This window comes from Perca fluviatilis, chromosome 24 (genome assembly GCF_010015445.1).
Source record: "Perca fluviatilis chromosome 24, GENO_Pfluv_1.0, whole genome shotgun sequence".
Lineage (NCBI taxonomy): Eukaryota > Metazoa > Chordata > Actinopteri > Perciformes > Percidae > Perca > Perca fluviatilis.
The window spans coordinates 4,624,669-4,696,757 of NC_053135.1; the positions used below are offsets into that span (position 1 = coordinate 4,624,669).

Here is a 72,089-nt window from a genome sequence, read left to right on the forward strand (position 1 = left end):
CCTGTACCTGCTACATAGTACACATATGTGGTGTGTGTGTGTGAGATAAGTGTTGTGGACGCATGCGAGCACGTGTTGGAGTGGGAATGCACATGTATGAGCGGGCCCACCTTTCATCTGTGCCGAGATTTGGAAAGGCTTCACTTTGCACAGGCTCCTTAATTCTCCCTTAATTCATTTGTGCTCCAGATTCACTTGGCTGCTGGGATAACCTGGGAATGATAATGAAGTGGAGGGGGAAAGAAAGAGATAGAAGCGGGCAGGCAGGCGGGCAGAGAGAGAGAGAGAGAGAGAGAGAGAGAGAGAGAGAGAACATCACAGCACATGGCTCCTTCTCCTATCTCCCCTTTGAATTTGTTAGGAATGGATTTAGGGCTTTTCACCGAGTCTTTTAAGAGAAGATGGATCTTATTAGTGCTGATTGCTAGTCATAGGACGTTTTCTGCCGCGGGATCCCACCTTGCTTAACCCTTTCACAGATGCATAGGGACTGTAGCTTTACTAGAGTAGGGGCTTCATAGCATTTTATCAAATATGAATCTGGTATTGACTCCACTTATCAAATGTGAGTCCTTTCAAACGCCTTATCCAGTTCGTATTTAGGCTCAACCCTGTTTCAAGACAACGTCAGTATTAGAAGAGCCTAAAAAATAAATAAAAAAAAAAAAAATTCCTGTGTTTTACAATATCAGTATTGGCATGGCAACTATAGTATGGTAATTGGGCAACTATAACACGGTTACGTTCAGAGAAATACTGTGGTTTAGGTTACTGTAATAAAAAGGCACACGTCTCCTCGACCTCCACACTCAGCACCCGTTTTCAGCCTCGCTACATAAAGGTCACACTGCTAACTGCATTGGCACTGGATGTCAACATGGGATGTACAATAAACCGCATACTGGGTTGTTAGCTCAGCTTTCAATGTTTTCAACATGTACTCAAGTACTGTACTTAAGTACACATTTGAGGTACTTGTACTTTACTTGAGTCTTTTCATGACACTTTCTACTTCTACTCCGCTACATTTCAGAAAGAAATATTGTAATTTTTAGTCCGCTACATTCATCTGACCGCTTTAGTTACTAGTTACTTCACAAATGAAGATTTTTGCACACAAAACACATGTAGTTTATAAAAGATTTATTATTATAAATTACCCAACAATATAACAAGTCCAGCTGACATGATTAGACCATTAAACAATTAGCTGATTGACAGAACCGTTTGGAGCGTATTTCCAGTTTCTAAAACGTGAGGATCTTTCTGCATTGAGTTCTTTTAGTTTTATAATTTAAGTACATTTTCCTGATGATACTTCCATACTTTTACTTAACATTTTTAATGCAGGACTTTTACTTGTAACAGAGTATTTTTGTGTGGTATTCGTACCTTCAAGTAGTACCCCAAGCATAGGATCTGAATACTTCTTCCACCACTGAACATTTCTAAGTAACTCAAATTAAAAATAAGACAACTGAAATCTGTAATTAGCCTTTGTCGGCTTGCTAATTGTCCTCAAGTATAACCTGAAAAGGAGATGAGCAGCATAAGATATGACATTCTGCAGCCTACTCACTTCTGCAAACCTTAAATTGCATACGCTAATTTCACTAGCTTGCTCCAAACACTGGGGGTCCCAATTCAGAACTATTAAGTTGATATGTCTAAATATTATTTTATGATACGCATGAAAGTTTAACTGGAAGATTCCAACTACCAAAATCAAGACCGTTTCGCCAGAGAAGACTCAGCACTCGGTTGGATTGTTGGACTGTGAAAATACACTGCGCAGTGGTGTTTGAGAGGGATGCCTTTTCTCTAAAAAGCCATCTTTGTTACAATTTGGCTTTCAGACAAGTAACATAAAGCTGCTCTAATACATATTTTATAGGTTAATTTGCGATATTGGGCTATATAAATATAATTCAGAATCAGCAGAAAACAGTACGCGCACCGCAACACGCACACACACACACACACACACACACACACACACACACACACACACACACACACACACACACACACACACACACAACACACACACACACACACACACACACACACACACACACACACACACACACACACACACACACACACACACACACACACACACACACACACACACACACACACACACACACACACACACACGCCATACGCACCGCACGCATGCAACGCTACACGCACACATGCGCTACGGGGCGCGGTATGAGAGGCACAATGTGACCGACTGTAAGGTAAAGGGTGTTGCTCATGGTGTATGTAGGGGAAAGCCATAATGAAAGAAACACTTTTCTGATAAACATTTTAAAAAAGGTAACGTTACAGACACAAACGTATTGGTCACTGCGATCAACGACTCGTGTGTGTTCTATCAATACCAGGTGTCTCACTTCTGCTTTCTGCATGGACGCTCACAGGGACATGAGCGGACGCGGAATTGTGACAAGGAAAAATGTTGATCTTTTATACTCTGTGCAGGTTTCTCCTCGCGGCAAACCAGCAGCTCCTCCAAGTTCTCCCATATTTTATCCGCCCATCTGTGTAGTTAGAAAAATGTCAGAGGTGCATAAATCAGGCATAAAGTATCACTTTAGTATGGCGTCACGTTCGTACCTGGTCTCCCCTGTGACTTCTATGAATCAAGCTGATGGGTCCACTAATTTCACTTGTGATCTTTCAATATTTAGTTTGTCATTTTAGGGAAAAAAAAAAAAAAAAAAACATGTGGTTACGTAGCTTAGCAGGAGGATCCAGTCTATTTCAGTGTTGTCAGTCTCCTTAACTCTAACTGACTTTGTTTAAAGAGCACAATTAGGTCATTTACCTAGTCAATGATTTAGTCTCTTTTCAGAACGAATGGTCTGTGAATCGGCAAATCACTTTCAATTTCCTGGCATAACTTAATTGAGCTGTATGCATGTCTTGGTTAAATAAGTGTTCGGAATGGCTTCAATTACTTCTCTGTAACTAATTGATCTTGCCTGAAACAATGGCACCAATAGAGAAGTCCCAGCAGGACACAGACCTCCCCTGCAGGAAAGCAAACGCAAATGCTGCCACTAATTGAAACCATTTCGATTAATATGGAGCCTAATCAAGGCTAAGTATGCAGCATCACAGTGGGTCATGCAGTCGGAGCGCGGATTCCCATTCTCTCAGTCTCCTTTTTGTTGTGACACAGCACCTCTGTTTTTGACAATCTCGCCCTCCTCAATACACAAAGCAACAATTCATCCTGCGGAGAAGAGCGAGCAGACGCGAGGAGAAGGGGAGGGGGGGTGTGCTTGCAGTGGGGCCGATCGATAAACAGAGTCGGAGCTGTGATTTATTTACCGCTGTGTGTTATGTAGAGACGAGTGGAGGGAGAAGAAAAGCCTTCTGATATGGCCACGGGCAGCCGACATAATGGGGCCCTCTCAATCTTCAGTGAGTGGCTTGTTGGATTGTCAGGCAGGTTTCCGCCCGTGTTCAAAAGCGCTATCCGATCAAACCCCCGAGACGCGAGCGACCAGACAGATGATTACTCACTGTAAACGATCCAGGAAAGAAAAGGTGAAGAGAAATAACTGCAGCCGATATTGATGACTCAATAGACTCAGTGACAGACGATTCCATTTGTGTCGAGATTAAGTGTTGACTGTCTTGGATCAATCATAATATAGGCCTCTTATTGAGCATAAAAACCATGTTTAATGTCATTAAATCCAGATCTGGCTTCTCCTCCTCCTCCTCCTCCTCCTCCTCCTCCTCCTCCTATTCCTTCTTTCCTAGAAGCTTACACATATCTGGCAGCGTGCCTTCTACAGTACGAGTCGGTGAGAAGGAGGCAGAAAGACAGTGGGGGATGGGGATATGAGTTGTTGGTGGTGGTGGTGGTGAGGAGGTGTGTGTGTGTGTGTGGGGGGGGGCATGGGTGAACAAGGGGAGATGGAAGAAGAAAAAAGAAACCTCGGAGGCAATCATTTCTGGCTGAGCGGTGGCAGTCAGTTTGGGTGTGTGTGTGTGTTTCCGCTTTTTTTGTACTTTCAGACAGTTTGGACGTGGCCAATGCTCAGCAAGGGCCAATAACAGTTTACAGACTGCTGATGTCATCACATTTTGACAAACTTCTCAATCTGGAGTGACCTTCGCGGTGCTCAAACACACTCACCTCTCCCTCTCTGCATCTACTCTACTCCCCCTCATCTCAGAGCAGAAGTCGCCAGTAGCAGGGGGTGTTGGGTTTATTACAGGGATTTGACTACGAGAAATATACAATTTACATAATAGCCTGCTTTTATACAGTAATGAGGAATATAGGCTGTTTGATATCCTCTAAAATAAAAGCAAACCTAAGAAAGAAGGGGTTCTGGGAAATGCATAGCGACAATATGAACATCTCTCTTATAGGGCAGCAACTAACCATTATTTTCATAGTCAATTAATCAGTCAATAACTGTGATTTAATTGTTTGGTTTATAAAATGTCAAAAAAATGGTTGAAAAAGACAAAAACAAATCCATGATTTGCATGAATGCAGCTTGACTTTCCACAACTTCACACTGAGTGGAATTTTATTATTATTTACCTACTTATAACATCTAAGAATTACACTTGTTTGTAATATTTAAAAGAACCAATTTAGGCATAATTAAAGTTGGCTAAAATGTAAGAGTAAGACATTCATCACGTGACTTGGGCCTACTGCTTCTTACAGTAGTAAGGGTTGCCTTTAAGATAATAAATAAATATAATAAAATAATTCCATGCGGCCTATGCTTAGAAGAGGAATAGCCTATCAGACACAATTACAGTGACACAAACCCAGACTACTGACACCAAGCAGCTCGTCAGTATGTAGTGTGTTCACACTGGAACACAGACCGAATGAAGAATGCTCAAAGCAGACAGCATCCATACTACAGGAACTACAGCGGATTGTTGAGTGTGCGGTTGATGGACACTATTCTCGTGCAAGAGCCGAGACGCGTCAGACACAAATCTGACCCGGACCCGGGCGACACTACTAACAAATTAGCCTTCATTTTACAAGTTGTCAAAACAGAACTTTGTGTGTCTTACCTTATGTAACACGAGTAGCCTTCTCCCCTCTGGTCATCGTCCTTGCAAAGAAAATGGGTCAAATCCATCCCGGTTTTCTGTAATTGCTCTCCTGATTCCACTCCTTATAGTTCAGGTTAAAAGTCTACTTGCTGTCGCGGTGACGGATCATGACAGACGCGGCTCGTTTGTTGCATCTATCATAATAAACGTAACACGGGCGGTTTGCCGCGTAGAAGAGGAAGAACTCGCTGCTCGACGTTATCGCATCGCTCATTGGCTGATTGACCTCACCTGTGCTCGTTGACCCTTCACCTCCTGAGCAGGGGCACGTCGCTCGCACACGTCATTTGCTACAACACGCGCGCGAAACACACACACACACACACACACACACACACACACACACACACACACACACACACACACACACACACACATACACCAGGGTTATTATAGTAAAGTTTAAACTCAAACGAAATTAAGCAGTGAAAACAATTTTTATTAAACTAAAACTAAATAAAAACACCTTCAAGACTAAACTGAAACTATACTGAAATGATATCCAAAAGTCAAAACTAAAATAAAATAAAAACTAATTCAAAACGGTTATAACCTTGACACACACCACGCACGCACACACACACACACACACACACACACACACACACACACACACACACACACACACACACACACACACACACACACACACACACACACACACACACACACACAGCATTTCTATAATGATGCATGTCTGATCTCCACTCGGGTATTACACGTATAATGTTAAACAGACCCAGGACCTGCGGTTTAGGAACAGAACCCGACCCGGACCCAGTTAACCACGTGGATGCGAGCCTGTACGGGTCCCGTGTCGGGTCTCGGTTCTAGGGTTCAGGTAGACCCTTAAACCTCTCTAGTATAACATAGTAGTATTCAGTAGTAGTATTTATGTTGCACAATAAAATCAAGGCAATAGGAACACAACAAGAAAAGATAAAAGAAAGAGTGTGCAGGTGAGATTAAGTAAACCCCTGGGGGCGTATAGAAAGGATGTCACCGAAGGAAGAGAAGGAAAAGAAGTATCATGAGCAGTTACAAAAGTCCTGAAAACTACAATTTAAACACAAGTAAGCATGGAATAAAAAAAAAGCATGCAAGGCATTCAATAAATTAAAAGAATATAGATAAAGTGAGGATGTACGTGTATATATATGTATGAGTGGTTATGAAAGACAGGAAGGCCAAACAAAATCAGATATTCTGTTCAGATGAGTACAGACAGTTAAGTGTGGTTCATCAGACAGGTCCTAAGCCTCTTTTTATCATTTTTGACAGAAGTTGACTGAAATGCATTGTGGATATAGCTGTTCCATAGCTGTGCCCCCTTAACTTCCTTAATTTAAGTGGGGTAACATCTTATCAAATGTTCAGATCAAATGCAAATAGTAACTAAAACGACCACGTCCACAACATGTCTCAGAAGGTGTGTGCTCATCTATTTCTGTGCTGCAGCCATCCAGGATCTACTCTTAACCAACTTCAGAGGCCCATATGCAAGATTATGATAATGTGTGTAAGACAGAAGTATGAATTACTTCCTATACGGCCTCTCATACTTAAGTGCAATAGCATGTATGCCAAAATAAATAGGATACATCCGTGATATTGTTTAAGTTTGCAAATAGGTAGTAAAAGTGTAGGATTTTTTACTTTTATCTGTAGTTCTGATTTCCTGAAATGCAAATCCCCACCCTGTGTGAACCAGGATTTGATGTGATAAACCTGTGGAGGAACCCAGGCTTGACACTCACCCCATCAGTCAGGCCCTGTCCTCGCCAACCCCATCTCCCATCAGACTTCCACCAGATCTCCCCTTTCCCTCCCACCCTCGGCCTCATCCTCCCCCACCGCCGGAGGCCTTCGCCCTGGGGCCCACCTGACTGACAGCTGTTGATTTGGATCTCTCCATCACACGCCAGATAAAAGAGGGATTCGGGACTCATTCCTGTTTCTGCCTCCGCTCCATACCTCCCTCCAATCCCCGGCGCAAACGCAATTCCCAGGCACCGGACTTCTACAGGGCCTCCTAATGAAGTCATTCCCAATCCCAGCACACATGATTGGGTGAGATTGCCACACCACCACCACCACCACCACCACCATCGCTGCAACCGCTGCTGCTGCCGCCGCCACGATCCCCGCTCTCCACTCACATCTCAGGTCTCCCATCCCCCAACGCCACTGAGTGTACTCATGTGGAAACAGCAAGTGGTTGTGTGCATTTTTCTGTGTGCATCCATCCCTTGCCTGTGTGCGGGTGTGTGTGTTTGTACATCTGCGACACATGTGGTGTGGTGTGTGTGTGTGTGTAGGTGTGTGTTCTCAACTAAGCTAACACAGCCTGACTGGCTACTAATTGGATGTCTCCATCGGCAGTTATACACAACGTGGCATTATAGCCGAGAGAAAATCACATAGGAAACTACAGCTCCAACACGATACACTATGGAGAAAAATAGAAGCAGTTCAGCAGTGACGGATTATCCTCGCATCGCAGGAAAAAAATCAGATGATGATCAGATGATGGTGTTGGTACAGTATGTGCTGTTATAGAATCAATCACAGAGGCAGGAATCAAGTTATTTCAACCCGTCCATCACTGTCTCCAAAGATGAAAGGCTTTGATGAGCAATGATCTGAAAGGAAAAAAGGTAGACAGCTAATGAATCTCTCATCATAATAATAATAATAAAAAAAAACACACCTCCACCCACTTTCAAAAAACTTGTCTTTGTAGAGGTCTCTTGCAGAGCCTAATGCACATCACAGTCCCTGATAGTTCACTCAGCGACACCTCCTCAGCAGGAATCCTCCAGAGACAACCTCGCTGGCTGTCAGTCGGTCGGTCTGCCACTCACCGCTAACACGACAGCCCATCCCCGAGTGCCTGTGAACACTACACAAGCGCCACCAATTTGACAACACAAAAAAAAAAAAGCAAGAGAGTGTTTCTGAAGGTACCCTCCTGTGACGCTCGTTTTAAGTTTTTTTCTGCCGAGGGAGGTGGGCTTCAGGAGTGAGGATGACTCACGTCTGACTCCCCGTTAGCGAGGGGGCTGCGCGATCACATGGATCCCTTTTTTTTTTTTTTGGCACCTTTGAATCTTGATGATGGCTGCACGTTAGGAGCCTCTTAAGAGAAGAGCTGGAGTGATAACAGCCAGCTGTTATACCTAAAGAACATCCCTGATCTCGAAATATCGAGTGACACCTTGTAGCTACGAGCGAACGAATGAATGAATGAATGAATGAATGAATGAATGAGTGTGGTCTTCAATCACACTGTTAATTATTATTTTCTACCAAATCAAAGCTCATTCCTGTTGCGATTCAGAATCTCTGATAAGTGTCAATTAATAAGCCTCTAACATGTCATTTGCATGACAATAAATGCAATGCATTAGCAATATGCCAACATCATGCATTATTAAAGATGGACACCATTAACATAATGATGTATTAGCATAATCAAGACCACCATTTGCATGCGATATGTTCCGTACAGGATCTCCACGCATCAGCAAAAGGTGAAGCCAATTCAGTTTCATCTTCAACATCTTCAAAGTCCAAAATCTCAGCTTAGTTTTAGTCACATTGCCGGCGTTTATTAATCTAATTACACGGATCCGGCGCTGAATTGTAGTGGTGGAAAGTACATCATGTACTCTTTACTTTACTTAAGCAGTTCAACACGAGTTAAGATGAATGCAGGATGTCTACTTGTAATAGTTTTTATACCAGGTTTGCGGTTTAGGATTATCGATAATGGACTAGTGTACTTGCACTGTTTCCCGTACTATTGGCCCGCATGGACAGATGTCAACAGCATGTGAAAGAAAATATAAAATGTGATTAATTGAAATTGTGCGTTAGAATACACAATGGGATTTTAATCATTAAATCAGAAAGGTACGGGTTTTCAAGTTATATTCAAAGTGAGGCAATGTGCCCCTGATAAAACAAAGACAAAGGCGCTTAGCATGTGTTCTCCTAGTTAAGATTCCCTCTCAGCAGTAATACAATGTTTCTGAGTGTCTGCTGGAAAACAAGTGGAAGGTCAAGAACACGAACAATAGATGTTGATTCCAATTATGTGTAAAGCATTGAACAAGATGCGCTAATGATGGCGTTGTCGGGAGAAAAAAGGTGTTTATGTGCTACTCTCCCAAAGCCTGTGGAACAGTTTATTAGGCAAAGGCTTTATTTCCATAAAGGCTGATAAGACTTCAAATGATTCACTGAAAAACAGTCCTGGCATCAGCACAGCAAAGCGCCGTGTGTATTTATCTCTCCCGACGCTGGGAGACAATCAAGACAAAGATGATAGCACATTTTGAAATGCAGCGCAGAGGCATAATGAGATTGCAGCTACTTCAGGAACAAAACCAGACAAAATGCTTTTCTTTTCTTTTTTTTCATAAATGGCTTCTTGTTTTTATTCACTCACACCAAAAAAAAAAAAAAGGCCATCGTTTTCAATTAATGAAGCAGAGAATTGAGTCCGAGGTCCTGCGGGATATGGATTAACCATGATGGCTTAAGGGCCCAATCTCACACTGAGTCTACGCTGCGGTCTGCATGGAGGAATTTCTCATTCAAGGCCTCCACCAGCCCGCCCCCCCCACACACACACACCACCTCCTACCTCCAAATCATCCATCCATTCCTCTTCCTAAGGTGAGTTGCTTCGGCGCAGACCGCTATTAGTGGTAGGGGGAGATAAAACTGTAAGTGTTGCTCCCAATTAGTGCATCAGTGACCGCTCTGTGCCTCCTCCACGGCGAGGCCTGCAAGGGGGGAGGGAGGGAGGGAGGTAGGGGGGGAGGGAGGGGGGGCTGCCGCGCAGAGTGAAAGATTGGAGGAAGGATGACAGGAAAGGAGAGAATGGCACGAAGACGATGTCTTTGGAAAGGAATAAAAGAAAGGGAGTGGGTTCTAGAGGTAGCTAGATAAAGAGAGGACAAGGGAGAGAAGTGATTGATGTGGAGGAGGGGGAGAGAAGAGTAGAGATTAGTGGTGTTAAGTATTCATTATTGAGTGGTGTTTGGATAGGTCTTTAACATTTAACAGCGTTTGTACGTGTTGTTGCGGTAGGGTTATGATGCGAAATGAGGAGGAATTAAAACTGGCCAGAGGTTTGTCATTGATGGATTGCAGTCTGGCGGTACTCACCACTTCCCAGTGTCCATCACAGACGATTACTGTATAATTAAACCTTATTTCGGGACTCTCCGACGCATAATTACTTGTGTGGGAATGTAACCATCATCTAAAAGCTCCAGCAAAATGCTTTAGCATTTAGTCTGGCAGGCTGCAGTCATTTTACAGACCAGTGACAGATAGAGCCATCTGATGATCGGCAAAAAAAGAACAGTCACTTTTAATAAGAGGTGGAAAAAAAATATTAGACGACAGTGTGCTGATTATAGGAAAATTAGGCTTTTAAGTGGTAAAATCCTTTGTGCTATTTGCATAATTTATTCTGGCTTTACCCCCACATTCAACCACCTCTGGTATTTTTTTTTTCTTTGCGAGCTGTGGGCAATTTCCTCTCATATTTGAATGGATTGCACATTTAAGACTACTTAAGGAAAATGATCACTTAGCATATTTTAATTGTCGTGCAAAGAGTGAGCAGAGGTGTGAGGCAAAGCTTATGGAATGAGGACCCTTTAAAGTGAAGAGGACACTGTGGTGTTGTGGTAGATAACCTCGGGGTGTGCGCGCGCACCCAAACACACACACACACACACACACCGCGCATCGACGCATACACATGGGTAGTTCTTTACACTGGTAGAAAGCATGTGAACCTTTAAATTACAACTAACACTAAAAAAGACTTTCCATGAAAATCTGCACCCAGATTTGGATAAAAACACTTGCCTTCGATGATATTTCCTGTATCACTCCCCCTACTGAGTCGAGCCGAGACCAACTGCAGCTTATTGAACACAGGTTATTTACAGAGCAGCTTGCTGCTACAGTATTTATGAAGCTTAGAGCAACAACAAAAAAGGTGGGCAAAATGATCTAATCTCTTCTTCCTGGTTGTCTCAAACTCTGTAAGAAAAAACACACTGGCTTTAAATGTGATGGACAAAAAAAAAGAAAAAAGCTTGTGGCGTAGATTATTTCTGATCACGGCTATAGCATATTTCAAAGTGGGAAAATGAAGAAAACAGCAGCCCTCGATGCACTCTAACCTCTTGTGAAGCGTTTTTGAGTTTTCACAGATAATTATAGAGGCTATACAGCAGCTTCCCACACCTCACCGCCAGCTATATAATGATACCTTGGAAATGTAGTGGGCTAATGCACATCATTTTCATTAAGAGTACTCTCATAATCCAAATTCTTTGTGATGGAGAAAGATAATTAATGCTTTAATGTTTTGGTCTTGCCACTCTTACCACAGCAAGAGAAATGAATTGTTACATTTTAATGAGAGAAAGCGACAGCGCCGGCTTCCTGCGCAACACGGATGATTTTATAATTGCACACAAGGGTGACTAACTCAAGGCTCATTAAGAAGGTTTTTCAGCTGGGCTATTTTTTGGCAGGACAATACATACTGTATATTTTTTTCTCCATTCTACTGATAAATAAATTCTGCAATTAATCTTTTTTTGTATTCATCTCTTCCGAGCCTTAATGTGACCAATGATAATAAAAAAAAGGACATGTACAACATATAATCTCCCAAGAAAATGTCTTTAATGAATCGTTTGTTGCTGCTTGTACCTAAGATTACATGAAAATACATTGACTGCAAGTATGGCAACATATTCACACATATAAACAAGTGGTGCATTTGTATTGTATGTATAGGTATGTACAACAGAAACACGTTACACTCTGGTTTTAAAGTTGTGCAAGTGTGTTATATATACTAACAATTTATAAAATTCAACACACTAAATAAAAAAAAAAAACAAGAGTGTGCCCACGTATATACACATTCACACGCGCACAACCACAGTAGTTCACAAAAGATTAAAGCAAATGTATTGGATTATACATTTCCAGGTCACCTTTAGGCCGACCCCAACTGTTCCTTCCTCACAAATCGCTTGTGAATGTTTTTATTTTTTATGTCAGTGTTATCATGTGTGTGTGTGTGTGTGTTTCGCCTATAGCTCTGATCTGACACACAGTGACAGAGACACACACACACACGCACACACACACTAGGCTATGCTGCAGCCTGCGGTTGCACCATCAGCTAAATGTTTTAAGTACAGTCATCTGAGGTAGACTGCGCAAAACTTGTTGTTCTCTCCACTTCGTTTTTTTTTTTAAATGTTTTTTATTTTTTTTAATTTTTTATGCATTTTTCACAAATGTCTGACATTTGGAAAGACGTAAATCAAATACCACGTGTGTTTTGTAGCCATGAGGTAGAAATGCTTTAAAGAAGAACTCTAGCGTCCCATTTAAGGAAAGGTTTCCAAAAAAGAAAAAAGAAAAAAAAGAAGAAGCTAGATTTAAACAGAAATGTAGAAAAAAAGGTCAAGACACAAAAGACGGACCACAAAACACCTAACAAACAAGCGTAGCATTGACCGGTGTGTTTCAAGTCGTTTGTTCGTTGTCCTGTAGAGAATGGGAGAACGCCTGTGCTGTTGTTGTGTGCTCTGAAGTGCATTAGTAGGTTTTTCTGTCTAAAGGGACTCTCTCTCCAGAGGATTTGCTGACAGAAGGAATTCTGGTACAGATTGTTTTGAGCGTGGTTTTCTGACGGACCACTCTGCTTTCCCCTTGTGCTGCCGCCACACTGCCTGGCTGTCTTTCCTTTCCGTCAATTTTGCTGACGCTCAGCAGAACTTCCCCCCCACTCACCACATCAGGTGCTGCATTGATGGTGTCTAGACCAGAGATAGCAGCACAGAGTGGGCCTGAGCATACAGTATGCAGCTCCTACTTCAGATATTGTTAAAAATAAAATAAAACAGAATGTACAATAAAAGTTGGAAACTGATCATCGGTTCATAAATGAAATCTCCTTCAGGATAAATACCGGACAGACAAAGCAAATACATTTCAACAAAACAATATAACACACAAAATGCTTTAGTGCACGTACATTAAACTATTTTAAGTACTCCAGTGGAGCTAACGGACAGCTTCTTACATGGTGACAAGGAAGAGACAAAAATACATTCCAATGGAACACCATGGAGAACAGATAACCTTCAGAGATGAAGGACTAGTGCCGCAATTCCTCACTCATGTTACAAAGCTTTTCAGTCAACTGAAGTATGTATCCAAATGCATTTCGATGTCATTTGTGTAAATATAGTGAAACATAAAACTGATTAACACAGTTCAAGTCGTTTGAATCTGGGTTGGTCATTTTTGAATACTTTTTTTCTGATTGTTAAGTGATTAAAATAGTGTCCTTGCTAACTGTGTAAACTCCTGCTGCTTGGACATGAACATGGCCACTACAATAAAAATAATAGTTGCATTACAGAGATGTCAATCAACCAGAATTGCTATTATGAAATTACCTCTGCACTTTTTTTTTTTGCGCACTTTAAGGTATAGGCATGTAAGATATGTACTGAATGAATAACGCTTTCTAATTTAAATTACAGGAGCAGCATCCCATTCTCTAGCTAATCCAGTTCAAATCCAGCTAAACTGTGTGAGTGACAAGGCAACATTGCAAAATCCATATTTCCATATATAGGCTGTGGCACCTATCAAATCCAACTTAAAAACTAGCAGGATATCTGGAATGAGCTCCCTTAATCCTAGTTTACTGTTATGAAAACAGATTTTCCTTGAATGCAACAGATGTGCTGCTCACTGATTTCCAATACAGCACTTCTGGCTGAAACCAACTGGAGTAAAATAAATCAAATGACATTAAGTAAAACATGTAATTAACACAAAGAGAATAATTGTTCTTTTGATATCGCTGGGATTTGAAAGAGTAGTTTGACATTTTGGGAGAAACGCTAATTTGCCAAGAGTTAGATGAGAATGTCGATACCACTCTCATGTTTGTCCTTTCAATATAAGGCTACAGCCAGCAGCTTAGCAGCACATACAACCAAAAATTGTTGTTTTTCACTTCAGTTTTTGTACAGATCCGACAGAGGCAGGATAGCTGTTTCCCCATTTTCAGTTTTAATGCCAAGCTAAGCTTTCCGCTACTGGCACGTGCCATTTAACCCTCGGTAAGAAAAGCAAACAATGGAATTTCCCAAAAAGTCAAACTATTTCTTTACATTTTTTTAGAGAGGTTTTTAGCATCAAGTGTATCCACATCAGAGAATACATCTCCTCTCACTAAACAGTATGACAAATGAGCCATTATTTTGCGCAGAAGTTAGCTGACAAACTGATGGAGCCTCAATGCAGCCTAACCATACAGCCTAGATCACGTAATATAAACAATGTTGATTATGGTTGTTTCAATAAATATTAAACACCTGCTTGTCTCTTAAAACCCCCAAACAGCACAGCTGGGCAACTGCTTTGTGGCTTTTAAAATTTCATTTCATTTCTTTAAAGCGATGGAAATAAGCGATTGGTCAAGTAGAAACAGGTAACTAGAGCACCTGCTGTGGGGAAAAAAGAAATCATGTTTTTTGTCTTTCACTATTGATTATGCTCCATCATTCCAGAAAATATCTAGTACATTCATTGTCACCTCTTTGCTATTTATACTAGCCACTTGAGGTACACATAACACTGCTCTGCCAAACCACCTCGGATTCTCCTCTCAGATCTTAGTGCTTTTCGTCAAGATATCTTGAGGTACTGTACAATTTACAAACGCTTTCCTGAGTTTAGTTTGTTACTTTTGCTTGTTTTGCAGACAAAGGTTCAGAAGAGATGAGTGCGAGTCAGGGCCCAGACTACTGCCGCCCTGATGGATTTCTGCTCTTAGCAAGACAAAGAATGATTGACCACCACCAATGGCAACTGTCAATCTCTGGTTTTCAGACTCATCGCTGAAGTTTTAAAGCTCTTAATAATCATCAGCTCATGCCATGAATGTAGATTGTGAGGCAAAAAAAAAAAAAAAAAAAAAAAAAAAAATCAGAAAGCACCACTTCAGGCACTTGGATAGCCAACTAAATCTCAACAACAAGAACATAACGATATATACACAGACACTGGGGCGTCTCTTCTAAAGCCAACTTGCTTTCTATATGTAAACAATGCCTGGCTTTCTGGAGTGTCAAGCATTCAAATTAAAACTCCTGCTCATTAACTGCAAAACTGCCAGTTGTCTCGTCAAACCAGGTCTCTCGGTGCGTCTAACCCCTGCTTGTGAGATCTCAGTGGGCTTGTGTTGGCCTTCTGTGTGCCTTTCCCTCCAGCACAATGCTTCTGCCCTGAGGGGAGGAATTGTGGATGCCTCTTTTTCTCAAGGGTGGAATCTATCTTTTCACTGGCTGCAGCCGTACATTTTGTTCCACTCAGTGTACGTGTCAATCTCTTTCTGTGATATACTGGATTGGAATTTACAAAAGACACTCTCAAAGTCCTGGTAGGTGAAGGGCCTGACCTGTCCCCTGGGCATCATGCCCGACATGTCCATGCCCTGTGCAGAGACATGTAACAGACCTACGAGGGCCTCTTGGCAGAGTCTGGCCAGGTCCAGTCCAGAGAAGCCCTCGGTACGCTGGACCAGCAGCGCCAGCTCCTCCTCGCTCATGCAGTATTTGTGCTGAGATTGAGCCAGGAGCTGGCTCACGATCTGGTGTCGGGCCGCGCCATCCGGCAGTGGCACAAGGACCCTCCGAGCAAAGTACCTGCGCAGCCCTTCGTCCATGTCCCTCGGTCTGCTTGTCGAGCAGACCACCAACACTTGGTTGCCGTCGTCGCCTGAGCCCATGAGAAGTGAGTCCAACTGGGTAAGTAGCTCCCCCTTCAGCCGGTTGATGGGACTCTCTTCACTGAGGTGGGCTGAGAGCAGCATGTCCACCTCACTAATGAACAGTACCGAGGGCTGCCGGCAGCGTGCCACCAGGAAGGACGCTCGGATAATTTTTTCTCCCTCTGCCAGCCACTTGGTGGCCAACGTGGAACCGTTGAGCTGGAGGAAAGGCGCCCCCAGCTGGCTGGCCAGGCAGCGACCCAGCAACGTCCTGCCACTGCCCCTGGGGCCAAACAGCAACACGCAACGGGGTGCTGGACCTAAACTGCTGAACATGTCCGGACGCAGAATGGGCCACAGGACCTCCTCCTTCAGGGTTGCCTTGGCCAGTTCTAGTCCTGCAATGTCACTCCAATCCACCGGCGGCCCCTGCTGAACGATTTCAGAGGTAACCATGTCTAGGAGGTGAGGGTCACTGGTTTTCAGCTGCTCTTCGGCATGCCGGGAGGACGAAGTGGATGAGGAGGAGGTAGGCCCCGGCGCTGAGTGCGAGAGGTGGAGACGGTGATCATCGGCACCCTGCTCACTAAGGGAAGGGGAGGTGAAGCTGGCAAGGGAATCTGCTGAGCGGGAACCCCCCAGGGTGGAGGTGACATAGGCCGGCGGAGTCAGTGGCCCGCCTGTTGCCTGGTTGCTGTACTTCCTCTGCTCTGAGGACATCGTGGACTGCTTCTGAGGATTAAAAGGTAAAGACGACTTTTCAGCACTTCTATCAAATCCACCACCGCTAACGCTGTTGGAGCCGCCTCCGTTTGCACTGCTGCTGTCTGCTATTCTGTACATGGGGCTCTCAGCCGAGCTCCGAGCCTGGCCATAGCCAAAGTTACCATAAGCGGAGTCTATCTCTCCTTGGCCGGTCATGTAGAAGGCTTTCCTCTTCAGTGAGTTGGAGGAGCTACTGTTGAGAGGGGTGGGGGCGATCGGGGTCAGGTTGTGGCTCTGGTATGGGTATCCAGGTAAAGCAGAAGATGGGGGAAGGGGTGTAGGTGCAGCGATGCCTGAGGGGAGATATGAGGATGGAGGGGGTGCTCCCCCAGGGCTGTATCCTGGCCCGACTGAGCTCTGAGCTGGGTATCCTGCTGGGGGGTAATTATAACTAGACAAGTTGGGGGAGCCTCCGTTGTAAGCTGGGACTAGAGTGGGGTGGGAGGGCGGCGGAGGGGGCGCCTGCAGGAGCCCAGAGCTGTGCAGTGGGGAGGGTAGTGCTGGGGCGGGGGCAGACTGGGAGCTGTAACTACTGTGCAGGTAGGAGCTGCTGTATGGGGGGCCATATTCCTGAGAGGCCATGGAGGAGTGGAGGGCAGTGGCAGAGTGGCTCCCACAGCTGCTGCTGGAGTAGCTGGGCTCGCTCAGCGTGCTGGAGGCCAGGCCCGGGGAGCTGCACATGCCAGACACCACCTCTGAGGCTGCCGCCACCCCTCCCTTTCTGACGGAAACCCCCTCGGGGATGCAGCTCATGGGGTAAACGCCATCCTGCCAGGGCTCTGATTCACCTTTCCGTCCGTTCATCACCCCTGGGGCCTCAGAATAGGAGCCCGGCATCTCCAGAATGCCGGAATACTTCTCGGCATACTTCTTGAGCAGGTTGGAGGCCGTGAGGGCGGAGATGTCGTCATTGGCCCAGGCGTACTGGTAGGTGGCTGAGCGCTGCAGGTGGCCAGGTACCGCCCTGTAGGCCTCAGCCTTGTGGGCTGGTGAGCGCGTGGTGGAGGAAATGTCGAAATGCTGTTCGGCCCACTGGCTGTGCTCGGGGGTCCACTGCATCTTCAAGCCTGAGAGAAACGGAGACAGACAACCGCACGTGAACACATTGACGTGCTAAAATCATTTTAGCAATAATTAATATGACAACACCTTCAAATTGCCTGGGATGGAGTATGGTCAATTAAAAACGTGATATATATATATATATATATATATATATATATTTTTTTTCGTGTGGTGCTCTTTATTTGTATCTATTTATTTTTCTTCCTGATACATATGAGAGGGTTTTTTGTCCAATTGCACATGAATTATTAATTTCTACAGATCATAGGAAGGACAGCGTGTGTCGGCAGGTATAGTGCGGTACAGAGGGAAGGTGGGATGGCTGGTTACACCAGCCTAATGCACCCTGGCCAGACCAATAAGACAGAGGCATTGAGGGTCATTCTATAATCCCCGGCTCATCTGAGGTGGCTGGAGATGGGTTTGAAAATGTGCCTCGCCGAGTACCACAAAGCAACACACACACACACCCATACACATCCAACCCCCCTCTGCTCATGGTGCTTTCATCGAACACACACACACACACACACGCACAGACACACAGGATATAGTTAAAAAAAAATAAAAATAAAAAAACTATATATGCCTGCACTCAGGCGTGCACAAGCACACACACACAAGCTCACATCCACTGACCCAGACGGACAAACACAGGCACGCACACAGGAGCTGTAGCGAGCAATGAATTACAACACATTGTGTCTCAAGCTTAGTTCCTGTCTGCACAGCTCCACCTTGACCTCCTCTCTCTTTACCTTTCTGTCTGCCTCTCTTCTTCATGCCTCCCTGCCGCCTTGTCTTCCCTCTCAGTCTCTCTTCTTGGCTTTTTTTTGTCGTCCATTTTCCACCTCCCCTCCTGCTAGATCCTTCTTCATTTCTCTTTGCATCCTTTTATTCCGATTCCATCTATTTTTGATATATATCTCTCTATTGTTTCATTCCCTTTCTTCGTGCCCCCACCCCCCACACCCCATCCTCTTATTTACTCCCTCTGTGCTTGCTTCCCCTCCTCCCCTCCCTCCTTCCTTGCTCCATCTCATCTCAGACACACTCACCTGGCTCTCCCCTTTATTGCCTCAGGAGGCTGGAGAGCCACTGTTTCCTTTAATCCCAGCCAATGCCATCTGCAAACACTGACGGTCACACAGCGACTCCATCGTTGTCTCAATATCAAAGCTGTGGCGCTATCAAAGGCTGGACGGGGCGTAATCACAGCAGCCGCACGGCAGATTGAACCCCGTTTGATTTGACTTAGTGCACACAAATAAAGGATAATATCGGTGTCATTTAGGCTGCTTCCTCTGACTTATTGACTGGCTGCGGTTGCATGTAGAGATCCACAGTTGGGGGTCTGGTGAGCAATGCCGGCTTCAGAATTGGTTCATGTGTATGCGTGTTTTTGTGCTTGTGTGAGTAAAGCAGGCATGCACAATACAATCCATTCATAGAGAAGCAAATCTTCCGTTCCTCCCAACCATTTATGCTACAGCAAACACAGACACACACACACACACACACAAAAAGCAGGCTTCAACACATACGCGTCCACTCTCTCTTGCTCTCTTTTCCGAGGCCCTGTGTTTGTTTGGTAACAACACAGAAAGGGGGGGGGGATCCCCAGACTCCTATTTCCTCTCTGATTCTGCTCTCTATCCGTCTCTCGGCAGACGCCAATGGCTAATTAGCAGAATGGTGATCTGCTAATTGTGTTAATTTACAACATTTTAGCCGAGGGGAGTCTAGCAGGGGCTGGCAAGCATGTCACCCTCCCAGTGTATCGAGCAGGGAACGCTTCAGACAAAGAGCTGAGTGGAGGAAAGTTTTGTATTAGCTGGGAGTCTCCTTTAATATTGAGAATATATTAAGGGGAAGCAGCACCATAAAAGGGCAGTATTTCAAGAAGATAATTATTACTCTGGACAAAATAAGAGAAAATGAAAGATAGGTTTCACAACAATTCTTCTATAGCAGCCAGGTTTATGTACACCATTATATTGTTATTATATATAAAATCAATGGTAATAAAAAAAGGATGTAGTTTGTAATTTCTTGAATATGGCCATACTATCTAAGAACTGTACATGTAACCTCTACACAGAATGAATAAATGATATCATTGAACAGTTGTCTCATGGAAGCAGAGGAAATCAAACAATGTTTAAGGGCTTTTAAGGTTGGGTTGTTCTCAGGATTGTATTTTCAAGCTACATGTTTGATCTGTAGCCAGAAGCTAAATGCTGGTTTGGCAGTGCACATGAAACCTTGATTATTCTACATTAGCTCATTAATAGATAATATGTATCTGAGGAAAGTGAGGAGAGAGAGGGAGACCTGTGGAAAAGGCTCTAAGCCACATTCAGCCACGTCTTCAGACATCAGTATATGCCTTCGCTGCACATTTTGTCACAGTCTTTAGTCTGAGTGCAGAAAACCCAGGCACACTATGGAACTGCCTCATTGATGCAGGGTCAATCTACCATGAGTCCCTTGATTCTGCCGCAGAAATATCCCCCTTCACATGTCATTTAATGAGGCATTAAGTAATCTTCCATTCAGTAATCTAATTATTGACCACCACTGGTGATCAAGGTACCACAACAATGTCGTATAGCACTTCACCCCGGCCTTCACTCTGGCTGTGTACTGTATTCTGGCTTTATGTTGCAGTTACTGCCTGGTCTGGTATTTTCTGGACTTTAGAACCTGCCATTGCACTTCAATGCTCTCTTTGTGACACAGCAGACATTTTAATAGACTGCTAACTAAAGCTGCAAAGATTAATCGATTAGTTGTCAACTATTACATTAATCGTAAAACTATTTTGATGAAAAAACATCAAAATACTCTGATTCCAGCTTCTTAAATGTGAATATTTTCTAGTTTCCGGACTCCTCAGTGACAGTAAGCTGAACATATTTGAGTTGTGGACAAAACGAGACATTTGAGGACGTCATCTTGGGCTTTGGGAAACACAGATCAACATTTTTCACCATTTTCTGACATTTTATAGACCAAACAACCAATCGATTAATCAAGAATAATATCGACAGATTAATCGGAAACGAAAATAGTCGTTAGTTGCAGCTAAGGCAAGATAGCTATTCGGGATGTTGAAATTAATCATTGCATTGATGCAGTGACAGACCATAATCGATTATAGCCTACTGATATTGCATGTTCATTTTCCGGTTGCTTCTTTTTTTTTTGTTTCTGCCTTTTATCTGCTGTGTTCAGACTCCGCTACATTCTGGAAGTGTCTTTTTTAAGGGCAGATACAATACATAGGGGAGTTCATATACATCTGACTGCTTGAATGTGTTATTGAAAACCATGTTTAGCAATATATAATAATATTGAGGAGGTGAGGCATCGTGATGCATCGTGATATCGCATCAAAGACAGTATGATGGTAATCAAATTGAATCGTGAAAGCTTCACACCCCTAATAGCTATCATGTTAACGTTAGCTAAAGGCAAATTTACAAACTTTTTTTCGCAGCTGTAATTTGTAATTAAACAATAAACATTTTGATGAACCAACATTTTGGTAATTCAGCTACATAAATGAGGTAGAAGCTAAAACCAGTCATTATCGAGACAGAAAACAGCTAAACTAGTTCAGGTAAAACAGTAACTAGCCTACCTTAACAATGTAGTAGCAGTTAATTCATTATTTTGTTTTGATGCCTGATTTTAATTTAAAATGTTGAAAATAAACTTTATTTTCTTAAAAACAAGCTTTTTTCAAAATGTCGTGAAAGATTGTCAACATTACGGGACTGTAAAAATCCCAACAAATTTGACATTCAACCTCTAAATAACAAATCTGTCAATGCAGTGAAATGCTTTTTGTCTGCCAGTCAGTGGCGAGAGACTACATCTTGGATTGAGGCTGTTTCAGGACAATAATCAGTTGATTTAACACGTCTTGAAAAATAAAAAACCCGGCACTGCATTGTAAACAAGTGCAAATATTATGATGTGTTAAGATGGATGTGTCTTTGCACTGCCATGATAAATTGGCCTGTTTAGTCCTCATTTCAGTGCAGGGAGGTGTACAGAGAAATAGATGGAGATGAAAAGAAGTGAGGATGGAGAGGGGGATGACAAGGAAGAGAGGAAGCAAGCTCTAAAAGAAGATGGGGGGAACACAAAATAAAACAAGCCTTGTGAATCACACACTTCTTCTCTTCACTCCACATAGTTTGACAGTCCATCAAACTGCGATATGTCCTCCATTTAAAGAAACATGAATCTTTCTAATTCCATCATTAATAAAGATAACATATATAAAAGAGTGTGTCAGGCTCCATCAGGGCTTTCATCTCTTCTATAATGAGGTTAATGCAGAGACGCGGTGATTACCCCAGCAATGCAAATGAAGGCCAAATGATAACTTGCACTATTTAAATAAGGTAATAGCGATTACTCTACGTTATTCAAATGAGGACAGATACTTTGAACTGAGCGCTTTGAACTCGCTGCTCCTTCTCAGAAACATATGAAAGGGATGGAGGAGGATTGACTTTGGAATCATTCAGAGTGTATCCTCTAATTCAATGTGATGTAAACCAAGGGCAATGAGCAAAGTCACCTAATGTGCTGGTGCAGGAGGGGCGGGGTGGACTAGGAGAATGTTAAAGGTAGCCTGACTCACAACACTCCTTTACTTATTTTTGAAAGACCTTGAAAATGACTGAAAAGTCCTTGAATTCATGGTCAAAGAGTTTTGAGAAAATTGAGACACAAGACATGGGTTAAAATCACAGCTGTCTATCATAGTGTTAATAAGAAAAAACTACTCTGAATGCCAATTCATTTCCAAAAGAAAACCTTCCAAGGGCCTTTTCTTATTTAAAATGTGATAGGAATTATGGGAAGCCCAATTCGCCCCGAGCTTTAATAGTGAAATGAGTGTGTTGTGTTTAGCCTTCGTCAGTGTGACAGGATTACATATATAGACCATTCAGTTAAAAAAGAGTTCTATTCATTCTTTTTTTATTTTCTGCTTATAGCACCTCGATGGAGCTGCAAGCTTACAGCATATCCCCTTATTAGATTTTTCTCAACAATCTTTCAAGGGTTCGAGGGCCTGGGGGAAATTCACAAAGCATTTAGATGGACACATGCAGTAAAGTGTGCGAGTAAAAAAAGTGTGTGATTGTGTTGCAGAGAGAAAGGAGGGAGAGAGATCGTGCACTCAGCTGAAACAACATCCAACAGAAATCTTCTCCACCTTCTGAAACGTCAAGTCTGCCAGTGCTCTTTTTTTTTTTTATCCTCCTCCAGCCTCCACATAGAGAAGCCTAATCATTCTCATTACACTCGGCGTCCATCTGCATCAACAGAGCTGCCTATTACTGTGCGTGTGTGTATGTGCAGTAAACAGCTCTTTAGAGAGAGCTAATGAGCTCTTTTAAGTCTGTCCGCTCTGTGATTCTGCAAGCGGGATGTCAGAGCAAACTGCCCATTTTGGTAACGTCATAATTAAGCCGTGTGTGTGTGTGTGTGTGTGTGTGTGAAAAGAGATGCCGGCACACGTTGACGCCGTCATGCCCGCACACACACACACACACACACACACACACACACACACACACACACACACACACACACACACACACACACACACACACACACAGAAGTACAAATATGTGCCCTTCTTTGTCGCTCTAACATAAACAGACACTGAAGACCTTCAAAAACAAACAATCATGTTATATCTTTTTAAACATCTGTCCCCGACTGAGTGTAGGAGGAGCTGCATGACAAGCGATAACTTCATCAAAAGAGACCTGTTTCCACACACCACCGGGGAAATCTTATTCAAATCCTTATCAAATACACCAGAGGGCATCTTTTAACCTCTAAATCGCTGCACAAAAAAAAGCCTGAATATGCGCTATATGTAGCTATTGTTTCGCGAGTGTGTGTATTCTCATGCGCGCGGGCCTTGTGTGTGTGTTCGACAACCTCCGGACCACCTTGTTAATGAGTCCAGCACACTGTGACTAAGCCACGGGCTACGCTGTATTGGCACACAACCTACAGCAGAGAGTCAAATAATGTGATTAGGTCCTCCAAAAGGCAATTAATTATGAAATTAGTCATGAGCTGGTGTCACACACACGCCACGCACGCACGCACACGCCACGCACACGCACACACACACACACAATCAAAACTCCCTGTGTTCATCTGTAATGCGTACTCTTCAGAGCAACAGTTGCAGGAAAAGTGACAATAATGTAAAATATTGAATTATTAGCAGCCTTGATTTGTTTAGAAGTGAGTCAAAAATGTATAAAATAACAAATGTGTGAGCTAAATTCCTCTTCCATCACCAAAAAAAGAGACCACAAAACTGTTGTGCATGCCAGACTTCTCCTCTGCACATAACCAACAAGCCCGAATCCACGTCTTTGAAGCCGGGCAATTCAAGCTCAGCCACAGCTTACCATTACAACTGCTAGTCTGTCGCAAAGCAACGACGACGACAACAACAACAACAACAACAACAACAGATAAGGGAGTAAACAGAGCGAGTTTAAAGTCTAGACGGCGAGCAGTGACCGGGAGAGATGAGCTGTCACTAACTCAAAGACAGTAAGAGATTGCTGTAAAGATGACAGCTTGGAGCTGCGATATAAGGATATCTGACAAATGACAGCATCTTTAAAAAAGAAATCAAATATTCATTGTAATCTGTGATCTTTGACCTTGTGATAAGTTTCCACTGCTCCGACCATCAAACTCTGAAATGTCTTTGTGGAGCGGGTTTGGAGTAAAAAGAAATTCAGCTTTGAGAAATAGGCTTCCTTCTGGTATGTAAATGTTAAAAATATTAGGGTATATTTAATGATGACTCTAAATTTAGCTTGCAGAAGAAATCATACCACTATAAATCTCTGACTAAATTCCAGAGGCATATCATCGCCACCCCTGCCAGCCAGTATCAGATCTTCCTTCGAGCTGTATAAATTGACACTGTCTAAATTTCCTTTTACTAGACAGACTATTGAATGGGTGGGTTAAATGGGTAGGGCGCAGTTAAACAAATGCTCCGGATCAAGGAAATTGTGCGTGGCTTCTTTTGTCATTCAGAGAGGAAATTGAGAGATATTCGGCGGGGGCTCGGAGCCGCTAACGCATGGCATTCATCTATAATGCACTCGGCCTGTCCGTCAGCTACTCCATTTCCTGTGACTAGCGCAGCGTGCCTAATCACCCGGCTCGACGCGGGGTTCCTTCCTCAAAGACAGCCCTGCACACACTTGCACACACTTGCACACACACACACACACGTGCGCGCGCGGTCACCCAGGCAAGAATGAAGACAGACACAGGCAAACAGATTATTCTTATCTGGGGGACAAAACATCTGTAAAGACTCTCGACATCACAGCGCCAGGAACAAATCATCAGTGGGGAGAAAAGACATTCCTCACTTAAACTGAATGGCTTATTACTGATCCATATAGCATTAATACATGTATTAACTTAATAAAGCCATTTATGTCAACTTGTACAACCCAAGACATACTTTACTAAGTTGTTACTAATGTCTTTATGAAGTCAATAAAGCTTACGAATTCTCGCTTTGGATGAAGCAATTAGTAACAACATAGTAACAACTTATAAACCCCTACTAATGCATAGTTCATTAAAGCTTTATAAGTTGTTACTAATGGCTTTATTAAGTTAATAGTTCTTAACAATAATCCACATATGATTTATTAACTTCATAAAAGACACAAGTAACGCCTTATAAACCCCTAAGAAAGAATGTCTTATTTAGGATGAATGAGTTGTTACTTCTGGCTTTATTAAGTTAATAGTTCTGAATACTAATCCATAAGCAATGTATTAACTTTATGAAGACACAGGTAATACCTCAAAAACATTAATAAAGTATGTCTTAAGGATTAATAAATTGTTACCTTGGCTTTATTAAATTAAATCATTTATTAATTCTGATCTATACAACATTAAACAATTCATTCAATTAAAGTTGCTACTAATGGCTTTATATAAAGGATTATGAATTGTGACCAATATCTAAAGAATTAATCTATATTTATAAGCATACTTTCTTAAAGGTTTACAAGTAGTTAATAAAGTCTTTACCACGTTAAAAAAATCCTTATTAATTCCTATTACTGCTATATTACATTCAAAAACTGAAATCCATTAGCAACGGCTTAGAATCTTTATTAAAGGTTTACACAGTGTTACTAATGGCTTTATTAAGTCATTACATTCATTATTAACTCATACTGATCTACAAAAGCATTGAATAACAACTAGCTCAATAAAACCACTTAAGGCATACTTTAAGGGTTTGTAAGTTGCAGATTTTAAGTACAGTATGTCTTATTAGAAAAAGTGGAAACCAAGTGAAAACCAGAACGTGGTGCCATCTTCACATTGCAGTTTAACGTAGTGGCAGGCAGCCCATACAGCAACACAAGCTGAAGTTACCGATACTAAAGTAATGCCTGACAGACTAACTCTGCTTACTGTGTACAACAAGTAAATACTGTAACATCCTCCTACACTGGTGTCAGTTAGAGCTACACTGTCCATGTCTGCAGTGTCTGTCAGGAACATTCCCTTCAAATTGCTCTGAGGCCGCTGCTGATGTGCTCCTACCTGAGGCGCAGCATCTTTCAGAGTGCCCCTGAGGTTAACATGGGCCACATACTATCGATACTCCTCTGACGCCCAGATCCATACCTGTGAACCACCACCACTTTGTTTACCTGTGTGTTCAGTAATTAAAATAGATTTCTGAGAGGAGGCCTAATCCTTTTAGAAATGACATTGATCCGGCTACCAATGCATGAAAGCTGTGCTATAACTTTGTTGCGGTTTTTATTCCCTTCCTCTACGCTCTTCCCATACATGCGGCGTTGAGGACGGTCTCGCACCTTCCTCCTCGATGGAAACTTTGGAAAGTCCTCGACGTGAAGGACGTCATTTAGGGCGGGTTGGGGAGGGCTGCAGTAGAGGGGTGGCAGGTGGAGATAATAGAGAGGAAGCCTCTAACCTCGTCTAAAGCTGTCTGTCTTCGTAAATAAAATGAGATAATTATTGAGTGAACAACATTATTCGCCGACGACGCACTCTTTCTTCTGCCCCCCTCCCGCCGGCGCAGTTGTAAATCTCAACAAACACGGTGCTTTTGGACATTAAGTGCTCACTAAGCACAGTGGATGCATCATATTTCAAGAGCAGGCGTTGTGTGGGTGAGGAGCTGGGGAAAATGGAGTGTAATGGTTATCCATTATCTTATACGGCAACGGCGGCAATGATCATTTTCAAGTGACTCATTTCTGGAAGTACCTATCTATTGGCCACTTTGAGAGAAGACTTTGATGGCTAATCCAAAACAACTATTCAGAGGTCATTTACTGCAGCAGCACCGAGACACTCTGCACAAGAGAACGCTCCAGCCTCCCTCATTATTCAAATACAATCCTCAGGAAGATCCACATCACAAACAGCGGCGCCGCAGCCCCAGAGTGGGCGATTACCTACACAGCATACTCCGGTCCAGAGTGGAAACATTAACAATGCATCAACAAACGAATATATCACAATTGAAGGAAGAGTTTGAAAGAGATATTTGTCAAGGGAATTAAATAGTGATACTGGAGTGTATTAACATATCAATGATCCCACTTGTGGAAAAGCTTCAACAGCACCCAGATACTAAGTCGTGTAGAGAACTTTCATACTATTCAATCATATTATATTATTTTGCCGAGGTAAATGTATTTTAAGAAGTGTAGGTGCGATGTTTGCTTGTGTGTGGTCTCGTCTCCACATGAATGGTTACTTAACACCACACTGATTTCCCCTCAGCAGTTAGAGAAAAACCAGCCGATGCTCAATGATGCATCACCGTGTTTGTTGCCGCCAGGCTGTGTGTATGTGTCTGCATATGTGTGTGTGTGTGTGTGTGTGTGTGTGAGTGTGTCTGTGTCTGTGTGTGTTATCATCGCTGGCACGTAGACAGACAGCCCAGGAGTGACTGCCGGAGTGTCACCATCTGTGGATGCATTTATGTCTGTCTGCACTGGGCTGTGTGGGTCTCAATGTGTGTGTTTATGTGTGTGTGTGTGGGTGGTTTGGAGAAGGGGGGGGGCTGTGGTGGCGGGGGTGGGGAGAGGGGGTGTGCACTCAGTCAGACAGTAGACTTGGACCACGGCTCCATAGTTTGTTACTTCTGACAACAGCAGGCCAATTCGGTGCCAAATACTAACTACGCTGCAAAAACTGTCAGTTTTAACGAGACAACAGCAAGTATTACTTTCTTCAAAATAAGTAAAGCATTGTGCTAAAGAGCTGAGAAAATTCATGAAATATTGGAAAAATGTAAAGAAGATATTTAAACCTCATCATCACCAGGGCTAATAAATACAAACAGTTTCAAAGCTGTCAAATGACTCGTTAAGACGGATTTTTGCAGTGGAAGAACTTGGCAAGCAAGCAAGATTAGAGTTCAACAGCAGTTGGTGGAGATTAACGCCCGCCGTGAGCGGCGCACGTGCGAAGGTGTGTGTGCATGTGTGCGTGCGCGCCTGTGGTGGGGTGTGTGGATTACTGAAGAGGCCCTAGCTGGGATAACCTCTACCCCCAGCCTGTGAACTCGCAGGATCCTTCACAGTGCATGTTTGAAGTGTCAAATCCTGCACACTTCATATAGATTCTGCTAAGATCTGCCAACTCACGCAATCTCACCGTGTCCCAATAAAAAAAAAAAGGAAAAATCGCTTGGACTCCAATCCATGTAAAAAAAATAAATTCCACTTCTCTGCTTAGTTGGAAAAAAAACTTTAGTCATCGCACGTTAGGCTTTGTGTGATGGCAGAATATACAGCAGGTAGTGCTGACTGACCGGATAGGTGAAAGTGAAACAAGAGGACATGTTGCTTAAGTACAATGCATTTGGATTCCCACTCTACCGATAGCTGCTATGAGCTCCAGCCCACACAGAGTCATCAGGACGCCTCAACAAGGCTGTCAAGCTGGTCCTACAGCTGCTTATTCTCCATCTGAAACTGAATGTGCTGTGTATCTGCAGCTCCGGGTGTTAGAAGGAACGAGCGCTCAGGTATGACGGGGGCGCGCACTCGAAGCCTGCGCACATCTTTAAATCCACTGTGGCTCGCATTATGCTGGAATTCACACAGGTTGTCTAAACAGTCAAACAGCGGATCAATACGCCCATCGATCGGTGGCATTGAGACTGAACTGGTCGTGTCGAGGGGGCAGGAGATTCTCACTAGAGCTCTCTGCAGGCTGCCGGCTGGAGGACGCACGTACACACACACACACACACACACACACACACACACACACACACACACACACACACACACACACACACACACACACAGACTGCACAGCTGAGGATCTGGTGTGGTATACAATACAAATATGTGGGAATGCGTCTATACAGATTCATGAACACACTCATGTGCGTCTCCACTCATATCTGCCTCTCGAACAGAAACTCTGGCTTCCTTGGGACACTTCTGCAGCAACACTACAGCATTCATCTCATACGAGCAGATTCAGGTCCTGTCTCTTCAAGTCAGAGCAGTCTGCCAGCAGTTTGTCTCAAAGTGAGGGCATCCAGTCAGCTTCAGCAGCTGAATATCAAGCTGACGGCCGCCGCGGCTCCTCGCACTCGACTGACACAGTCGATAGCTCTGCATTATTCATGGGGACGGTGGCGGCCGATGAGATGGCCTCTCACTGAGGGCTGGATTTCAACAGTCCCAAACTTTAAGCGTGACACCTTCAACAACTGCTTATCGTCAGCGAAAAATGACAACGTGAGGCACAAGAAAGGGCACGCAACTTCAAAGGGGAGTCATTTGAATTTGTAAGCAAATTCAAAGGCAAACGTGCGAAATGTGGAATGAGACTAAATTTGACATGATGGTTTGAAGACAAACCGTTAACAATGAGGTGTTGGTGCCTTTTAAATAAAATGGAACAGAGCTAAAATAGCCCCACTCTGACAAATAAAGGACATATTAAGACTCTCTTGTCAGCTCCTCTTGTTTGCTATCAAGTCAATAAACACGGATCACAAAGTTAACATGAAAACCTGACGCGTCTCTTTGCGCTAATAAAAAGAAAACAAATCATAATTTCAAATGTTGCTCATCCGTGTTTGCTGATTTCCATTACACAGACTAAATACATCAATTAGCCAAACTGAAAAGAAAGAAGAAAGAAAGAAAAAGAATAAAGAAAAAAAAGACAGTGATTTGGGGTAAATCAAACAAGACGCAAAGAGAACCAGAGGCAATGAAAAACGTCAGGCTGCTTGATATCAGATCTCGGAGGAGGAATTTGATGGGCACCGATGAGCAGAAGGCATCTCAGGAGAATAGGACAGAGGAGAGATTTAATGTGATCATAGGGGACGCTCATCTTTCAGGGAACGGGGTAATAATGAGCAATCAATAACGTCCTTAACAGAGTTAGAGCGAGTGGCTGACAGCAGATGTAAGGCTCCGGCTAACAGGCTACGTCTGATCTCACATTACCACACTGGATCTGGGTTTAACATACACGCACACACACACACACACACACACACACACACACACACACACACACACACACACACACACACACACACACACACACACACACACACACACACACACCCGCACTACAGTCTGCATGTACTGTACATGCGTGGACACCAGCATATGGACCAACGCACCAACATATGGACACGCATTTCCTTTCTGTTTTTCTCAGTCACTCACACACGTACACATGTACGCCATCACACACACACACACACACACACTCGCTCTCCTCAGGTGACATCCACCAGCATCGTGTCATTGTCTATCGATCAATAGCTGTAATCACATTCACAGGCGAGGAACACGGTATAGGCTCTGTACTGTGAACACAGGCGTCTCAGTTTATGCGCCGACGGCTGATTTCACAGGCTAAAATGACAACCACCGCTGGCAGATTCTCTCAGCTGTACTAATAAAAAAAAACATGCAGTATAAAGTATTTGAAGCTCTGTACTCTGCCGCCTGCTGTCTATATGGGTAGAGTAATAAATAAAATGCCATCGCCACCTCGCCAATATTAGGAAAGCCTACTAACTCTAAAGTAGGGCTTTCACTTTTTATTCAAATTAGAACTATCATTACACCTCAAAAGTAATATCTGATATGTAATGATGCGTTTATATTTAAAATCTCCAGGCCGCGCCTCGTACTCTAATTCACTGTCCGTCGGACCCATTGCATCAACTCTTGACCATCTACACTATTGCTCTTTAAGCTAACGCAAGATAGAGATAACTAGTATGCTCTATGCTACTTTTAGCCCAACGGATAATAATTAGACCAAATTATCTGAGGAGTAACGGAGGAAGCAAAAAAGTAGCTCTGAATTCAGATCATTTTCAATTAGTTGTTTGGTCAATAAAAGGTCAGAAAAACATAAAAAAAAACGTCTGTCAAGTGTTTTCTTTTGTCCGACCAACAGCCTAGAGCCGAATGATACTCAATTTAGCATCATAGAAGACGAATCACACCTAACATTTACACCAGAGAGGAGCTGTGAATTTGGCTTACTAATCCAGTAATCGACTAGTCATTTTAGATCTAATAAGCAGCTTTTTAAACTTTGTCTTTTGATTGGTTTAACATTCTCAGATGTCACCACTAAGGCCAAGCAGCCAGTAGACTTCAATTCCCCAAATTGAAGTTTTTGTCTGACGCTGGCCTGAACAATTCAGTTCATTCCACTGCTTAAGCTACAACGCAGCTGACAAAAATGTGAAATGCTTGATAAAGATCTGTTGAAGTTGAAATGTGCCCTGGTTGTAGCTTGTTGCTGTTGACTAAAGAGGCCACTTTATGTACAGAAGCTGTTGATACTAAATGTGTACACAACATTTCTAACATGAATTAACCTTTTACTTTGACAACTCTGCATCTTCAACCAAACCTCTGCCACCAGAATCACTTTCACTACGCATATGGAGTTCCGTATGTTAGGTGAAAGTGTAGTACTACAGCACCCATCAGCCAACAGAAAAAGAGATATTTCATCCCTCTCTGTTCACTATTCTGCATATTCCCTACAGTTCTGCCCGATCCAAGAACCTTGATAACAGTGTGGATGTGTGTGTGTGTGCGTGTGTGTCTGTGTGTGTGTTGGCAACTAAATGTACTTTCACATATTTTCAGCGCAATATTTCTCGCAGCCGCCGCATTAGAAACTTTTGTTGTCACTCTAAATAAATAATTGCAGCTTTATTACCGCAGGGCGCAGCTCCAACCCTGAAGCAAACAGCGGATCTGTATACCGGTTTGTCATCTGGACACAAAAATGCTACACAAAAGCATACGATGCAGAGAGATAAACGTCTTCTGGTCCATAAAGAAGATGGATGGATAGAATATGATCAGGTAGAGAGGTTGAAGAATAGCGAGAGAAAAAAAAAAGGGTGTGCGAATTAGCTGTGAAAAAAAGGACGTGCAGTATTTTTTGAAGAGATGAGCTGTGACATAAGATAAGGAGTGACTCTGCTGTCCTGTTGGAAGGGGAATGTCATTCCGCCACTGAAGTCCCAGGAGGGAGATGAGTCAAGGCAGAGGAACAAAGGGCCAATAGCACAGCTTGATATTCAGGCCATGGTATTTTCATTTTTTGAAAGCTGTCATGATACAGTAATATCCAGCAAAATGAAACCTTTTTTGTTAATCCCGTTTTTTTTTTACACTCAAAACTGAAGACATATACTCAGCCAGCAGCCCTACAGTACCTGCATGGCTGAAAAAACGATTGACATTAGGTCTGCAGACAGTTTCATTTTGTAAACAATATCATGCTGTTACAGATGCTCCAACCCTTGTCAACATCTTGTGCAACAGCTGACCAGATGTGTCAGAGGGTTTCAGCGTCTCCTAGCAACAGTAAAATGTTCTGGCACCACGAGCAAATCTGAAACCACAACACTGATTTCTCTACTGTGTCATGTCATTTTCTAAAGGTTTGCTGTCCAGCTGAACTCCAAATAATGCTCTGAATGCACATTTAATTTGGTGTTTATTCTGTGTACGTTTTACACTCACTCACATTGTTGGGCCCAGATTTCCCTGCGAGTGCCCCAACACCGCTTCATCACGGATCACGGCTTCGGTTGTTAGTTGCGCTGAAGCTCTCAGACCTGGCTACGGGCCTCTTATCTTATCAGTCAATCGGCAACAGCGTGCAGGAAATGAGACGCGCGACAGTGATACTGCCAGCAACGCTCATCTGTCAAGACACGCTGGCTCAATTACCATGCCGCAGCACAAAGACTCGCACAAAACAGGACGCGCGGCGCGGCGGTGAAGTGGATAAATTGAATTGCTGACGTTATACAAGCTAAGTCATTAGTCGCGTCCATATAGGGAAACCAAAAGCTCGGCGGAACGAGAGCACAGGAGGTGTTGTTTTATTTGGTGTAGCTGTGCACAAAAGGAAGTGATAAACTTCTTGCAGCCTGGGCATAATTCTGCATTCTTCTAATCATGATTGTGTGTGTGTGTGTTTGTTTATGATGCTGCCCCCTCATATTACTGTACTTGTTTGCTGCCTCTGTCTGGAGATGGAAAGAAAAAGGGAGGGGGGTGGGGATATATAAAGAGAAAGAGAGACAGAGACAGAATGGGAAAGAGATACACTGAGAGAGAAACAAAGACTGAAACAAACACATACAGAGAGAGAAAGAGGGAGAGAGACCGAGACAGAGAAATAGGGAGAGAGATTGGGAGGGATGCTGATGTGTGTACTGCATCCCAAGGGATCACTTACTCAGTATAGACACAGCACTGGAGGACAGAGCACAGCAAGGGTTCATTGGCCAAAATCTCTCCTCTTTACACACACATACACACACGCAACCCCTCCAAGCTAAATTCCTGTTAGCACTCGTCCTCTGAGGATACAGCATTGACTGAAGTGGAGTGAATGTAAGAGGACGGTAGAATGAGGGGAGGAAGAGAAAAAAATATATATAAAACGGAAGGATCAGGAGGAAGCAGCAGGAGGAGGAGTGTCCACCTGGCCAGTGTCCAGGGGAATTAAACAGTCTGTTTACCGCTCTGAGCGCCTCAGCAGCGCCATGTTAGCCTAATGGCACGGACATGAAGCCAATTGATTTGTGGACCAATAGACCTGTCCCACAGCACAGGCAGATTACCTAGATCACTGGCTCCGCATCGAGTAGACATCGCTTCTCATTCGAGCCCCACAGGCAGCCGAATGTGAACAGGGCTTAATGTGCGTCTGTGTGGGCATGCTTGCATATATGTACACGTGTCCCGAGGATTAGAACACAAAGCAAGGGGGCTGGTTTATGTCTGTACGGGGTTCATTCTTAACTTGCATATTAGGCCTAGTTTATTGTATTTTTTGAATGATGATATAAATAAGCTTGTCTATGGGTTTGGGTAATAATGGTGGCTTTGGGTGGAGTTGTAATGTTCTTGGCTCATACTGTGTTATTTTACAAAATTCTGCAGCCCAAATTAATAATTCTGAGCAAGCTGTAGCTAAAAAACCTCATAGGGCGGAACAATTTGAGGAAAATATCTTACATCTATTTTTCTGACTAATCTTGTGGTTGTGTCTTAAATTGTGATTATTGATTGAATAGAATCAGATTAAATACTTGAATGTGAAGTGCTGTTTTCATTTAATGATAACAGGTGACATTGTTTTGATATCGGACTATCGATACTACCGTTAACGTTAAGTGCGGTAACCTTTAAGTTTAACGGAAGTTTCTTTTGTCATTTACACTCAACACCTGTTGAGCTGTCGAGAGTTTAAAAACAAACGTAAAGCAAAGGCCATTTCTGTAGAAAAATACTTCCTCAAGATTATCTTCAGCCATGCAGACATCAACTTACAGAGAGAATATTTAAATAGACAGGCAAGAGTTTCTGTTTTGTTGTTATATAATACATACATAAAAAAATATTATTATTAATAAAATTGCCACAACTTAAAAATGCAAAGCAGTTGCAAAATTTGTTAAAAACTCAGTTTATTTCCTTTTGCACTGAACATCAATTCCATCATTTTAAATTTTGTCTGAAATTTACCATTCTGTCATCCATGTTGTATTGAAAAGTATTTCTATTATCATTATATCGATTTCGCCCATATCGGCCAGCTCTACTGGATCCTTCTCAAAACCAAATGTGATTGAGTAAGAATAAATGTATGATGATCCAGCGAAACACTAAATTAGTTTCCTCTGTTCTGATGAAGTTGACATACATACATACATACATACATACATACATACATACATACATATATATATATATATATATATATATATATATAAAGTCACCCAACTCCAACAGTATTTACATACAGTACAGTATATACCTGATGTTAAATGTGGATTGGGGAGTTCAGTGAGCAACATTTTCCCAGATGGATATAGTTGGCTGCATGCACGAGGCCCATTTCTGGCATTAACAGTGCACATTGTTCCAAATTGAATGATACACCCAAATATGACAAAAAAAAACCTTGCTGCAGGACAATGAAAGACCACACACACTTGAAACTACAGTTGTCCATGTGTACGGCCGAGGAGTGAGAATAATTCCACATTCTCCACAGTTTTCACTCATGTCAGTGTCCCAGTTGATAAGCATGAAAATCCATTTATCTACAAAGGAACTGTATGGTCCATAGTGGACAATGTCTCTTTCATGGTCCCTCGCAGGCTCTTTTTTTTCGTCCACAAAGCCACCCAACTGACTCCACCACGTCTGTAACAGGCCACATTCATTTGATATAAACACATCAAGGGAGATATTGCAGTGGTTTTTGCCGTGCATCAAGAGAAGTGGTGCTGGTTCATAGAAGCAGCAATATGCCCTGAACATAAAAGAACAATGGACCCAAGGCAGATGCAGTTAGGCAAAAAAGAAAAAAAAGAAATAGATACAGTGGACTGGATATGAACACCAAACATGTATGCTTGCATGGAAACCCACAGGGAGACACGGTAGGGCTCACTGTCATCATCATTCAGCCTTTTTCTCCTTTTGTGAGTCCAGACTGCAGAGTGAGCAGGAGGACGGAGATCCAGAATTAGGCCTCTGAGGATGAGGAAGAGGAGCCGTCAGATTACAGATTAGAAGGTGGGGAAGAGGTGGGATAAAACATGCGGTCTAGATGGTAGCCCGACTAATACAGCTCACAGCTCGGCTAAGGGGCGTCAAATTTAGTCCTGTGGATTATGCTGTGGTTAGAGGGAAATGTTTAAAAAAAAGAAATAAAAAAAGAAACGACTCTCCTGGAGATCCCTATTCAAACACGTTCCACACTGGTCAATGTTATTCATTGCTCATCTAATCCATATTTGTGTAAATGAGGTGCACGGAGCTTTACAACACCAGCCAGACACAAAAACCTTTGAGACTCTGGTATTAACAATGATGCTACGTCTTAACCACCCTCTGGCTAATGCAGCTAATGAATGAGAAAGTGCTAGCAGGCTAAGGGCTCTAATTCTCCTTCACAGGCTATCATGTTGCAGCCCGGAGACAGATCAATACCATTTGCTCAACACACAGGAGGCCTGGGAATCTATAAAAGGGCTTTTATTGAGTAATTAAACACCCATTACTGTCCCGTGCAGCCAAACAATAAATTTGATCAGCCTCTCAGGCGCAGATCCAGCCGTGATTAATACTCAGTGCATGCATGACATAAAAGACCACAATGACAGTTTGCAAAGTCCTGTATAGACCGTTTGACGGTGCAGGGACAGGGACAGGGCTTAGCTGCTTACAGCGGCAGTTTCAAGGTTGCTTAGTGGGGCCGGACCATATGAGAGCTCTGTGTGCAAGGAGAGACAACCTCGGCTGTATGACCCTGCTGGTCTGGGATCCAATCCCGCCAGTAGCTGCTGTCCTGATGCCGCCATAGCAAGCAGCACGCCCTGCTTCCTGCTAAAGACACAACATCTTACGGCAGTGATGAGCTTCAGAAACTGCTCGGACAAAAGTGATATTTTAAACCTCTTTTTCTTTTTGCACTCTGGACTGTAACCTTCTAAAGGCTCACAGTACAGTTAAGTTACTACTTCATATGGCCCCGATATTTCTAAATGTCATTTTTAACGCATTTTAAAATCATTAATATTCCAAATTAGTAATTGGTATAGGCTTAAAATACACATTGGTAAGTGTTGAGGCTGTTGTTTAAAGAAATACATTATTCATCAGCTTACACATTAACATTTTAACTCCCCTTGTTATAATTTATAAGTACTATATAAACATTTAACAAAGGGATTGATGACAAACTGTAATGTAGTTCTAAGCACATATATTGAATATATATATAAAAAAGTAAACATTTTCCTAAAAAGGTGTTTATTAACAAGCTATATTAAGATTAAAGTCCCTTTGAGTTGCTTTATTTTGCAAATTGATCTTTGCAAGTTAGACAGTGTGTGCGGGAGTTTCTTTACAACTTCTGACCAAATCGTCCCTCTCCGATGCACCTGTCTTATGCTATAGACGTGTGGAGTATTTGTCTTTTCAAAATGTATCATTTGACTGACATCCTGTACAGAGCAAGGCAGAGGGCCTGATGCTTGTAGGGAGAAAAAAGAAAGAACTATTTTGACCAATACCTCTATTCTCACCCAACAACCAACATAAATAAAACCTTCTTTTTTCCTTTTAAGCAAAGTAGGAACACTATTATGTCTTTTCAGAGTGACTGAGGGCTTAACAGTTTTTCCCCCAATTTCCCAATGTCCTTTTCCACACTTGCAAAATTGAAAAACCTGTTACAATCCCATCCTTGTTGGAGAATATTTAGCGTTGTTGAGCCAACAATATGGCATCTGGGTGATTCTCCTAAATATGAATGGCCCATTCACGGGGCTCAATGGAGTCGCTTGGCAATGGCCCTTCTTCCCCTCCCTCCTCCATACTCAAAACAATATTCAGCGCAGCAGTCTTGGCATTTTTCCCTGAAATCAACAAAAGAGGAACTCGAAGCTGTCCCTGAAACCCTCAAAGCATTAAGCCTCTGTGAGATGCAAGTACTTGGCAGAAGCAAAGCGATTTAACGACAATGGGCAAATCATACAGTGCTTTGTGAGATTTAGGGGATACAATAGCACTCCGTTTCCAAAGCACACATTAGTAAGCATGTCATTGGGACCCCCTGGGGGATTTGAGCGGCCTAGAGGATTGTGTAGTGAAGAGGATAAATATATGTTACTGGGCATGAAGATGGACCACTGCCAATGCCTCCCTCACGCACAACATACTGTGGATTATGAGTGTGTGGAATACATTAATAGAATAATCTTCTGAACACACAAACTAACCCACAAATTGAACCCATTTGGCTTGTTAAGCATATACATTGCAACACATCCAAAATCAATTTACAAGCATTTAACAGAGCGCAAGAGGTGCGGATGAGGAGAGCTTCTCGCCTTTCAAAAAATGTTTGCCCGCTATGAAAATAAAACAAAAAAAACCATACTTGTTATAAATGTGCGGCGCTTGCAGCCATGCTGACCTCTGAGTGCTAAACAAAACCAACAACGGACAAGCAGACACCCACTCAAAAGTCAATACCATGCGTGCCTCCTCTTCCTCTTGTATGGTTAATGCATGATGCCAGGTAGGGGAGACAGACGGAGAGTAGGATCTCATTATACGCTGCACGCTATCATTAGCTATCTACCACATGTGTCCATCCTGCCAACCGAGTTGTACAAGCAACATCCTAATGCTCTCGCATGCTTCCGGTAGGGAAACTTGGCCCGCACGGCGCCACACACGCACACACGCACGCACGCACGCACACGCGCACACACACACACACACACACAATCACAGGTAAGCATACAAACCACTTTCTTTCCCAGCTGGCCTTGGAACATGTAGAGAAGTCCTTTTTAAGTCATTTTTCAAGTACAAATAGTAAAGATTCTCTGGTTTCTGCTTTTCTAATAGGAGGATTGTCTGCTTGTCTCTGCTTTATATGACTGTAAACTCAATATCTTTGGGTTTTGGACTGTTGGTCGGACACAACGAGATATTTAAAGACGTCGCCGTGGACTCTTGGAAACTGGGATAGACAGATATTGATTGTCTGAAGATTTATCGCTATTACAATTAAACCCTTAGTTTTGGCTCTAATTAAAGGCGTCACCACGTACATACAGGTGCAAGTTAAACATGAAGTAGACTAGAGCTGAAACGATTAGGCGATCCACAGAAAAATAATCAGCAACTATTTAAGTGAGCTATTAATCCTTTCAGTCAAAGCAAAAATGCAGTTTCTCAGGTTGCAGCTTCTCAAATGGAAGGATTTGCCACTTGTTAATGTCATATATGATAAGAAATTAAATACATTGGGGTTTAGGAGTTTTTGATGAGACAAAACGAGACATTTGTAGACGTCGCCTCGGCTTCTAGGGAGCTGTGATTGGTATTTTTTTGACCTTACGCAGACCGAGCCATTAATAAAAAAAAAAAAAAAGCATTGGCAGACTATTCGATAATGAGTTTAATTGCTATGTAGCAACAGCAGTTGTTTTTGCTCTCGCTCCCTGTTTGTGTCCATCTCCCAGAGGCCACAGGCAGCTCAGAGATGCTGTGCCACACGCCCAGCCACTCATCCTTTGTGTCCATCCCCTGGCAGCCTGCCAAGCTCAAACACACACAACACACACACACACACACACACACACACACACACACACACACACACACACACACACACACACACACACACACACACACACACACACACACACACACACACACACACACACACACACACCAGTTCTCCCTCAAACCCAATGAGCCATTGTTCATTAACGCGCACACACACCTTTGCCGCCACGCAGACAAAAGTGTCCGACTTGCTTGCCGCTCGCGCAAGATGCCTCGCTAATCAAGACGTTCAAGCTGAGCTGCAGACGGGAGGTGGGGCTGGGGGGGGGGGTTAGCAGACGGTCACTATCTAGCCCGAGCTCGCTGCTACCAAAATCAGATCATCCAGCCAGAGCCAGACTGAAGAGCAGCAGCAGCGAGAGATTACAGTCAGATCCTTCCTCTCTCTCCTAGCTGTCATTTTCTTTGGCCCTTGTGGGGCTCTCATTGGCGTCCTCCATCGTCGGGCCAAATGAGCGATGAGCTCCTCCGCATATGCACAATTTAACTTAAGACTTCCATGGCAATAACCTAATTAGAAACCGCGCCTTCTCATTTGAAGGCACAATGTAAAGGATAAGCTGTACGCCGCCATCTCTATCGCTGTCTAATGGTGCGGAATATTCCAAAGTGGAAGTTAGATTTTTTTTTTTCTTCCTTTTTTTAATAAGTCCTTAGCATATTTAACACTTCCACATGCTGAATGTTTTAATATCTGCCTGAGAATCCGGGCCATGGGTGGTGGAGATTGCTGGTAAAGAGTAAAGGGAGGTGAGCGGGGGTCTGCTCAAAATTCAGAAAAGGGGGCAGCGGATTGCAAAGAAGGTAGGAGGGAGGGGGATCTACAGCTTTGATTTGATTAAAACCTATGAAAATGACGCATTACATAAACCAAAGAAACTTCAAACATTTTGGGGGATTCGGAGTTCAAAGAAAGTGAGATAATGCTTTTTAATGCTGGAATTAACATGGAGATGAATTTAGCTGAATGTCTCTTGATGGGTGGAAAATAAGAGGCGGAAAAAAATCGGGAAATTTGGTGACACTGATCTTAGATCAGCTTTGGCTCTACTGGCTTTAAAAAGGTTCCCAGCTGTTATTGTGATGACCCCGATCTGATCGTGGAGCTGCTCTGGTCTTTATTTCATCTGTAAACGTAGTGACTTTTCTTCCTTTTTATTTTGACTTGAAAACGGTTGTTGTTCAGATGCAGATTTGCAGATTTCTTCTCCAGGATTTTTTTTGTTGGGGGGATTTTCTTTTACAATACCTAACTCAACAGTATCAGTAACATCACATGCTGAGCACTGGTTAGAAACCTGATAAAACCGTGATACATAAAAAGCATTATCTTGGTATAAAGCATCACAGGTTACAGCAGGTTCCGCAGTAGTGAGCTGAAAGTATTACTCCACCCCTGAGTCAGTCTGGTGTGGATAGCCCTCGCCTTAAGTACACCCATCAGATTTTGACTGGATAATAACCAGTCGGCACTGGGAGAAAGACATGAGGGCAGAATGGATATAATTTGTGCGTGAGTGAGTGTTTGAGGAAAGGGTTGACTCCAATTGCAACACGAAAAAAATAAAAAATCCACCAACCGACACCAACTGTCAGTCACAGCAACACTGAACCCCCCCCCAACCAACCTCCCCAACTAAATCCCAAAAGCCAGTGTACCAATACCGAAGGAGGAAAGGAGGGGGAGAGAAATAGGAGGAGGATTGAGTGGATCATGGTGTCAAGGATTTTTTTAAGGAACAGGCGTCCACTCATCTACGGAGAAACGTGTTTTCGGGCAGCGGCGCTACCGACAGCTGCCTGCCGTCTCTGGGAGAGGAACTTAGATCAGCGAGGAGGGGCCTGTCAGCGAGCATGTAGGGAAACGCACAAAGACTTACACAGCCGCTCTACAGTTAGCTGACACACACAGCCCCAGCACTGTCTTCTGGGACGGAGAGAGAGAGAGAGAGAGAGAGAGAGAGAGAGAGAGAGAGAGAGAGAGATAGAGAAGGGAAAAAAAAAGGAAAAATAAGTGAGAAATAAAAAAATGGACAAAGAGTGAAATAGATGAGAGTAAAAGGAGACACAGAGTAGATTTTTCTGTTTTGATGCCAGCTCGTAATGGAGAAAGCTGGCGTCAGAGGGAAAGTGCGGTGAAACAAAAGATAAGATAAGATATGTTTCTATTAAGTGCCAAAACTGCTGGGGTCTTCCGTTAATGAAGAAATCTTTGGGTCTCGTTAGATCGGTACAGAAGAGGAAATCCACTGATATGGATGCGGCTGAGACTAATGTCTGTGTGTGTGTGTGTGTGTGTGTGTGTGTGTGTGTGTGTGTGTCTAAAAAGAACAATATTTCCACACATCTGGCAGAAGTCCCACGAGGCGGGCTAGATCGCACGCCGGTGGTTCCGGGACAGTAAAACAGCTTTTAATGGTAAACATTACAGACTGATAGAAAGTGTCAGGATAATGTATTTATACGGCCCCACTGGGAGTAGCGGAGCCACCCTCGCAGCCCACCGGCTCTCTTTATTCATTTGAGGGGAAAGTATTTAGATAAATAAAGGCAGAGTAAAGGGTTGCCTGTTTGTAAAGCACTTTTTCTTCTATTCCTGTTATCTCTCCTCTCTCTGTCCCTATTAGCTGTATCGGGGGGGTGAGGGGGGGCTGCCGGAGATGTGAGGCGATACGTTACGTGTATAATGAGGGGGATTATTGCTACTGTCACTGCAACATGCGCAGACTGCGGATGCAGAGGGACGGATCTTAAGCCGGGGACTGTAGCAAACAAATAGACTTAGAGGAATAAACACACCGCTGAGTGTCTACATTATTTACATTACACACAGAACCTCCACACACACGGCTGCGCCTGGGTTTTCTCGGCTCTCACACACACACACACACACACACACACACACACACACACACACACACACACACGGTCCTCTAGACTTCTCTTCTTTAACAAAAACAGCAAAAAAGCAAGCTGAGACATCCTTGCACGTCCTCCGATATCTCTCATAAAATCACATCCACAAATCTGAATCACAAGTGTAATCAAAAACCCGTCAATTATGAACAAATTGAAATGACAACGGTGCATAAAATATGCAATTGTATGTGTCAATTGTAAATAAGTGCACACCTTTGTATCTGTAATACGTCATTTTAGATCATGTCAACACCTGAGGTCCAAATAGAAAACACTCAATATTTTCATTACAGTTAAAGTTTGGCAATATGGACACACCTATAAATCCAAATATGCACACATTTGCAAATGCACATGCAGAATGTGTAATACACACACACACACACACAAGTGCATCAGCAGGAATAAGAAGGAAACAGCACATGACGTGAAGCAAATAACTGTGTGTGTGTGTGTTACACATGCTGCATGAGAGAGAGAGAGAGAGAGAGAGAGAGAGAGAGAGAGAGAGAGAGAGAGGGAGAGAGAGATAGCAGAGAGAAAGATCAAAGGTGAAAGGTTGAGTCCTCACTAATAACTGCTACAAAAACCAAGAATGTGCAATCGTGGAAGTTCAGCCCAACAGAAAGCACATTGTGGTCTCGAACGTAACTATTCATTCGAAAAGTATCCGCTGCCGTTCTTACTTGCAACAGGGTGGGATGGCTATTTTCTATTTCAACAATCCACCATTGTTCTACATGAAAGTAGAAAACACTGCCTGCAACGACACTCTGCAGCGTTACAAACCGCTCACATGAATCTGTGTTTTTTAAAGTACCTAAAATTTGAATGAAGGCAGGATCTATTTATGTATTTATTTGTTATCGCTGTTTAATCCTGTTATTAATGCACAGTTCTCTCACTTCAACGTGTTAATACTTGGCAACTTTACTGCAATAGAGTAAGAAACATGAAATAAAGTGTAACTAATGAATGAATCCTGATTATAAATACACATAATACACATGATTGGGCAGTGATAGAGGCCTTGTTCACTGTGACTCCAATCACATCTACTTGTTCCATTAAACAATTTCTATATTTTTATATACAAATGAAAAGAAGACTCTGCACATAGCTGTGTGTGTATGTGAGAGCGTGTTTTGGAAAAATAACTTCTGCCTCATATCTATCTTACTCATCTGCATGTTTGATTTAAAAAAAGTTCAAGAACAAAATTTGAGAACAGATTTTAATGTTTTAAAAAATCTAATTAGGGCTGCAAATTAAGCCATGTGTAATTTAAAATGTTGCACACTTGTATTAATTACCAGGTGGTAGTGTGGCTGCTGAATGACAAAAGGCTGTGTTAGTGTGATATGAGCAATTAACATAAAGATGGAAAAATAAACCTAAACAGGACTGCTACAATTTTAGAGATTTATCCTACATAAATAAAAAGAAAGAAAGAAACGGATGCACAATTTTAAATAAAGCTGAAGGTGTGAATATACACACACAGTGAAATAAATACATATAAATACACTCAGTGTGCGGTGTCACCTTCACCAGCTACTGGAATTCATCTTTACATTTTTACACCTTCTAATACATTAATTTAAAAAAAAAAAAAAAGTGCACAAGTTAATGAAAAAAAATCCACCTACCATAGACGCTGCTGCTGCTGATCATCTCGTGCTGGAACAGTGAGAGGAAGAGGTAGAGGAAGAGGAGATGAGAGCATTGGAATTAATTTGTGACGGATAAAAAAAGATGTCCCCTTCAACCAAAAAAAAAAAAAATAGAGAGAAAAATGTTACAGACACTTTTTCTTTTTTGGTCCTAGCACTGCTCGGATTTCAAGCCGTGTGAAAGGTGGGCCCTTCAAGTACTGGAGCGAGCAACTCAATAGGAGAGGCATCTAACCTACATGCATCTCATTAGAAAGTGGAGCCCGGGATGACAGGCAGCGGTGGGGAGGGGAGGAAGGGAGGGAGGGAGGCGGGAGAGGGGGGCACAGGCAAATCAACTGGTGCAGCTCAGTGATTGTTTGGGAAATGATGCCCGGACCCAAGTTAAATCTGTTGATAACGCCCTAAAATGCCCAAGCTTGTAAAAAAAATAAATATATATATATAAAAAAAAAGCATGCTGCGGTGACATTGTATCCGCTCTCTGCACGCATGCATAGGGCAACTTGTTGTAACCGTATCGCCGCAGCCGCCTGATAGAGGCTGGAATAGCAAGTTGTGTATTTTTTTTTTCCTGTTGAGTGAGTGCCGCACAGCCAACACACAGAAACAGCAGGCGGCCAACCTATAGTGCAGGCTACGTGTCCGTGCCTTTGCGATGTAACCGTGGCGCAGGTGCGCTCCTTGAAAATCACATTTAAAAAATAAAATAAATACAAAAAAATACGTGCACAGCAATTCACGCTCAGGTATCGTTAGCGATACGGGAAACTTGTAAAATGACTAACCGCACATGTATGCATGATAGTGAGGTAAACGTGTCCTCTAGAGCCGCGCTGCCCGGAGAGCCTATCTGCTCTGTCCACTCTGTCTAATTGCAGACGCAGCGGATCAGACTATCCTTCCCCTCCTTACCTGCTTTTTTTAGCGACAGGTCGACCTCTCACGTGGGGGGTTAGGGTCGCATCGATCCCGGGGAGGGATTCTGCTGATGAACGGGGGGTGCCGAGGTTAAGCCGGGTTGCGTGCGAGCTGAAACCATCCCAAGTGAACGCAGGAAACACTGACCACAGCCACTGCCATGTTGGAATTTCACCAGCCCTGAACAGCTGCTTCTCAGACTGACCAGTACGCTTCCCACTGCGCATGCGTGCAAAGGGGGGTAACGCAAGAAAGAAAAAAAAAGAAAAAAAATCCTCACTTCCAGTTATTGCCCATAAGGTTATTAGGGGGAGTCTAGTTTGTAGTGCGTATGGGAGTCCAAATGGTGAGAAAGATGAAGCGTAGAATGAACAGAGAAGTGTTTAGAAGCCAAAAGAGAGACTGAGGAGCAGCACTGCACTTTAACTAGTCGCGTCTACTGACTTGAATCCAATTTTTTTACAGATTAAAGGTGAGACAGTCTTTCTTTTTCTACTGCACACTAACTTTAAAAGCATTTGTAACAAGTTGAGTCTTTAATCTGTGGAGGTAGTCATTTGTTGAAATGGACAGTGTGTAACCTATACTAGAATAATTATGAGAGCCATTTTATCCCAAGAAAGCTGTAAATCGTGGTTGTAAATGATATCAAATGATGCAAACTGGTTTAGAGGACCAATCCGAGTATAGTGAGGATAAACTCCGCTCTAAAGCCTATTGAGTGTGAAAACAGCCCATCTATAGCACACTGGAGGCCCCCTAGAAGCCTCCTGGCCTCAGCTTTGGAACCCACTGAAGTGCACATGGGGGCAAATCTGCACACCCGCCTCCCCGTCTGCCCGAAATGTGACTCCAAACACGCCTGCAGTGTCCGTGTATCTCCCCGTGATAATTATAGCAGCAATATGGAATTAGCAATTGAAGCCCTAATTAGAATGAAAATGTCCCAGTTAGCCAGTTATCAAAGCATCAGCGGGGAGACCAGATTTAAACAAGACATCAAAGATGGAATAACTATCAGTTCATTGTTCCTAATCACACCCACACTGAAAATGTGGTCACATCAAATTTAAGGGGTTAATAAAAGGGTGTAAATAAAAATGTGGACACAAAGTCATGCCTCACACACACACACACACACACACACACACACACACACACACACACACACACACACACACACACACACACACACACACACACACACACACACACACACACACAGAAGGTCAACTCAATGCACGCGCTTCTGCACGCGCCCCTGCAGTCGAACATGAAGCCCTGGAGTTACCGCTGAGCACATATGTAGAAAAGTGGATGGTTTCCTTCCTCCACCTGCTGTTATTCCCAGTCTGTTTATTAGAGCAGCGGCTGCAGCAGATTATACACTCCTGCAGGCCTGAGCGCTCTATTACTGAGAGCTACAGCTCCACCTATCACTCTCTATTGTCTATAATTAATTGTCTTTTTAACAATTCCATCAATTCATTAAATTTGTCAAGCCTGCAATGCAATCAAGGTTTTGTTAGCGTAATGAAAATGGATTGAAAACTCAACTAATCGCTGTGTAATGGCTTTGTTAAGAAGTCTTTTTGTTGTGCAGTGATAATTATTAGTTAGTAATTAGACAAAAGCCTTAAATTAGCGTCTGTAATGTTTAAGTGAGGAAAACAGGGCTTTGTAGTTTATTGTGCAGATGTATTTCCAAGCGTGCTCTTTCTCCTCTCTGATTAACATACTGAAGGCAAAGGTATGATTCAAGTGTGTTGAATATGCAGTGTTGCTATAAAAGGCACACATTGATATGGAAAATCTTACATATGGGACATTTTCAGGTTAAATCTATGACATATTTTCTGATTTGTGACGACAAACTGTGTGTGTGTGTGTGTGTGTGTGTGGTGGAGGAGACTTAATGGCAACATAAATCTAAATAGATTTTAGACATTAGCCATTGGAGAGGTAATGATGTAAGTCTGCCACTAATGAGCTTAAGCTCTTAATTGAATAGGAGGGGGATGGCGAAACGCACACACACACACACACACACACACACACACACACACACACACACACACACACACACACACACACACACACACACACACAAAACCCTAAATGCACAAAAGGATCTACACACAAAGACACATCCACACACACCTACAAATACAATCCTGTGCTGTTGTGGGGTGTTTTCCCCTCCCTTCACTCTCCGGGTCATGGGGGGGGGGAAGTCACAGCTAAATTTCAACTCCAGTGCCTGCGGACTTCAGTGTCGGCCCTCATCACTTCACCACTGCACTTTTTCAGCTCCCCCCCACACACTACATAAAATAAAAAAGAGGGCAGATTTAATATTATTCCTCATGTGTTATTTATTAAATCACTGCTATAATTGATATACAAGTCATTTTCTTTAATGGGTGGCAAAAACAAAGGCGTTTTTTCCACAATCGGTTCCAAATCAAAGGACCCATTGAATGTCACACTAATCAAACCTCTACTGCAAATGTTCCATATTCACAGTATTAGAGGAAAAACATGCAACAAATCCCCGCTGCTTTGATGTCCCCCATTCTAGACACATTTCATATTTTTATTCATCTCTTCCAAATAATTATCAGCACTTAACCCCGCCATGTCTGCCAAGACGTAAAAATGTCAAAATCAATTTGGATAAAGGAGAAAGCTTATAGGATAAAATGTCCTTTCTTTATAAACCTGTGCATTTAAAATAGACCATGTTCCCTTGGTAATACAGCCTATGAACATGTTGAATGATAATATCCAAGTTCTTAGTGTCTTCTAACAAAAGTACCCTGATATAAACAAAGCCCCAATGAATGGGGGACAATGGTGGGAAATCCCAAAGAGGGAGAAAAAGGGGAGATTAGAAAAGCCCAGATAGTGTTTCCAGTAGCTCAGATAAAGAAGAGGGGAAAATAATGTAGGAAAATAGAAGAGGGGATGAGTCGTCTTTGCTCAGAGGCGAGTGTTTGTGTGCGTGTGGCCAATCCACTTTTATGAGCCCAGACTAACGCCCTGGTGGGACACGGCGTAGATTTGAGCAGAGCCTATTGAGCATAAGCTGCTAAATTTGGCAATAAAGGGAATGTGATTTACTGTAAGCTCCACTGGGCCGAGAGCGACGCAGCCGACGGCGTGTGTACACACACACACACACACACACACACACACACACACACACACACACACACACACACACACACACACACACACACACACACACACACACACACACACACACACCTGTGAGCAAAATCACACACACATACACTAACAATAACTCACTCACTCTGTTACTGTCTCATGCTCTCTCCCTCATTCTCCCTGACACACACACACACACACACACACACACACACACACACACACACACACACACACACACACACACAGCGAACCCCTGGCCGGCTTGCCTCTGAGCCCCACACTCTCACGCAGCCACTCATGCGGCTCAGCGGCAGTGACTTTGACAAATAACCAGGAAGTCCTGGTGTTGGCTTAAAAACTCCAACTTGTTCAGTTGCAATTCTTGTGTTTTTTTTTGGTGTGTGTGTGGGGGGGGGGTGGGGGGGGGTTTTGTTTTTGTTTTTTAGGGGGGGGCCAAAAAACCCCACTCAACACAATTGTGGGGGGGGGGGGGGGCTGGTTTTTTTTTGAGAGAAAGAGGGACACACAAAAAAGAGTAAGACAGGAAGATGAAAAACAGAGGCTTTCAGTGTGGGAGTACTTGTATGTAGGAACATCAACTCAGCAGCAATTTAAAATGCAAATTGTACCCGTACTGATAAGAATACATTAGGTAATAAATACTGGATCAATTTCAAAATAAAATACAATCCAATTAGAATTTCTAATGTTGTAAAAAAAAAAAAAAAATCCCTGTATATTTTTTTCTTCTGATCTTTATTAAAACCCAATATGTAGAAAATAATTGAATCTAATTCACATAAATTAACATAAAGCATTGTTATTTCACCATAAAAGGAACATTTTGCAAATATAAAATATATTCCTTTTGTTTGCCAAAAAAGTAATTCACGGACAAATACATGTGCAGTATGTTATCCTACATAGTGACGTGACTTGTGTTTGGGGTCAATCAGACCCCCAAAGAGGTTGACCTGTAAGGGCTCTTATGAACAAAACTCAAATAACATGAATCCCAAAAAAAATTTGGGGTAGTGCTATGTAAAAAGTAAATAAGAGACTCCAAAATAGAAGTAATTTTGAACAAGACATTGAGAATATTTTCACTTGTTGGAAATCTTGCAACTTTTAAAGAGAAAAACGAAGAACTTTTTTATGGGTTGAAATATTAGTGTGAGCATCATATAGCTTCAATATAGAGCTGGAAAAAGCTGTATTTAGATAATTTACTTAAGTATAAGTAGAAATAGAACTGTACAGAAGTACTCCATTACAAGTAAAAGTAGGTATCAACATAAAAGTGTTTATTATGGAGGATCAACGGCTGCTGTCATTGTTAGGCCTATATTTTTCTATATGATATCATTGTATTATTATTAAACATGCACATAGTAGCAGAATGTTAATTATTTTTTGGTTTAAACATCATTTGTAGTTCTATATTGTTGCTGATCGAGGTGGTCATAATTTACTTAAATGTAACTACTTTTAATACTACTCAATCATATCTTATGTATATTCAAAAATCATATAATGTATATACAGGTATATAAATATATATAAACGCACAGTCTACGTGTCAGAGAACTAAATCTATGCCTGCAATTGTATTTCGCGTAGCTGGAAGTTTTCTGCCTTGCACAAGAGTACCTCAACAGCAGCCATAGGAAAAGGGTAGAGCACTGTAGTGTAACGTCATGTATTGTGATGAAATGCAGTGTCACCACACTGTAACGTGTGTGAGGATTGATAGGATTGGCGATGCTAACACTTCTGTACCATCACAAATAATTGTTTTCCAAACTCCATCTGATTCCCATTGGAGCTTTGTCAGAGCCTGGAGGATTCTTCCTTTAGATCCAGAGAGGATGAGGCTCTTTGCAGCTTAAGATCCACATTATCCTCCATCTAGCAAGGAAAAGACATTTTAATGGCTACACCAATTTAATCAATTCTAACACTTCACATGCTGTAAATGAATGAGTCCACCGATGATTACACTTCCCATGATGTAATCATCACTTTTATATACAAGTTGATGACTGCGTTTGAATTTTCCATGCAATACAAATGATGCTGCTGGTTATGTTGTTTGTGGATATAATCAGTAATCAGCCTAAACAAGAATGCAATGAATGGACACGTATGTGTAATATTTACTAAGTCACTAAGACTGGCCATGCAAATGGAAATAATGTCTAGCAGTGTTTCTAGATGGTCTGCAACATTACTGGCCCTTTCTTTATCAGTCAGAAAAATAGAGAGAAAAAAAACATTCCATTTTTTTTTCTTCTTTTCTTTTATAATCAAAGACGAGCCAGTCCTTTATACAGAACATGTAAAGGCCCTGACCATGAAAATGTTTAGCGTGAATCGTAATATCGCTTTAGTGATAATTATTCTGCCGGCCACAAACCTGACTAACAAAATGGAATTCAATCAGAGCCTGCGCATAATGACAGTCATTATGAAAATAATGAATAAAAAAGTAATAATGACATCCCTGTCTGTATTCAGACCCTCTTTTTTTTTCTTACACATCTCCATGGTGATCTGAATTATTTTGTTCAACTCTACATTCTGGCTGGCCCATGGCTGCTTTAATCACATTGTTTTTGGAAAACCAAGCGTTGTGTGCGAGCTCTATGCTTAGACTCATTTAATTAAGCACTTGAGAGGTGTAGCCGAGTCTACAGTGGTCCAGCGTTGTCTCCTGCAGTGGCAAGTGCAGGGTTATTGTTGCTGACCGGTCCATCTCTCAGTAGCTCTCTGCAGCTCTCTCTGTCGGCGCTTAGAAATAAGACAAGTCTCCCTCTGAGCAAGAATTTGCCTTCCTACCAATAATGCGAAGCAACATCTGATAAACAGGAACAATATAATTATAAGAAAAAAAAAAACATCTCACCAGGGTTTTGGAGGAAAAGATTACGCATGCTGGGATTAAATGACAAATCTCTGGCTGCTCTATGCCAATACAGCTGCAATGCATTGTTATGATGAACTGTCTATTAAACTTTATGTTTTCCAGATTTACAATTCTGAATTAAAACAATTTAATTGACTAGATTGTGATTTACAATCACTATTAAGTGTGTGTTTTGTGTTCTGTCGTGGGTACGGGGGCGCATTCTTTCCTAGCTTCCACACAGTATACGTGTGTGTGGTGGACCATGTACTTGAGGTTTACTCTTTTGATTCAATAGCGCTCCACATGGATGGACTCAATCAGATACCTCAAACCCAGTGAAGGGTGATGTTCAATGGAGCTGAAGTTACACCACAGCAGCTCCTCGGAGAAAAGACGGCCTGGTTCTCAGACAATGTTTACATGTAGAGGCATTTCTTACCCCTGTAGAAGCCACACAGAACCTGCATTTTAAGTATACGTGAACCAAGCCATTTGGACTTGCTGACATGCAGCTGAAGCTAAATTGCTTAATTGCAATTGGACTTCATATAATTTGCTGACCGTCAGTGAATGTGGACAATTTCTTGCATGGTGGGAGCATGTGAGATTCAAGGCTACACTTAAAATAACTCCTCTTTGGCTTTTTTTTTACTTTTTCAACTGTCAAAACAACTTCAAATCAAACGGATTCAAATGTGTGCTAAAATAATCAAAGGGGTGGCAAAGAGATCACATAATTTACTAAAATCTGATTTAGAACAGATTTTTTTTTCTTCTCAAAAGTCTGTCCTGTCTCTCCAAACACTTACACTCAGTTCCTGAAAAATAACTAGGAGCAAAAGAACTTGAAATGGCCAACAGGGTTTCTGGCCCTTGGAGCCATTACTCCTTGAATACCTTGAGGATAATGAAACTGGGCCAGGGGAGAGCGGAGATGGAAAACTGCTGTTGGAGTGCACTGAGCCATTGCACATTTCTGTTTGAACCCATAACACTGTGGCCATGTGACAAATGATAGCAAACACCGAGCCTGAGTCACTCGGAGGAGAATTTAGTCAAACCAAGGGTGCATTCCTTTCTGGTGTGAGATTTTGTACTGTTCATGTTGTGTTTGTGACAATTAGTAAGCCCAGTTCAGTTGACAAGAACCTATTTGTATGCAACAAATTGTCAAGTAACTTTAAAAGGGAAGAGTTTGATATTTGGGGAAACACGCTTTTGCTTTCTACAAAATAAAATGCACCTTCCAGCACCTCAAAAGCTCACAAATTAAGATCTTGTTTGTTCAATCCACACAAAAAATATTTGTAAAAGTAATTGTATTTTTTTTAACCTTTGGACAAAGCCAGACTAGCTGTTTGTCCCTGCTTGCGATTTTATGCTATATCTGTAGCATCATAGTTAACAGATAGAGATACAGTATGAGAGACATGTACTGTAAGAGTAAGTAACAGTAGTATTAAAAGTTTCTATTTGTCATACCATATCAGAGTAAAATCCTAATATCGATTTCCTCGGAATAGGGAAATAAATTTTGTTGCACTTACAGCATGAAGCGCTACCCAGACTATTTCTGCTATGAGTCACATGTCAATTTGTGCCAGATCTATCTGAGAAATGAACATTGGCTGGGAGCAGACTTCCTGATTGGTCATTTTGAACCAGAGAAGTACGTCTGCATGTCCTGACCTCTGCCAGTTGTTTCTTCATGCTCTGCTGTATAACAAGACCATCACACAGCACCGACGGGAGACAGGTCTCAGCTGCTTGCACTCTTACCAGAATGGGCTGCGCGGAGTGAGATGCCTCAAGGAAGTATCAGTAAACAACGCTATAGGGTTCCAGTTGCTATACGCTCAGGCGCTCATGCAAAATTCAGCACTTTGTATGGAGACAGAGACAAGGCCGAGGCAGAAGGCATGGGTTATGTTTTAACTGGTGAACCTTCAGAACTTGACTATTCCCTCTGTAATTCTGCCGGAAATGTTTGCACATTTGACCCGGGAGCGCGAAACAGAAATATTAATTGATGCACTTATACATGAAGAAATTCAAACAGCGGTTGCTTTTACAGAGCTCTATCTCTAACTAGTTATCTCTCGCAGTCTCTCTCCGATTTCCTCCCAAGTCCTTTAATGGTGTGATCGCCCTTAACTCCACTGTAAATCTCTCCCCAACGGCTTATGGTTCAAATTAATGGCCCTGCCATAAGTGTTTGAATTTCATGAATTGTAATAATACTTACATCACAAGACACATGAAGTCATGTCTCCCTCTCTACAGTGGAGATATGATACATTTTAGAGGGATGCGCAAAGTGGTCCCCTGGTACGGTAGTGATGTATTCTAATAGACTGTGCTGGCCAACCCCCGGGTGCAGATATTCATGATTCATATTTGAAGGCTGCAGAACATTTAAATGGGACATTAAGTGGCGAAGAAGATTAAAACACTGTTGGCTTTGTGGAATAACTGGGACGTTCACTGTGGTGGGGTATTATACCTTTACTGATAACTGCAGGTTCCAAGCAGTCAAAATATATGTAAGTGGAACTGAAATTTGAATTATCTTTTTACCTTGTATGTAGGGAATTATACTGCAGCTATTGATTTTTGGCTGTAGATAAATTTATGGAAACAGTGTCTAAGCTTCAAGCAGTTGATGCGCTGTCAGCTCCAGTGGTACGCTGGTAACTGGAGAACCTCTGTACTGTTTAGCCTACAAACATTGATTAAGAGACTTTTTCTTCTTTCCAACAAGCCCACATAGCATTGGTTAACAGCCACTAGCAATTTAAGCTGTCAAAAAGTTGCAGCTAGCATCTAGGAAAGTTGAAGCCATCGGCATCATCAGAGTCATTGGTTGTGTTATCAGAGGAGCCGTCTTTCTTTGGCAAATGACCAGGCAGTCAAAATCCACAGCAATGAGTCCTGAAAGTCAGCACTCTGTACACATAGCCAGTGATTTGAATCACAACACGGTATAGTGCACATAATCACAGAGAAAAGGTACAGAACGCTCAAATGAAAAATGTTGCTAAGCTATCAACATCAGCCCCCAGCTGGTTAACTTCCTGTGTGGCCATCGGAACTTAAATGATAATGCAAACAAATGTATTGAACCGAATAAATTACAATTTTGACCAAATAAGAACACATGTTAAAACAAATACCAAGGATATATATATTTTCTTCGCAAATTTTTTTATTCAGTTTGTATAGAAATGTGACTATTTGTAAGCTGCAAATAAGGTTAGGAAATGGACAAAAATGTCCTTGTCTTTCATAATGATCTTACAACTTTATCCAGCCATTATTATTATTATTATTATTATTGGTGCATGTTGTGTGCAACATAGATGTGTATGTGTGTGTGGTGGAGCAGGAGGACAGACTTGATGATCGCCTGTCTCCTGGTGACTGTGTGGAGCCAGCGAGCCGTGGCGAGGCTGCCATAACTACCAGTTGAGCTCTGTCAGGGAGATGACCCACTCTCTATTCAACAAGACCTGCCACCCTGACGGACAGACAGACAGACAGACAGAGAGCATGACGGACTGTAAGACAGGCGGGCAGAAAGACAAAAGACACAGCATGTGAATATTTTAACTCTCGACTGAATCTGAGAACTCACCGTCTCGCTCCAAACAGCTGAAAACAGAAAAAAGCTGTAGGTGTAATTGGACCGCAGCAGCGCAGGTCAGAAGTCAATGGTCTTGTGTGAGGACTAACACCATTTAAGACTAATTTGATACTATGTGTTATTGTGCCTTTAACTAAGTTTCTAACCTGATCTGTATAGAGGTTCATTGTGCTTTTAAAAAGAGACCTGCTGCCCTGCAAAAGGCCATCTAATGGTTTTTCAAACCCACAGTATTACTTTAATGTACTCTAGATCAAAGGATAAAACAACCACTTCTGCACATGAGGGGAAAAAAATGAAGTGCAGAAAAGATTTACGATTTTCTTTATAAAAATGATTATAGTCTTGCAAACGATTAAAAGGCACTTAAGCGATAATCAAAGCACATTTATTATGTATTTTACTCCGCACATTTCCAAAAGTAAGGAATATTTTGGAGTTATTAAATTGTTAATGTGTTAGGTGTAAATGAAATGTAATGAACATAACTTTCATTGTTTTGTTGCATATTGAACAGAATTGAATGCAGAAAATAATGCACCACAACTAAGTTCACAGTGTTATAAAGCAGTGATTCACACAGTGCGGTCCGTGGCACTCTGCGTGAAAAGTTTTCAGATTTATTCATATCAATTATCAAGATATGGGGGGGGGGGTAAGTAAAACAGATTGAGATTATCTGTGATAAAGACCGTAAACAAAGTGTGATGTCTAGTTGAGTGGGGAACATCAAGTAAGAACACGGAATAATGTATGGATTAATGTCAATATATCTTAAATTGTGAATTCTTAGAGGGGAACTCTTAGTATTTGTACAAGTGTTAATTGGGTTTCTCATTAAAAACCAGGAAGCTCCCATTTATATATGTGCATGCAGTGTTTGTGTGTACTGTTGCTTCAGTGTACCTGTGCAATACTGTGTGCATTAGTGCGTTAATTTTGTCATTGGTGTTTGTGTGCAACTAGCGAGGTCAGGACCCGGGCTGGAGGCCTGTCCCTGGAGAGCTCGCCTCCAGCGTGGCCAACTAACACTACAAACAATTAAAAACCACTGCTGCTTCCCCCCAGGGCCCTTCGGCTTTATCCAGCTCAGGTTGGAGAAATCGCTGCTGTGCTGCACAAGATTCCAAGCTAAACCCTCGGTATCTGGTCTATAACGATGCCGGGCAACGCAGAAGATAGAGAGGCAGAATCGATACGGCTACAGCCTGTGGACCAGTGTGGAGACAGGGGGCTATTATTAGGACGTCCTTTCTTTACCACCTGAGCCACTTACACACTTCGGATAGTCTCACACACACACACACACACACACACACACACACACACACACACACACACACACACACACACACACACACACACACACCACACACACACACACACACACACACACACACACACACACACACACACTTACTCTTCCTTGGTCAAAACAGCTAGAATTATTAATTTTTTTTGCAGCAGTTCCAAATATTCACATTACAAAACCAACAACATGTTCTCTCTCTGACACTTTAAATTCACTTGAACAGAGGTAAGACTGCTGCAAAATTAATCACAACTTTGCAGGCAAACAAATAATTCAGACTCAGACTTCAGACTTGCCTGATGCAATAGAGGCAAGTCGGCTACACAGACTGGGCCTTATATCCAGAGCCGAGTCTGTTGGAATTAAAGGATCTGAAATTTATTAGCAGAACGAGGTTAGCATACCGGCCAGCCAGCAAGATAACCAGTCGGCCAACCGGTTATCTCCCTGGGCATATGCTGTGTCCACTGCTTCAGAGCCCCGCTGTCAAAGCCATTGTGAATTCTAATGATCACAGTGCATCCCAACCGGTCGACACACACACACGTACACACACACACACACGCACACACACACACACACACACACACACACACACACACACACACACACACACACACACACACACACACCCCTGTCTTCGCTCCAGGGGTCCTGACAAAACAGGAGACGGCAGGGACTCGTCAGAAGACAGCGATGCCGGTGCGCTCCACCTGCTCACTGATTCTTACGCCTGGAGGAGCCTGAGGGCACTGCCATCACACACCCTCCCTGTCCACGGCAGACACACACAAATACATAAATCGTTAGACACACACACACAGATGCCCACATACTTACAGACACACATAGATCCACACTGCACATATACACTCTGCTCCCCACGTCTCCCACTTACTTACCTCCCACCTCTTTTCCTCCTAGCATCCTTTCCCTTGCGCCCCCTCCAATTCGACCCTCTCAGTATCCGGTTGTTTGTCCTCCTCTCTCACCCCCTCGTCACCCCCATCCCTCCCCACCTAACTGCAGAATGCATGAAACAACATACACACATAGCTACACACCCTCACCTGTCAGGTAACATCAGAGAGGGGGAGAGTTGAAGGGACGTGACAGCACACTGAAGGAATCGTGTGTGCCAGGAACACAGACCTCGCTCCGTTCACCTCTGTTGTGCTGGAACACGAGCTCCAGTCCCTCACCTTTGTTGAGGATCAGACCTGTTTGGAGAGCTGCTGGAGGACCTCCAACAGTCGGAGCAGCGAAGACCCGCTGAGGAGAGGAGGTAATATAGCCGAGTGTTGAGAGGAAGTTCTTATAATCAATAGGCACAGAGAGTACGTCGCAGAGAGAGAAGCAAAGACAGAAAGAAGGAAAGAAAGGATGGAATAGGGAGGGCCAACACATGCAGCCCGAAGGCCTTTTCACTACCCATCAAGTTCAACAAGTTGGCCCGAAAGCTTGCAGCTGCCATATGTGGTGCACCATTTACACAGTGAAGTCCAACAAGTCAGCAGCAGCCCGGCAGATGATTTGTCAGAGAAAACAAATCCACCAACCTCAACAATGTTAGAAGGACAGCTAATGCTGCACTCCACATTTCTTGCCATTTTTGTTGATTGGTGGTGTGCCTTTATTTTTATAGCTACAGAAAATATGCCAAACATGGGGGAGGTTATGTCATGTTGTGTTTTCAGCGGTAAATTAAAAGAAATACATTTTTCAGCTATCATTCACTCAGAATTAAAATCTTGAAAGCTCCATTATGGCAACAATATTGAACAGTAACAAATCCACGTCTCCAACTACATAGATTACAACCAGTGTTAATTTTGGCCCCAGATTGTTGTATAATTTTTAGTGCGTTTTGATTGAAATTCATTTGGCCAGGTTATCAAAGGTAACTTTTTTAGTCAATGAATATTTTGCGTCTCCGTTTTCGTTGAGGACACTAACATGAAATAAAAACCCACATTCAGCCATAATCTGGGAAAACCTAAAATGAACGAATAAATAACAGTTCAACAGAGTTCATGGTAACAGCACGTACAGACCTGCAATTAGTGGCAAGGTTGGTTATGTTACTTTCAATGTTTTTGGAATAAATTGAAAGATCAGCAAAATTAATAGAGTTGTCATTGACCCTGTGACAGGTTGGTGAGCTAAGGGGGTCTTCCTGCCTTCTGCACACAGGATGCTGATACAGACCTCAGCCCCCATGACCCAGGGGAGGATTATTCATAGAAAGAATGCATTTGAAAGTTTTTATAAGGTTGTGTCTATCATAATAAAACTATATATTTTTTTTACGATTATCAGATTTCTGTAGCCAATCTTGTTTTTCTGTCCTGAATGTTGAGTACAATATTATGGCTATGTATATGTGTCCAAAGCACTCTGCATGCAAAACTTAATGTATCCAAGCCTCGGAAAATGAATTAGTAATATGTCTGCATGCACTGGCCTTGGGAAAACACCCCCTCTTTATAATTAAGCCACAGGCAGACTCCAGCAAACCTCTACGTCTCCTCCTGGTTTGAGGGGAATGTTAAAAGCCGTCGGAACTAATTGGTTCCCCTGCCTCCTGTTTGTCATGGGGACGACAACAATCAACGGCCTCCATCGGCTCCTCCGGAATTAGATAGTCAAACAACAGGGTGGTTGTCTCGTGTTACGCCAAATAGACTGACAGTCAGTCGGGCATTAGTGAAGACTGATGTCGCGCATTAGTCACTTACGGGGGATCCATTTGTGTCCAGCGTCTGCTCTGCCTCTTCTTCTGTGTTTGGGTTTGAGCCACAGCCAACAGACTTATAAACTTGTTCAATTATCATAAAACAAACAAAAAAAAGTTTGTTTATGCTCCCTGCAAGTGTTGGATTAACTTCTCACACTCAGCAAAAGCCTCTATTGTCTAATGCTGCTTCTAATTTCTTTATTTCATTTACTTTTCAGGGAACACTCCAGTATTTATATTAAAGAAAAGCCCTCAGCACAGATTTGAGGGGCTATTTGCAAGTTAGAGAATGCCACTTGAACAATAACTACCCATTTCTAGTGTTAGTTATCCTCTGTATCCATAAGAGCCATTTTCATGAAAGGGGTGATTTTGCTTCATCAGGAAGAAGTGGATCTTCTAAAAACAGTAATTTTGTTTCTGCGTCTTCCCCCCCTACCCACCCTTACATCTCGAGAGATAGTGCGGTCTGATTCTCTGTGTGAAGTGCCTCTCGACGCTCTCAAAACTTACATCATGCATTGTTTCGCCGGCTGGCTTGTTTTGTGGGCTCTTGGCCCATTCGGGTGCTGGATTGAGTGTGTGTAGGTTAGTGGGTGGGCAGCAGGAGTGGGTTCTCTGCGAGGGGCAGGGGATGCTGGAATTCCTAATAGAAGGTAATTGAAAATTAGCACTTAGCTGGTATTTTCCTCATGCGCGATGAAAGGCTCCCGTAATCATGTGCTAGACTCTGTTCTACTCAACAGGCAAAGGAATGGGCCATTACTGGATGCTATGCATTATATACAGTCAGTAGGTGTTTGTCATACAATCACACAAAAAAACAAAACGCTCATGTGCAAAGATCATGTGCTTGCTCAAACAACTTAACAACTTTTTGCAGCCTGCTGAAGCTTTTCTTTTGTACTGAACTTCTTGTTGCTGGCGGGCAGAGAGCAGCAGCCTTGAAAGTTGTACTAAAATGTGACAAAATTCGTTGAGTGGGCTGCTTGAGGATGTGAAGTGGATCGCTAACAGAAAGAGCCTCCACTTCAGTATTCTTACTTTTTCTCTTTCTGTGTGTCTGTCCTTCTCCAGCTGTCTCTGTCTGGCTTTCAGGACCCTTACCCTACTTTTGTCACCCTTAGATAGATTTTGGCAGTCGCTGCAGGCTTTGAGTTGAAGCTTCATGCAGGATGAGGCCTTGTTCCATTTGTGCAAGTGAAAAGGCAAAAATGCGCTTTTTTAAAATGTTTAGTACGAGGCATGGTTACCACACTGAAGGACATGTCAGAAGAGATGGTAAAATGGTTGGAAAATTGTGATAAATGGCAAAATAATGCCGCTATTTGCTTCCATTGTGTTCTATGAGGACAGGTGGATTCAAAATCTTTTTACAGCGGTAACATTGGGAGTGAGAACAATTTGATTTGAAGAAGAAGAGGAGAAAAAGAAAAGGAAGAGCGTAAGAGACAGTGAGAGGAGCTCCCTGAGAAGGAGAGCGCACAGACAGAGGTCACATGATCCAGTTCCAGCTCTGATAATCCACACATTTAAACGCTTCGACAGCGATGGAACTGAAATTCTATAGCTGTCTGCCTCACTCAATCAGCCACAATATCTTGCTCCAGCAAACAGAAGCTGTGGTGCTGCCGCTTAGCACCGGGATAATGATCAGATTAAAAGCTTTGACTGGTGAGACTTGGACTAATGCCAGGTGATGGGAGCAATTTGCTGCCCAATCAACGCCGAACGAAGGAGGGAGAAGTGCACTATTGGCTACTGCTGCCAGCAGGGAGGGGTAATGGGGGCTAGGAGAGAGGGTTGGAATCATCCCAACCCCAAAAAGCAGCTGGTGATTCAACAGTTCCCATTGTCAGATTCCATTACATCCCCGCTGTCTTTGTCCTTTCTCTCTGCCTCTGTCCATCTCTCCTATTCCCCTTCTAATCAAGATCTTTCTCTGTCTTCCTCACTTTCACAAAAAAAATAAATGGATGGTCAGCAGAAGGCCTTTTCGCTGAAGAATATTTCTTCTTTTATTTTGGCTTCATGCACACACACACACACACACACACACACACACACACACACACACACACACACACACACACACACACACACACACACACACACACACACACACACACACACACACACACACACACACACACACACACACACACACACCAATGCAGCTTTCATTGAAAGAGACACAGAGCAGGATATAAAGAAGATATGAAGAGCAGGAAGTCATGATAAAAAAAAATGGCACGGAGAGACTGAAGGAGAAGTCTTTGTCAGTGAGAGAAAGACATGAGTGGGCCGGCGCGCTAATCATCGATCGGATGATTAAGGCAGATGAGGAGGGCTTTTTCCCCTCAGTGAAGGATCTGATTGTTGGTCTCCTCCCGCCATGGTGTCCAGGGAGCACGCCGGCGGCAGCAGCTCGGAATCAATACACTCAATCATGGCTGAGAGGGGCAGCGTCAGTCACGCTGTGCCAGACTATTAGAAGCAAGTAGGCAGACGGTGAATAACTCCATGCTTCTCTGGTCCCACCTCACACCACAGGGGGAAGCGATGAACTTGCTGGCTGACTGGCTGGAATGTGTGTGTGCGCCTGTGGATAAGTGTGTGCAGTTGTCACACCTGCTTCTGGTTTAGTTAAAGGAATAGTTCAGCATTTTGGGAAATATGCTTCTTCGCTTTCTTGCCGAGATTGAGATGAGAGGATTTATACCACTCTTAGTAGTAATCTCTTAATAGTAGTTATTAGTCGAGAGCGATGTCAATCTTATTATCTCACTCTCGCCAAGAAAGCCATGAAGCGCATTTCCCAAAAATGTGAAACTATTCCTTTATACACACACGCATGCTACATCAACAGTGATCCACAGCCTCATGCATGTACACAAACAAGCGTGCAGCTCATTTCGTTAGCCGGCATTTTGCAGTACATAAGTACATCCCTATGAACATTAGGTATTAGGCCTGGTGCCCGGTCTGCTATAAGTCTCCAGACTTGCATACTATTCCCTAAAAAATAAGCATGCTATAAGGAAAATAACTATCGACCAGTTGCTTTCACTTCTGTAGTTATAAAATGTTTTAAGAAAATCATTATCAACTATTGAAAAAAAGAGGTCAGCTGTTCACTGGATCCTTTTCAGTTTTCTTCCAGGTTTAATAGAGGTAGAGACGATGCTGTTCATAGCCATGGTGCATTTTCATATCTAAGCACTTCTTATGTGTCTTTTTCTTGTAAATTTTAGTTCAGCATTTAATACTGTACAGCCACATCTATTAATTAGGAAGCTGGATGATCTGAATGTCCACCCGCTTATTACTAGATGGTACCATCTGCACTTCTTACGGCAACTCAGAGGTCTTGGTGTTAATAAGAAGTTTATGGTAGTCTTTTACCAGGCGTTCTTTGAGAGCCTAATTAGATACGGCATCACAGCTTGGTTCGGTAACCTCTCTGTGCTATTCAAGTCCAAACTAGTCCGAATCATGCAGACTGCATGGAAGAGAACAGGCAGGGTGTGATTTTTCCAGGGGGGATGCGTGGGATTTCCCCCTTTCTGGTCTACTTATCCCTGCCTCTGCTGAATTATTTTTTATCCCCGGTGGGGACAAAATGTATTCCCCCCCCCTCAAAGTGATCAATGCTACTTCACCAAAAGACCATATATCATAGAGGCTACCTAAAATTTTCAAGTATTTTTAACTAAGTAAAGTGCTGTAACGTGAACACATAGTGCCATGGAATGATAAAATGCGAGCGGCATTTGCCGGTTGTATTTAGCCGCTACAGAGCTCCGGGACGCCGCCTACCAGCCGCAGTCGTTTAGCCACCAGTAGGTGCCTGTGAGCCGGCTACAAGCACCGCCAGATGACGGTTCTTTTCAGGGGCTGTGGTCGTTGAGTTTAGCCAGAAAAAGTGAGCGTCAGGAGATGACAGTTAAGTTGTGTTTGTGGTGCAAAATCAAAAAACAGCCCTCTGCTTTTTTCACAAATCGCACCCTGGTAATAGGTGTAAGACAGCGTACACCCTTGCAGTCTACCTACGAACTGGGAAGCACATATCAACTGACTGGTATTAGTATTCATGTGTGGACTAAAGATGTTGAAAAAAAAAAAAAAAAACTTACTTTTTGAGCCAATATGTGAAGAAATGTATTTTCTAAAAATGTATAACTGATAGTTCAGCTGCACCTTGTCCTCGTAAGACAAAAGGAAATATTCCAGCACTTCACTAGTTTCACTGACTTTGGAAATAAACAGCAGTAATAACCATTTCTTTTACGGTATCCTTGACCTTTTTAACAATACCCCCTTTAGATTCTCAAGTTCCAACACTTCACAAATATTGCACAGAAAATTATTTTGTCCTCTTTTTAGACAGAAAGGAATACACAATATCTTCTATGTATGCACCAGTGCTTCCTCTATGTTGATTTGACCATGGCGGCCCCCCACGGCAACATTTCTGCCCCCCACGGTATCAGAAATAGGGCTGCATTGTTAGAGTGCATGTCGGAGAATAGTGCGGTCACTCAGCAGAAAAAGGGAGAAAGGAAAAAGAGGCGCTGTCCTGATAAGCCAGTTGAGATCGTGTGTTTGTACGTCCTTGAGAACTGTAAGTCGTATAACTTATGTTGTCAGTTCATTGAAGCCTGGTCTTACAAATTTAAATTAAGTTAACTGGTGATTTTAGTTGTTTGTATTTTTCACCTGTTGTTGATTCGATAGTGATTGCTGAACGCCCTCTCCCACATTTTTGTATTTTAGGTGCATTATTTACATGTTGAAGTAGTTAGACTGCATTAAGATAATATAATTGATAGTGGGTTTATTGTTATTTGCTACAGAATGCTTAGCCTATATGTCAAGATCAAAGTTGGCCTATATAGTAACTCAAAAAATATAGTTCAATCACAACTGAAAATATGCTTCATTGTGTGTGTGAATAGAGATGAATAAATATATTAGTTTGTGTTGCAGCGAAGTGTTAGTTCAGTTTTGGGGTAGGACCTGCCCCTACTGCTAAAAAAAGTCCAAAAGGAAACACTGGTATGCACATCTTTATCTTGCTCCTTGACAACCTTGTGCACTGACAGAAATGCCCTCCTTCCCCTATAGACGACATCATCCTATGTGGCGGTGAAACACTCGTTAGTGGCGTAAGAAAGGAGGAGAGGGGAGGACGGCACTTCTCAGACAGCTGTGTCCCTGACAGACAATGGATGGCCCAGGTCCATCTGGATGCAACAGCCCTGGACCAACATGATGTATATACATCTTCACTGGCCAATGGGTGCCATAAATCCCTCCTTCACCATGGCGACCGGCAGTGACAGCTAGCCGAGGACCACAGCCTCCATCAATCTGTCTTTATATTTTCTATTAGGCATGTAAACAAATACATTATTCAGATATTAACAGATAAGAGGTTCTGAACAGATTTGGAGCAATGTTTCTTTCCTCCACTGACCACTTTTTCTCAGTGTCATGACTGAGAAATCAAATCGAAACAGACTTCATGGAAAGGAAGATAAACCACGGAGGATATAGGTCAATGAATCCATTCAAATCTTCATCAAAATCATAGAAAAACATTTTATGTATAGAAAAAAGGTGTCCATGGTCCAGTTTTGAAGCCTGCATGGACAGTAGATAGGAAACTGACGTGTTAAAGTTCGGGCCAGCTAAAGAAATGCAAACAAAATCGTAAGGTAGATTTTCAATTATTGTCATTGCATGCAGTTTCTTTTAAAAGAATCACATTTTCTGTCAATTTCTTTTTATAGACACATTCTGCCTCCTAACTGTATAAACTTAAAAAAAATTTAAAAGAAGAATCATGCAAAATGGCCCAATTCAATTTTGACTTAAATTTTCCTCCCTAACCCTTAGTCATTTGGCGTCCAGGAGAGATTTGAGGGCATCACCAGGATGGGCATCATTTACAAACTGTGCTTATACATCTGCTGCTATATGTTGCCAACCAATAAGCAACATAATGTAACTATTTTACCCTAAAATAACTTTATAATGTCACTGCATAACCACAACCCTGGGAAAACTTGACACCATTGTTGCATCTGTGGTTACCAGAGTTTTGGCAGCCCTTGCATATGAAACTACAGAGCTAAGTGCTAGGCCGCCAGGCTGAAGGTAAAGGAGGAATGGCCTACCTCTCGTCGTAGCCCTGGCGCCGCTTTGCTCCATCTTTCAACCAGCTCATTCTTTGGTCCGGCACTGGTCACCCTTGGTACTCTGTTGACTTTCTATTTGTAGACATTTAAGACACTGGCAAATAACATGACTTGATGGGGGGGAAAAGGACTCTTCCTCACAACACTCCGAAACATGTCTTTTTTGCTGGACTGTCCGCCGAGTCGGTCCTTAACTTCCGCTTTGTGAACTCCTACAGCTCCGTGACACTGGTAACCCACACCCACTTTAGCCTGGCAACCAATAGGAAAGACTGTGCCGTACTGTAACCATGGTTCGTCAGATTCTATTTGGTACACCTGTTTAAATTACTACTGCAGCAAGACTCTTCACAAACACAGAAAGACAGTGCACTCACAGACAGAGGCAGGCACATTATTCTCACGTCGGGTCGACCGGCATTTATGGCACACATCACGCTGCTCCAAAACACCCGACACATTTCGGCAAACGGTTCAATATTCAACGAGATCCAACAGCCAGCGTGGCTGTCTGTCTCTGGTGTGTGTCAGACGCCCCAGGTTCCAGCACACTACTGCATTTGAAGAGTAGAATTAGTCAACGAGCACCAGCTGTGTCAATCACCTCACCTGGCACTGATCATCCCTACACCTCTCTCCACTGCCGCCGAATGCAAACCATGGCCACGTCCACAAATACAGTAGGCTAACGTTACTCTCCCGCCGAGGACTCGGAAGGACTGCAAAGCTGCATTCATAATCGTTCAACCAGGGGTTAAAGTGGGCCGGCACCTTTGATTAATAGGTGAATTGATCTAATCGTCAGTGTTTCATTCACTCAAGAAGAGGTAGTTAGTTCACTGGTCTGTAATAACAGAAGGACAGTTAGGTGTCTGTAGTTAGTTCACTGGTCTGTAATAACAGCAGGACAGTTAGGTGTCTGTGTTTAGTTCACCGGTCTGTAATAAGAGCAGGACAGTTAGGTGTCTGTGGTTAGTTCACCGGTCTATAATAAGAGCAGGACAGTTAGGTGTTTGTGCTTAGTTCACATGTCTGTAATTACAGTAGGAGAGTATAGTGTCTGCTATCTAAACTGCTAAAGTAAGTTAAACAGGTGAAGTGTGGGTAGGCAGCAGGTTTTTATCAGATACTAAGATAAAATATATAAAATGTTATTTTGTATAATTTGAGAGAACAACTTAAAAACAGATATTTTGTGAATCTATCTATCTATCTATCTATCTATCTATCTGTTTGTTTTGTTTCCCCATCCATTCACATTGTGTTTTGATTTCAATAGTATCCTTTTAGCAGACCCTGCTTATGAGTTGAGTATTTGCAGCATTCCTCTCTAATCTCCATCTTTAAAAAAAAAAGCAGGCAACCTTGTCAGCTGAGCAGTGGAGATGCAAAGAGGAATTGGAGAAACGGCCTTGCTACAGGACCATTCTGAATATGTTAACAGCGCCGTTTCCCTTGAACTGTCACAACTTGAAAATCCACTGTGTTAAGAGCTTCACATGCAGGCAGCCATGAATATCTGCCGTTTCAATAGACTTGGCCACAGAGGCCCTTAAAAAGCACTTGTTGTAATACATGACCAATTTCCCTGCAGCGAGTGCAGGGGAGTATTAACATCTCCTCAGCCTGGTTCGGTTTTAATGTGATGGAGATGTTATTAGAGCCATCACAGGCCCAAATGAATGGCCAGTGGAAGCGCCACAGCGGGAGAGAGAGAGGGGAACACATCAACCTTCGCCTTACCAAGGACAAGGACACTTGTGCTCGTAAAAAGGGGTGGTCCGATTGTTCACAGCAGCCATGGCTGCTAAAGCAAGCCTTGGAGTCAGGCTTACATGTTCATATTCCACTCACTTAGTCAGCTCATTCTTATTGAATTTCTTTGATTTGTGAGTTTAGGATGCCATTGACTAAATTAGTTTTATTTCCCATTGCTCAATCCAGCATTTCTTTCCTCTAGAAAAATACATCAATCAATGCAGTTAAGTGTGAAAACTGTATGTAGCTATACATTATTTTTAATAGGGGACTTGCTCTATTTAATGATCTTCTAATTTACAAGATGGTTTATTATAAAAAACTTCATGGTAGGCCTATGAAATCAAATCATTAAGATACATGTATTCAGAAATGGTTATTATGATATTATTATTACTGTGGTGCTGTGTACACGTGTTAATGACCATGATTTAATTCACACTATGCCTTGTGTAATGTAAGGAATTTAATATATCTGCAGTCCATTTGATTAATCGTGCTGTTCTGCATTGTTGTGTTAAACTATTCTCCCTGTGACAAGAGGTGCTCTCGTCTTTGAACAGTTATTCTGCCTCCCCGCTCCTTTGAAGTATAATTATTTCACTTTAATTAGGTGCGAATCATGCTTAGTAAACACAAAAACACGGTCTCTTCAGATTAATAGGCCGGGGTAATGCGTTAGGCACGAGGAGTTGCTCTGAATGGGCTTTGGCTCCGCTCCAATTCGGGCATGATTCCCATTGTGCTGCAGCTCCCAGCCTTGACGAACTGACCAGTGACTAGCAGTTGCAGAGGGGGGAGAGTGAAGATACAGGCCCGTGTCCAACACTGAATTCTATTGTTTCAACACAAAACATGTTGTTCTTTGTTGTCTGCTATTAATAAAACATTGGCCACAATCTGTCATTCAAATACAGCAGAATTAAGCATGAGGCACCTCCAACCAAAACTGAGTATTACATAACTTATGCAGCAAGCAGCGAGAGTTTTCTGCCATGCAAAATTGAACATTTTTGATCAAAGTTACATGCTGATTTCGGGCAAATTAATTTACCGTCTTACACGCAGCCTTTTACTTACATTACACATTCAAAAACAGAATAGACCGTTAGTGCAATCTGGTGCATTTCTTCGACACACTTCAAAAAAAAAAAAAAAATCAAAGTGGTGCAGGCTTTGTGGTTCAAATCAGCCGAGTTAAACATCCCTTTAGTCACACAGTTTACTGAATCCAAACAGTGGATTATTTCATGTCAAACAATCTAAGAATTTAGATTACACAAAATTCAACAACCTCTCCTTAACACATTCAATTATACTATCAAACTGAAAAGATAAAATGCTGTAATATTTACTTGCCAGTTTTTGCAGCTATGCGGAGGGAGGGAGTGGAGGAGGGGGGGGGGGGTGTCGCTCTCCTAGCAACTAATTACTTAAGCAGTTGTCAAAGGTTTGAAGCTCGCTCTTGAATTCCAATGAACACTGTCCATGGACAGCGGTGGTTTTGCATATATTATGAATATTTCAGCTTCTCCCAGTAACCTTGGTGTCGTTTGGCAGATAGGGGCTGGCAGAGAGCCATTTAAAAGCTTCTCTGTTGCAGAAGGGAGAAGACAGGGTATTAAGCTTTATCTATACTTGACATTTCGAAGCATTTGTAATTAATTCATATAGAAAATCGTTCCCCCCTTTCTCTAAATGAATGGCTGTGAACGCTTGGTAGCAAAAGGTAACGGCTATTGTTTCTATGAAAGGACATCAGACACAAACCAGAGTGGTCAAAATCACAAAAACACTCACATGCATATACAATCCAATGGAGATTCTTCCCAACATATTGACATCTCTGTTTACACATGCTCTTCAAAATTCAAGGTAAGAGCGCACACACAGCCAGGCCCTGAATACAATCACAGAGGTTTGAGATTCTGAGTGTGAATAAAGATGCATGTATACATGTTAAGAAATGTGAAAGTGCAGCCAGATGGACAAAACTATGGTCTGTCTGCATGTCACAAGTCTTGGCAGGGAGCCAAAGACACAGGTGGGTGTGTGTGTGTGTGTGTGTGTATGTTTGTGTCTGTGTATGAAACCTAATATCCATTTTGACAAAGAAAAAACACGTGAAATTAATCCTTTGATTTGAAAAGTTGTTTGTGAATTCTCGATGTACACCCGCAGTATACATGCACCTTGTGTTTGTATTCTGCCTTTCCTCCCCTGTGTCACAGAAAGAGATGAATATATTTCTATACTTCCTTTCTTTTTGGGTTGGTTAACTGAAAAGGCTGGCATGAAATACTTAAACACATGAGTCAGATCTTCAGATAGCCTGAACAAATTGGCATTGCATAGAACATTTCTGCAGTTTTTGTCCTCCAATGCTGGCCAGCAGCAACTGGAAAGCATGTTATTACTGTTTCACAATAACTTTTTTTTTTTTAAAAGCGATAAGTCACTATTTAGTTGCACATGTTGGCTCTTCCAACATGGAATGAAAACAAACGTTCTGAAAAGCCTCTATAATGCCATAGCTGCTTAGCTTGTTGGCAGTGAATTTACCTGGTTAAATAGCTTGGTGGTAAAAAGAAAAAAAGAATATATCGAAATCGATGCAGCAAAACCAGAGATGTGTGTCCATTTTCATTCCACACATTCTTCTGCCTCCTCAAAACCTGGCGCCCACGTCACCCATAATGCAACTTGACCAATGACAGCTTGGTGTAATTTTTTAATGTGCAGGATTCGGTTAAGTCAACAAAGCTACTTGGTTAGGTTTAGTAAAAAGGCCGTTGTTTGGGTTAAAATAAGTACGTTTGTTACATACCTTACATTTGTTACGTTAGTTAAGTATGTTACGTACGTAACTTAACTTTAGGTACGTAAGTCAACGTTGACTTTTGCTTTCACACAAACGGGACACAAACAGCGGTCTCCTGGAGAAAAGTCCTATTTTTGTTTGACCCATCAGAAATCGGAAAAGGGTTTATTGCCACAATAAGTTACACTTATGTGGAATTTGCCTTGGTGAATGGTGCATACATGAACAAACAGACCAACATATTAAACATTAATGTGAAATAAAAGTAGTTTTGCAATTGCAGACAAATATATACAAACAAAATTACTTTTGCATAAGGAAAAATAGGCTGAATAGGTTGATTGCAGAAGGTGCAAATAATATATAATATGTGCATGGGCAGGATAAAGGTTAGTGCCAAGTGTAGTGGCCAGGGATGTGGGTGACAGTGACAGTGGAGGACCGGGCCTTGTTGGTAAGGCTGACTGCAGAGGGGAAGATACGTTTTTGGATGATGGACCGCAGCTTCCTGGCATTGGGGAGGGGTTCAAACAGTTTGTGCCCACCCCGACCTCCTCCCTATGCAGACATTGTCGCTCTTTATACTACATCATCTCACAGTGCCGCAGTCAAGGAGTTGCTCTGAGCATCTAATATCGCCATGGATGGATTAACATTGGAGTTAGTTAAAAGCCTGGGTGCCTCGTGCGTCGGTATCGGACGCTGAGCGCCACTAACCAAGCTGCCGTGTTCGACGAGTTGGGTGTGAGAACGGGTTGCTCAAGCACAGATGAGGAGCTACATAGGGCGGGCAAACTGACTTCTTTCCAACGCCACACCCTAACACTCTTCAGCTTCAACCAACGCTGACTCAAGTGACATCAGTTGAGGACATTTCTCAGACTTTCAAACAGCTCCCTCAGAAACACAAAATGCTTTATGCAATAGCGAAATAGAGTTGTATCAGGTCGTCCAACTACGGTCTTTGCTCTTACTTCAGAAGTTGATTCTAGTAATTGTCAATCATCTATGAAATAACATTTCTTTGATGCTTCAACAGGGGTGCTGGGCTGTATTTGTTCTTCCAGATTAATTTTCCCATACACACTGCAGTTCAAAAATACCCATTGTAGAGCTAAGATCTCGGACTGCTTGTAGCCAAATATGTGACTACATTTTAAAAAGTGTAAACACAATTCTCTATTGAGTATTTGAAAATGCATAGAGCACACAGTAAACATATCTTTACATATCAAAAATCCTACATTGCTTTGGTGGTTCAAAAATACCATATGTTCAGTTTTCCCTGATAGAGGCTTAGCTCTGATATTAGCTCAGCCTCTTTCCTGGAGGTGATGCCAATCCACTGAGATGACTATGCAAGTGTAAAGACTTCAATCTGCGGCTGTGCCTCATCTAAAGCCCAACCCATCCACACCATTGTGTCCATTTTCTAAAAGAGTGAGTGAGTTAGAGCAGCGTGGGGGTAGTGAGTGTGCCTCTGAGTGTGTGTGTGTGTGTGTGTGTGTGTGTGTGGTGGGGGGGGTTTGCCTGTCCGAGAGGTTGCCAACTGGCATTAGGGGAATGTGAATCAGCGAGGGACCACCGCGGTGGTATCCAGTGGTGTTGCGAGTGTGTCCCCCTCGACGCACTCACAGCCCCGCCTCTACCCCGTGTTCTCTTTCACAATCCCCCTACCCCCTACCCCCTCCCGTCCCCACCCCAATCTTTGTCCCTTGTTTCTGCCTCCAGCTTTAGCACTTCCTAGTTTAGTTCTGCCTGAGTGCAGAGCAGCTCTCTCTCCAATTTAGTGAGTGGCAGGGAAGATGCAGACTGACACCATACTGATTCATTGTGTGTCTGCGTGTGCGTTTGTGTAAGGGAAAAAATGATGACGTAAATAAGGTTTACATGTGTATATGTGTGTGTAAAGTAGAAAAAGAGCACAATATCTTGATTTCACCTCTATAATCTTTCTAAAATTATCAGCAACTGTTGCCACATGACCTGTGCGTGTCTTTCCTAATTAATAACCCATGCATGTGAGAGAAAAGAAGACAAAAAAAGAGGCTTTGTAAAAAAGGATCAAATGTTATCTTTTATCAGCTGCGATGCCATATCTCTGAATCCTTTTTCTTTTCATAGTGAAGACTGGTGTTCGCACAAGAGCTGCTTCCATGTGAAGCCTGTATGTGTAAAAAGCTATAGCTCTCTATGAGAAGGCCAGCTCTCAGTCTTCAGGGTGCCATCCTGTGGCAACATCAGAAGAAATGTCAAAGATTTTGAAGGCTTGGTTAAATACAACTGGATTTCTTTGCCTCAAACCTTCAATGACATTTTTGGCTGTCGGAAAGGTCAGCATGCAGCTCCTGTGAAATGCTAGCTCTTTTGGGGTGAACTTCAATACAGGATAATAAATCCCTCTCTGTATTTTTCTCTCTTTACTTTCAGCCCTGGCC

General features: G+C 42.5%; 1 protein-coding gene and 1 long non-coding RNA gene across 5 annotated transcripts in view; both read right to left on the bottom strand.

Moving 5' to 3' along the window:
* Nucleotides 1-5,304, bottom strand: part of LOC120554501 — a 23,831-nt gene extending 18,527 nt beyond the window's left edge. For both annotated transcript variants that reach the window (XR_005638482.1, XR_005638481.1), the window contains exons 1-2: nucleotides 5,074-5,304; nucleotides 111-212 (exon numbers count right to left, since the gene is read on the bottom strand). This is a non-coding gene — a long non-coding RNA (uncharacterized LOC120554501). The remainder of the gene's footprint in view (nucleotides 1-110; nucleotides 213-5,073) is intronic.
* A 7,429-nt stretch (nucleotides 5,305-12,733) lies between these two features.
* Nucleotides 12,734-45,299, bottom strand: LOC120554472 (fidgetin-like). Of its 3 annotated transcripts, none has more exons than XM_039793386.1 (3): nucleotides 45,090-45,299; nucleotides 44,151-44,181; nucleotides 12,734-17,793 (listed from the first exon to the last, which is right to left on the bottom strand). In XM_039793386.1, exons 2-3 carry the CDS (start codon nucleotides 44,173-44,175, stop codon nucleotides 15,530-15,532), a joined length of 2,289 nt encoding a protein of 762 aa, XP_039649320.1. In that variant the 5' UTR covers nucleotides 44,176-44,181; nucleotides 45,090-45,299; the 3' UTR covers nucleotides 12,734-15,529. The 3 variants fall into 3 exon arrangements, 2 of the variants coding, with proteins under 2 accessions (XP_039649320.1, XP_039649321.1); XR_005638461.1 differs by lacking the exon at nucleotides 12,734-17,793 and adding an exon at nucleotides 35,243-35,967; XM_039793387.1 differs by lacking the exon at nucleotides 45,090-45,299 and having other exon boundaries at nucleotides 44,151-44,223.
* Between the last annotated feature and the right edge of the window lie 26,790 nt (nucleotides 45,300-72,089).

What these genes read in the sequence shown, in the direction of transcription:
- LOC120554472 (XM_039793386.1), bottom strand. Translation starts at nt 44,175, where the DNA reads ATGATCAGCAGCAGCAGCGTCTATG. An exon ending in CAGCAGCAGCAGCGTCTATG is followed by an intron (nt 17,794 to 44,150) that starts GTAGGTGGATTT and finishes CGTTTCTCTCAG; the next exon opens with GCTTGAAGATGCAGTGGACC.